Source organism: Schistocerca nitens, chromosome 6 (genome assembly GCF_023898315.1).
Source record: "Schistocerca nitens isolate TAMUIC-IGC-003100 chromosome 6, iqSchNite1.1, whole genome shotgun sequence".
Taxonomy (NCBI): Eukaryota; Metazoa; Arthropoda; class Insecta; order Orthoptera; family Acrididae; genus Schistocerca; species Schistocerca nitens.
Window position 1 is genome coordinate 91,364,105 of NC_064619.1, and position 72,089 is coordinate 91,436,193.

Genomic DNA, 72,089 nt, shown 5'->3' on the forward strand with positions numbered 1-72,089 from the left:
AATTTATTGGATGATAGTTTCTCTGATGAATTAATAATGAAACAGTCATCAGAGATGGTAGAGTTTAAGAAGGAGAAGTTAGATATAACTGATCAATCTGCAGTTTCATGTAGTTTTGATGATTCTGGTATTGGAGCTAGTTTTTCTTCACCTGAGTGTTATAAAAAGCCAGCTAGTGAGCAACCCAAAGATGCTGGGGCTGTTGATCTAAATGTTATATTACAAGCAATAGCCGCCAGTCAAACAAATTTTAATATGCGGTTTGAGGCAATGGACAATAAATTAGAATCCAATTATGCTGAATTAAAGTCTGAAATAAGTGAACAGGTCAAAAGCAGTAATGCTGAATTAAAGTCTGAAATAAGTGAACAGGTCAAAAGCAGTAATGCAGAAATGTCAGCCAGTAATGCTAGAATGACAGCTGAATTAAAATTTGATATAATTGAGGTAAATAACAGGATTGTGACCAGTCAAACTAATTTTAATAAACGATTGGAGGTAATGGACGATACCTTCAAGGCTGGTTGCAATAAGTTGAAAGAGGATCTAGACAGTTTGAATTGTAAAATTGATTACAATCATGATGATATTAAGAAAAAGTTGCTCAACAATTTTCTGAAATGTATAAAACAGTTAAGTCCGAAGTGGCTGAGGTTCGCAAAGACTTCCGAATGGAAGATGCGAAGCTGGAGCACAAATTAACAGAAAAGATCGAGGCGGAATCTGAACTGTGCTCAGATAGATTTAAAGATGTTAATATAAAAGTGAACATATGTCAAGCAGACATAGATGCAATCAAAACTGATACTACTCATATTGTACAAAGAGTAGATAATGTGGAAATGAAAGTAGAAAATATCAGTACTAACATTGCTAACCTTGAGAGTAAAGTAGCTTCAGTAGCTTCTGGTAATGGTAGTATACAACAAGTTGTAGCTGCAAACGCCGCTTTTATCGGGTGTCGGCAGTTCTTGCGGTTCGATCCAGATAAAAATATCCACCCGCTAGATTTCTGGAACGATTTTGAAGATGTGATTCCACCAACTTGGTCTGAACGAGAGAAAATCTCATTTATTAAAAGCCATTTAGCAGGTGACGCCATGCGTTGGTCAGCTGATGTTATGTTAAAGTGTAAAACATTAGCGGAGTTTAAAACAGCTTTTATTAATGAATATTGGTCTAGTAATAAGCAGAATGAAGTGTTGAGAGAATTTTGGAGTGGAAAACACTTCAATGCATGCAAAGAATCTATTAAAGAATTTGCTAGGTCATGGATTTCACGGTTGTCACATTTGGAAGAAAAGCTGAAACCTGAAATGATTATACTAGGTCTTGAAGCCAAACTGCCATGGTACTGGCAAACTAGAATTATATCTGCCCCTAGAGACAATCTGGATCGTTTCATTGAGTATTTGGAACGTGTAGAACGTGTTGCTGCCAATGAGGAGCAAGCACGTAATAACAGAAATGCTAATAATAATAGTAGTAATTTTAGGAACGAGCAAAATGGCAATGTAAACATCAGAACAGTAGGTGTTCGCCATCCTAGGAGAGGTAGAAATTGGGGAAATAATGATCAGAACCAACAATGGCATCCAAATGACAGTAATGCTGTTCCAAACAGAAATATGCATGTAAACAACAGTACGGAAAGTAATGCTGTGCCAGTCAACTATAATGAAAATAAAGGAAACAGCAGTAGGCCGAGGCAGGAAAACTAGTTCCCGTCTATGAGGACACTGGCGCTCACCAGGCGGTTACTTTTCCTAAGCCAGTAGTTAAGGGAATTGGTAAGACAGATCAAAATACTCAAACTGACTATGTGGAAGATGAATCGGTAGCACCTAAGGATACAACAGAAATATTAGATAACTCACAGTATTTGATAGATACCGTGTTAGAGACGCTTTCTAAGTGGGAAGAGAAAGAGAAGGCGCAGCAGTGTAATGATAGGGAGGAGCTACAAAATACTGAATTGACAGGTGAAGAAGCAGAAGAAATTCATGCTTATATTTACGATGAAGATGATGTGCTCTTATCTAAAGTGCCAGTACAGGATGTTGATAGTATACTAATAGATTTAGGACAGGAGGTAAGTGAGAATGTAGAGGGTAGGTTGTTGAGGGTCGATGAACCCGGTAGCTGTGACCAGTTGTCACTTGAGAAGGAAACCGACGATAATGGTGAAAGTGGTTTAGCTGTAATTAGTGTTATGCCCGGTCTGGAGGCGCAGAATCGCTCAGACTACAGTAATTTGGGTCATGTTCAGCAAACTAAATGTAATGAAGTCGTGCGGTATTTCGATTTAAAATTAATAGACCGACTGGAAAAGGCAGCTGAAAATGTAATTCAGGAAACCCCTACACACTGTGACCTAAATGTAATGAAGACAGATGTTGATCACTTTAGGTGGAGACAAATCCAAAAGGAATTATTAGATGAATTTGAGGAACCACCTGTACAACCTAGAATAAGCCACCCTATAATAATAGTGAATATGTTGGGTATCAATGTACGTTGTCTCTTAGACAGTGGAAGTGAGGTGAGTGCAATATCTCAGTCCTTCTTTGATGCATTACCGGGTAAAGACAAACTTACAGTAATGAGGGTATCAGGACTAAGAATAATTGGTGCTACTGGCAAGGTGTCAAAAACAGTAAAGCAAGAAGCTTTACTGCCCTTTAACATAAATGGTAATTTAATTGATCATCCATGTTTAATTGTAAACAATCTCAGTATTGAGGTTTTAATTGGCATAGATTTCTTGTCAAAATATCAGAGTGTTGTTGACTTTGAAAGAAGCCAGTTAAAAATGGTCTTGCCAATAACCGGAGTAATTACAGTCCCTTTTAGTGATAAACATGTAGTAACTAATGATGAAACTTGGGAGCTGCCTATACGAGTTCTGAAAAATAGGAGGTACTGGGACGAAAGTGTTAATCCTAGTAACAGTAAGCTGAACACAGAAGAAGAAGAAGCAATTATTCTAGACAAAATAAAAGCTAAATTTCAGGAAATCGATAAAATTTCCGCCAATCAGAAGGAAGAACTGATACAGGTTCTAAAAAGGCATCATAAAGTATTTTCAGATCGACGTGGCGTGTTCATAGGCAGCCAATGAATGCTGTAGGGAGGAGGTTGTTCTGTAACCTCTACACAGTGTGGCAGCTGTGCAGTCCCAGCTGTGTGAGATCGTCTTTCCCTTTCAGGTCTCACTCATTCTTCATCTTTCCTATCTACAAAAATTACGATCCCGTCTTTCCAATACTAAATTTTCCGTTATGACTATTAAGCCAGCATTCAACTAATGAATGCTGTAGGGAGGAGGTTGTTCTGTAACCTCTACACAGTGTGGCAGCTGTGCAGTCCCAGCTGTGTGAGATCGTCTTTCCCTTTCAGGTCTCACTCATTCTTCATCTTTTCTATCCACCAAAATTTCGACCTCTTCTTTCCAACATTAAATTTTCCGTTATGACTATTAAGCCAGCATTCAACTAATGAATGCTGTAGGGAGGAGGTTGTTCTGTAACCTCTACACAGTGTGGCAGCTGTGCAGTCCCAGCTGTGTGAGATCTTCCTTCCTTTTCAGGTCTCACTCATTCTTCATCTTTCCTATCTACAAAAAGTTCTGACTTCTTTCCAACACATGAAGATTTTCTGTCATGGCTATCAAGCCATGAGTTATGTAACTATTCTATCCACCGATTAGTGCAGAAAAATACCTGATTTGACAAACCTAATAGTGACAAACAATAGAGAAGTATGATGTAATTAAGATATAAAATGTATTTGAGTAACAATTATGTATAGAAGCTTGGTAATATTGTAAGTACAAAGTGTTGTTTTATTGGAAATGGTCCCACAATAGTAATTTAAAAAGATGTACAAATTCATGTTCAAGCAAGAATCTGAAGTGGTAGTGAAATCTAGTGTATGCATTAGAGCTAACTAAGAAATAGTAAAAGAGATTGCTTAGTGTTAGGAAAAATATGCAGATAAGTTGTAGGATGAACTCACCTTGTGTAGCAAGGAAAGGCAGTGTAATAGAATTGAGCAGTGTTTGTGGTTGAGACGTGAAGGACACGTCCCTGAAGTATTTATAAGGTTGGAGCTGGCCATTATTTTGGTGTAGTGTGTGACAAGATACACCTACACGTATTGAGGTTATGAGTTGGAGGCGTGAATGCGGCCATAGGTACCCTTATGTTAGATGAGACAGAGCAGCTCATGGTGTCCTATAGGTTTAAGGAAATTAGCATTACGCTCATCCATAATTAATTGATGCACTTTAGTGGTAGGTCTGAGAGAGACTACCTGAGGTTTCAGCGTCCGATCGAGTGGAAATGGATTGCCGCGTGAGCAAACTGATCAGCTGCAATACACTATGAATATGAAATAAATGTGCTATCCTATGCTTTAAATATTAATAGAGTGAGTGGTAAATAAGTACATACACTAGCAAAGTAAATAAGTAACATAATGGCAGATGTAAAACTTTATTTTAGCTCAGCATAAATACACTTCAAAGTAAGTAAGTACCTAATTACAGATGTGGAACGGACATAACAGCAGAGGACCAATAAGTGGATTTTGTAGTCAACTAATCGTAGTGTGTTTTGAACACTCACAACTGTACTATTACCAAAAGTTACTCACATGTACTAAGAAGCTGAGAAAACAACCACTAATCATACTCATACTATCTCTAAGATTAAGGTACTCAAAGATGAGTCAGCTAAGTGAATAAAATACAAAGGTGTCAGTGAATGTACCGAGCATTGGTTCAGTGTTCCGGCCCAGAAATAATAAATTGACGTTAAATCTGATTTATGATTATATGTCTTGAGCATAAATTTTCTCTAGTAAGTGACTAAAGGCGTTTTGAGCCATTTGTATACCGATTTTATGACAATTAAGCAACCGCAAGAGCAAAAATTGAAGAAGTTCTGTTAACTTGTTCCAGCAACAGATTGAAGGCTAAAATGTATATATCCCCATTTCATTGTGACCCACCCTTAGATGTTAAGTGAACAGAGTCTGAGGCACTCTTTTTGTTTGTTCTACAGGACAAACCAGATAATGGCAGCCTGGTAGCTGCGTGAAAGCGTGGAGTGACTTGGACACAACTCACAGTGACCCCTCCCCTTTCCCCATGGAATTTAGAGAGAACGTGAAGGACGCACACCATAGCAACTTCCCCTCCTCTACCCTTGTGAATGGAAGTGCAGGACGCCAGCCAAAGCGGCTACAACCACGTGTGTAAAAATTATTTGTAAAATTTTCTTTCAGGTTTAGAAAAGACTGTTAAGAGATAATCATCTGTTTATGTATCATGTTATTTTCTTTGAATTTGTGTATGTAAAAATGTATGTAATGTATTTAATGGATCTACGATTTTCATACTTTTTCAATTTGTATATGTCTGTTTGTCTAAGGCAATATGTATGCCAAAATATTTCATTGACTTTGCTTAAAATTTTGAGTAATGACATTGTTTAAAAGGCAGTGAACATGCCCACAATTTAAATAATTGATGTAGGTAATCAGTTTTCTTTTAATGTTTCTACATGTTCATATTTCAATTTTTGATTTTTCATAGGGAGTTAAACTGTACTCTTGCTTCCCTTTTTGTAATTAAATTTTTTTTCATTCATTAACATTCATAAACAAAAAAAATTTAAGTAGAGGGTGATGTAGGGAAGCAGCCTACTCACGCTATAATAAATTCACATCAGTATCCATTGTGTGCCAGCCAGTCTACTGTAACTAGCTCTGACGTCATAAATGTTGCGCAATACCTTAAAAATCAAGCAAAGAACCTAAAACTTCTCTAGCATGTCAGAAATAATACTAAATTAATGTGTGTTAAATATCAGTTCGATAACTTAAGCCATTTCCGTAATTTGGACGTTTTTCTGCAAAAATAATTGGCGCAACAGAAAAGAGCTAGAGACTTCAAAATTTATATTTAGATTCAGCTTTCATAATGATTTAATAAAAACTCTACTTTGGATTTCACAAATTAAGATGTTAGTGGAGATTCACGATTTTCTGGTTTTCGTCTCAAAACTGAAGGAAGCAAGATAGATTAAGTAGGCTAAGAAATAAGGCTAGGATGTTTATATTTAAATAGGTTTGAGGTCCTCTATGGCTAGGAAGATGTGTGAAGTTTCTTTTGAATACCTATAAAATTATAGCGATAGCGGATCTCAAAAGGGACAGTTCAGAGCTCATCTGCTGCGTGCAGTGCAATTAAATTAATTCTCTCGCCCACAATACTTAACTTAGCCACGTCAAAATTTTATTATCAATACTTACCTGCGTGCTGAATGCACAGTTAAATTAAGAGCTTATTCGGCCATCAGCAAGAGAAGCTATAATTTATTATGTAACTTGAAGTGGTGCGTTACTAGCCCAGCGGCTAGTCGGGACTGCCGATTTGATCAGGCGTTCCCTCAGCCGTCCGCGCCGCGGCTTTATATAAAAGAGCGCTGCGCGAAGAAGCAAGGCCCCACTTCTCTCCAGACGCTGAATGACACGCCATCTGTGTCGGCAGTCGCGCCGCGTCGGTATCACTGCTACAAACAGCCTCGGGTGCCGTATTAAGTTACTAGAGATGCGCGTAACCATGAAATCATTTCAAGTGATTTTCATTTTCTAGCTTCAGTTTGCGTATTGTCGTATTTTCACGTGCCGTCGCGGGAAAGACATTCTACCAATTATTTAGCGTGGCGTTTGATGAAATACTCTCATCAAATTATGGCGAGCATTCATTTCAACATTTAATTCGGACATTTATAGTTGCATCAGCGCATTAGACTCTGAACTGCTCTGTTAGTAGGTTGTAAGGATACTTGTGTTTTTTTTTTATTGGTGAATTTCAGAATATACTCAACTATTTTGAAAAATCGTGTTTGATTATAAATTCCGGACAATCTCCTGATTCCTCAGAGCTACAAGCTGCAGCTATAATAGATTTCTCAGATGAAGTGGGCACTAGGAACTCTACGTACAGGCTTCACGTTTTCGTTGAATCACTTTCTGGGGGCCTATCAAGTAAATAGAGAGCCAGTGTTGAGAACGGCGAAAGACAGCATTAACAATATTCTAATAGCCAGAAGCTGATTCAACAACAAACAAACATTTTGTACTGCAATCATATATTTCCCAATACTTCTTACTCGCCGCCCCACAAGTGGATAAGTTAAACATCCGAAATGAAATCCTCGTAGAACGGAAATCGTACGTTTCCGAATATGGGTTCATATTTAAAATATTACGTACTCACTCCCCTCCAGGATTTCCTAGAAGTTGGTAAAGAGACTTTTCGAATACCGTGAATACATTTCTGAAGGTATTGGAGAATTATCCACTACACAAAAATGGCAACAAATATTAAATAAGACAAATGACGATTCTACATTTTTGTGCAAATTACTGTCATTTCTATTACCGGTCCACCAAGGCATTTTGCTGTGGTGAACATCGAATGTATGAAAAGCAATGACGCACAGCGTGGTGGGCAGTAGATGGGTAGCTTGAGAACATAATTTTCTAATAAACTTGTGTTCGTAGGCTGTTTGGACAACACAAGCTAGGCAACGAATAAAGGAAACTGTGTACTTTACTGTCAACGGCCAACGGTAATACCGGTTCCCTTCAGATCACTGAAGTTAAGCGCTGTCGGGCTGGGCTAGCGCTTGGATGGGTGACCATCCGGTCTGCCGACCGCTGTTGGCAAGCGGGGTACACTCAGTCCTTGTGAGGCAAACTGAGGAGCTACTTGATTGAGAAGTAGCGGCTCCGGTCTCGGAAACTGACATACGGCCGGGACAGCGTTGTGCTGACAACATGCTCCTCCATCTCCGAATCCAGTGACACATGTGAGCTGAGGATGACACGGCCTGTCGACACCTTTGGGCCTTCCAAGGCCTGTTCGGGCAGAGTGTAGTTTAGTTTAGTTCTTTATGTACTTTACTGTCAGTAAAAGCCAGTATAATTCACCATCAACTTCGATATATAAATTTTTTGCATCGTCTGATGATGCCTTACGGAACTCTTGGAAAGATTCCCGGTGCCTGACGGATGGCTCCAGCTGCTATTTGCATTCGTGCCACAAGATCCTTTGGTGATTCCACTGGTGTTCGCACACCAGGGCTTTCAAGTATCCCCAGAAGTGAAAATGCAATGGTGGCACTTGCAGTGAGCGAGGGGGCCAAGCTGTAAGGCCTCCACGCAAATCCATCTCTTGCCGAAGTTGCCTCCCAGATGGTGTTCATATTGAGCACCTTCAGTAAGTTAATTAAACTGTTGTTCACTGACAATAAAATCGTTGTCTCGTTTATTCTTTAACTAGATTGTGTAGTGAAAACTGCCTACGGCCTCCTCCACATTTCAGAGACGTAAACACGCAAACGAAGCATTTTCGAACATAGCTTTGATAGGAAAAAACGTTCAGTTGGTACTCATCTACCAAACACGGTGCCTCGTAACATACCTTCGGAATACCCTGTATTCCTGTATTTCGGGGCGATGAAATAGTGTGTGCGTGTCTGAATTTGAAAAAAAAAAAAGAAGAATTATTTATTCATCTGAAATATAGACCGCAAAGGTGTTGTGAAACTGTTTAGCAGTAACAGTTACTTGTTAAATAGTGCTAAAGGCAACAGTCATCTTGCAGCATTATTCCGACTCTGGCAGTAGCTTTTCACTAGCAGTTAGCTTGCTCGCCTTGTCATGGGTTAGGAAGTCTGGTCGAATGGCCGTTGCTACAACACAGTCAGAATCAACGAGGTCTGAGGACGAAGAAGTCAAGAACCACTTCTCTGCATTTCACTGACCCAGTATCCGATATGATTGATAGAAGCATGACATCCAGAATGCTGAGCTGTTCATATAAAAGATAAAAAATCTGGTTTGTAAGGTTAAAAACGAAGTATCTCTGAAAGCTCAGTGCACACCACACTCTATGCGAATGTGGCACTTCTTACTTGGGGCAGGCTGTGGAATATTCGAGGCGACTGCAAGGAACTTCGGTGATACACCCGACTAACAACGAAAAATTCAGCTTTTGCCGAGAACTGTTTCAAATATGGTCATGAAATGAAATACAACGAGACCGATGATGTGCTGTTAATTTTCAAGTTTCACTGATGCAGAATTAAGGTACTATTGAAATAAAGATGTTGGGAAACCTAACTTATGTATAAACAGTGGTGCGACTCTAGCAATACTTCACATTCTCGTTAGAGTCCGGAGAACAATTACGGACAAAGACATAACACCTGGCACCCGAATAAGACAGCTGGTCGGTTGTCGAAATATTGCACATAAAGGGAATCAACAATTCAGATGCACACCCAAAAGCACACTATTGCGTTAATTCACTGTGTTTCTCAGAGTTATACCCTTCGTTCCAAAATCCTTTTTGTTTCTTAATGATTAACGATTATTTTCATTTCGCCGTAGGACTAGAACAGTTTTCTGTGAGAACTTTTCTACGTCGTACCATATTCTACAATTCTCTTGTAAAATAATACTTTAATATTTTCTCTGATGATATATAGGTACCACTTTTTAAACTTATCCCAGAACTGTGAAGACAGAAGTAGGGATGAATTTATATGTGATACAATTCAGTCGCCAAACTCTCATCGATCGACGCTACACAGGTTCCTTCGAAACTGTCAATTTAACTAGACAACACTATGCATTGTCACATTACTTACTTATTGCTTATTAGGCCTAAAGCTCACACTAAATAATGATCGTAAATTTTTGCCGTCGTTGTTATCGTTATTTGCGCCCACAAAAACTGATCTGTTAGAGCGTTACTGCTGATCTCGCTTATTTTACAAATAACGATCGATACCTGTCAAATAACAACAGTGTAGTAGTAGTTCTGTCTTAGTTTAACGCGAATACTTCAAATCACTAACTTTGAAACCACGAAAGTAATGGTTTTCTTTCTCTCACCTGACGAGTAACACATTTTGTCTACGATCGGTTAAAGATTTTGTAGTATTAATATGTAACCTGTACAAATTATAAATAATGTATTAGTTTTTGTACATTGGTTGTATCCAATGATTTACTTTCCTACAATTTAGGACATATGATTAGTTTTCTTGTACCAAGAGAACGTGTATGGTACGGCATTTCTTCCGAACTATATGAGCGTCACAAAGAATTTAGTGAGACATTCAGATGTGATATTGACGTATTAAGCAAGTGGATAGCCGACGTCACGGGAATTCCTGAATTTCCGATCGCATGCTGCAGAGGTATGCACAACCCATCAAAAATGCTGTAATTTCTCGGGTTGCAACTGTAAATGTGTCAGAAACATAAGAACGAATACATTCTTTACCGCACAGTGAACGCATTCAAGTGACTTTAAAAAATGTAGTTACGCAAATCACTTTCTATTTGGACCTTTACTCTTCAGAAATAAATGGTCGATGCTTTGGTTACTTCAAATGTACTAATACATTTTATTCCTGTCGATCTCATAAGACTCTCTTTCGCCAATTCATCACTCCAACTATAGAACTGTTGATCTACAAAACTGATGTAATCAGAGGACCTTGAAAGACAATTAGGATTGACAGTCATCCTACATTGTTCAATTATAAAATGGAGCGGGAGACTGTAACACGTACTGTATGGTCTGTGGAGAGTCTGATAACGTTATCTTATGCTGTAGATGGCATTGAAAATAGTATAGGAGGCGATTATGAACTGGTAGGTTTCTCTATGACTGTGTGAAATCTTATGGGACTTAACTGCTAAGGTCATCAGTCCCTAAGCTGACACACTACTTAACCTACATCATCCTAAGGACAAACACACACACCCATGCCTGAGGGAGGACTCGAGCGTTCACCGGGACCAGCAGCGCCTCAGACCGCTCGGCTAATCCCGCACGGCTGACTTTAATTAACAGGTTTCATTCAGTTAGGCCACCTGGATGTCCCTTTACTTTATTTCTATGCGACTGAATGAGGGTGTTTCACCGCGCAACATACTGCATCTGTGTGGGTTACCGGCACTAAATAGTCCTCAGCAAATTACAAATGATTATTTCAGGCATCAGCTGTTATCTTTAGATTTATCACAGTGTACTCTTCCTCTGCCTGTCTTCCCACCACTGTAACCTCGTTTTACGCTGTTTTGTGCTTCTGCTACAACGCTTGTGAAACACCTTCTTAATCCACTGCAGTCACCGAGATAAGACATCATGTGAAGTCCCAACAAAAGACTTTAAAATAATTTAGTTTACAACTAGAACTTTATTGTATCATCTGCGACAATACAATGTGGAGGTGATGAAAGTTTTCAGAGATCTTGAAAGTCGGAAGCTCCTGTTTCCCTCTAACCGCTGAAGTAAAGAATAGCACTACAAATATGTTTTCACTCTGTCTGCTGAAGAAATATAATGCGAACCAGAGCTGATCGAAACAAATTACAAACGCTGGTACAAGAATCGAGGTCTGATTTCTCGAAATGATTCACATTGACAAATGAACAGTATAAGTGACGGCCAACAGAATTTTGATTACTTTTCTGCTTTTAGTACTACTGTAAATAACTAACTAAACATTGTTAGAAGAACTGAAAGTAAATGTAACTCAGATCTACAACTCACGAAAATGAATAAAATGTGATACAGCCGTTTTTCCCCCTTTTCTCAAGGCGAAAAGCTTACCACAAAAATTTTATATGTGGTATACTTTTTGTAATGGTTATATTGACAAAGATAAAAGCGAGTTACACAATTAAGGTCCGTGGTAGCCCCTCACAACAGTCTTATTGTACCACGTTTTCTCAGGATGTAGTACATTACAAATCCAAATGCGGACCACTTGAACACTTAACGACAGAGCGTGATGAAAATACGATATTGTCTTGTACAGGACGTGGCAGTTTACGAGTCAAGGGCACAGTACAACTCCGTTATTCGGCCGGTCTCTACGGCAATCACCTACCAACATGATTTGCTTACACTTTACAGTTTAAAATCTTATCGTTATCGAAGGAGTTAGAAGTCGTATGAAGGAACCAACCAGAATTCGTATAAAGTGAAATAACGTAATCACAGGAATGGTAAACTAAAACGCCGATTGGAGACATTAATTAAATTTATCTTAAATAATAGTGTAATGAAATAGGCAATGCGCGATTTCATACTATCTAGAGGAAGCAGAGTTAACAATAAAGAAGAAAATTCTTTTGATGTACTAATCACAAGGGAGAAAAAAATAGGTGTTTGGAACCGTAAGAATCTGCCTCACTAAACGTACCGACAGAGACGCGATGCGATGTCACCTAGAAATGCCGCCGCTGTGGTGCCTCATAAAGTAATATACGTAGTCGAGTGTCTGTTTCATTCAGAAATAATTAAAGAATCCACCCCTCTGATTGATGGGTGGCAAATTGCTAAGTTCATCAGCGATGTTATCCAGACCAGTGATTATTTGGAATTTTGAAACGCTAGCTTCTTTCATTCTACCCTTCTGAACAGTTTGTACACCAACTGCCTGATACAAAATTAAACTGATGGGAAGCTAAGAGGTACTATTTGAAGTGGCAGCCACCGAGTTGTATCCCGATAGTTGGAAAAGTTAATTTAGAAGCTAACCACGCATATCCGCTATTGTTCATTTCGAATTGTGACGTAATGTCAGCATACTGAGAAATCAGTCGATGAATGACCTAGTTTTGAAGTGAAACAGTTTGCGTGTCGTGCATTCGAAACTAATGTCGTTGATGATTCTCATCAATTTTTAAGGAGAAGAAACTGGTAAGTATGGGAGATGTTGTAGGATACGTTTATAGGTTTAAAGCCTATTTCTATAGGTTATCATAGCGATGATAAATTTATGTTTAACAGGAACAGTCTACATCTTTGTGAAAAGTTGGTGTGGGCAACTGTCAGACCGCGTCGTTACTTGCAACAATTTTTCGATTGGGATTCTACAGTAAATGCAGTGACACCAAACGACTGTTCCTAATCACCTGCAGACACACGTAAAAGGTCTGGATGTATGAAAAAGTAAGCGTTCTGTTGCTGTTATATATACTCAAATACTACTATGGTCCAGTTCACAAGTTTTCTCCGATGTAAAGCCGTTTCTCTGGCATTGTCAACGAAACATACAACAGATTATTACTTTCAGCTCTTTGAAAGACATATCTTGAAGCTAATGTCAGTTTCAAGCACCAAAACCTATCGTCATCAGTCGTCATTCATCCGATGAGTTTGCGCCAGTCAGTACTAATAATTCAGATACGTGCGCTCGTTGATCGTGTCTTAGAGGAGCTAAAACGAGGTAGCACTCGTTTCATTAACACATTTGGGTAGCTCCTACAAGTTTATATCGAACGTCATACATTAGATCGTTGAGCGCTTTTATGTCTCAAGGAAACTCTGGGCCAATTAAACTTTGTGTCATGTCGCTTCGATTTCTTCCAGTAGAATCTCCTGCAAGCTCACTTTCAGATTCGTAGCCTCTTTGACACCAGACGAATTGCAGAGAATCGTGCAATAAGTATCTGAACGTGGATGAAATCCACACAGAATTCTATGTGCAATATTTTATAGACCGTCTCACAGTTAGTCTGTAGCACCTATTCCGTGATTTTCGCCCTCCTACAAGTTTTCCCAACGTCTCATCGGTTTTATTCCGAAAGTTGGTACGACTCACAAAGTAAAAGACAACGTTAAATTACTTAGTGCAGATTTTAAGTTATTTGGACAGACCTGGAACGATAAATTCAGTACCATTTTGTGTGACGTTTTCTGTGCTTTTCGGTTTTGGCACCGTCAGGGATAGACGCTTGACAAATGTTCTTCCTCGAAATGAAGATCCAATATGGACAAGCAAGGAAAGGGGCCTTTTAAAATTTTGCAACGCCCATGATGAACCGACTCCAATTATTTACTGAACGTTATGTAGACCTGCTAAGCTAATCCCTCCTTAATGAAAGGTATAAGAAGATAACCATCTACAAGATTCGGCTTCAACTAATAGTTTAATGATGCAATACATTTCCAAAGAGGATTGGAACAAAGCTTAACCGTAGTATTCGAATCCTGGATGCGCAAGCTCAAAAACCTCTTATCAGTATCGCCACATTGAAGGTCAGATCTATCGTCCTGTTCATATGTTTGGATGTACTCCAAAGAATCATTGAGGAACAACAGGGAGATAAAGGGACCAAAAAAAATTTTCAGAACTCCACCGTCCTACCGACTGGGAAAATACTGTAACTTTTTCAATAGCTTTGACTGTCTTGTGCCTTGTACGCTAAAACCATAGTACACTGACGGAAAAAATGCAACACCAAAAAGTAATTAATGTAGAGTAATGAAATTTTTGGAAATGCATTGGTCTGGCTCACATACGTAAGTGATTAACATTGAAAGATCACATGTTAATATAATTGCGAGATAAGCCATTGCAAATATGAAATGTTGGTGTATTAATAACGGATGTAGCGACCAGAATGTTGAATGGTTATAAGCAAACATACAACTGTGTATGCATTGTGTTTCATAAGTGTCGGATGTTAGTTTGTGGGATACAGTTCCATGTCTGTAGCACTTAGTCATAAAAGGGCCAGTTAAAGCTGTTTGTGAGTCACACTGCAGTGGTCGTCCGATGATGTCCCTTATGTTCTCAGCTGAAGGCGGATCTGGTGATCGATAAAGCCAAGGCAACATGACGACACTGTATACAGAGTGTTGGCTCACAACAGTGTTATAATGACATGCGTTTCTATTCGGGTAAACACTCCCTGAAATGTTGTTCATGAATGTTAGCGCAACAGGTAGAATCACCAGGTTGACGTACAAATTTGCAGTGTTGGCGAGTGGGATAACCACGACAGTGCTCCTGCTGTCATATGAAATGGCCCTCCAGACCATAACACCAAGTGTAAGTGTCTGCAGGCCCTCAGCTGGCCTCCTCCTGACCAACACACTGTCATCACTGGCACCGACGCAGAACCAGCTTTCTTCAGAAAACATAACAGACCTCACCCTGTTATTGAATTAGTTCCCGCTTGACACCACTGAAGTAACAGATGGCGGTGGTTTGGGATCCATGGAATGCATGCTACAGGACGATTGTAGCAGTCATACCAACTGCTGCTCGAAATTCTGTGCAGATGCAGTACTATGAGCCGGAGCCAAACGCCAAATGTGATAGTGTTCCTTCTCGGTAGTGCCACGTGGCCGTCTGGAGCCTTGTTCTTGCGACTGCACATTCTCTTGACCACCAAGGATAATCTACAGTGGCTATATTCCTGCCAAATCTCTCTGCAATACGGCCGAAGACACATCCAGCCTCTCATAGTACAGGGTGATTCAAAAAGAATACCACAACTTTAGGAATTTAAAACTCTGCAACGACAAAAGGCGGAGCTAAGCACTATCTGTCGGCAAATTAAGGGAGCTATAAAGTTTCATTTAGTTGTACATTTGTTCGCTTGAGGCGCTGTTGACTAGGCGTCAGCGTCAGTTGATGCTAAGATGGCGACCGCTCAACAGAAAGCTTTTTGTGTTATTGAGTACGGCAGAAGTGAATCGACGACAGTTGTTCAGCGTGCATTTCGAACGAAGTATGGTGTTAAACCTCCTGATAGGTGGTGTATTAAACGTTGGTATAAACAGTTTACAGAGGATGGGTGTTTGTGCAAAGGGAAAAGTTCTGGACGGCCGAGAACGAGTGATGAAAATGTAGCACGCATCCAGCAAGCATTTGTTCGCAGCCCAGGAAAATCGACTCGCAGAGCTAGCAGAGAGCTGCCAAAAGGTTAGTTATGAAACCTTATCGTCTGAAATTGGTTCAAGCACTGTCTGCAGCTGATAAGATTAAAAGAATCGGTTTCTGTGATTTTATCCTTGCTCAAATGGAAACAGATGAATCTTTCGTTTCAAAGATTGTGTTTAGTGATGAAGCAACTTTCCACACTAACGGGAAAGTCAACCGTCACAATGTCTGTATATGGGGCACTGAGAATCCGCGGGAAACAACTCAGTATGAACGTGACTCGCCTAAGGTAAACGTTTTCTGTGCCATTTCAGCCAATAAAGTTTTTGGTCCCTTTTTCTTCGAAGGTGCTAGTGTAACTGGACTACAGTATCTGGATATGTTAGAGAATTGGCTGTTCCCTCAGCTCGAACAAGAAGCACAACAATTCATATTTCAGCAGGATGGAGCGCCACCACATTGGCACTTATCTGTCCGTAACTAGCTGAACGTCAACTACCCGAGGCGATGGATCGGCCGCCAGGCAGCCCGTGACAGAGCACTTCATCACTGGCCTCCAAGAAGCCCTGATCTTACCCCCTGCGATTTTTTCTTATGGGGGTATGTTAAGGATATGGTGTTTCGGCCACCTCTCCCAGCCACCATGGATGATTTGAAACGAGAAATAACAGCAGCTATCCAAACTGTTACGCCTGATATGCTACAGAGAGTGTGGAACGAGTTGGAGTATCGGGTTGATGTTGCTCGTGTGTCTGGAGGGGGCCATATTGAACATCTCTGAACTTGTTTTTGAGTGAAAAAAAACCTTTTTAAATACTCTTTGTAATGATGTACAACAGAAGGCTATATTATGTTTCTTTCATTAAATACACATTTTTAAAGTTATGGTATTCTTTTTGAATCACCCTGTACTATCGCACAACCTTGTTCAGACTCAGTGAGGTCCTGATAAGGGTGTCTATGTCGCTTTAATGGCATCAACTCACAACGTTCAGCCTCAAAGGTTACTAACACTCATGACTGTGAGCCGTGTGCGGCTCAAATTCATGCCTTTTGTTCTTTGGCATTTTTTCACATCGAGTGGCGTCTTGTTTCTTCCTTACTTACTGGCTTACAAAGTTGCTGGCCTGCTTCCTTGAGTGGCGGCAGCAGCGATTATCGGTACTAGTAGTGTCGTAGTATCTTTGGTGTGACCGCTAGTACTTCTGGGTGGTAGTGCTGGGTGGAAGTCAGTCGGTTGGGACAGAGCAGCGAGGAGCTCTTCTCGGCGTGCAGCCAGACTTGGACCCCTGGCGGCATGCATTTGCTGTCGGATTGTGAGGTGCTAGGATCGAGAGCGACAAAGTTCGTTGCCCACCGAACCTGGACGCTGAAGTTGAGTAATAAGTTAACCTGTTATGAAACCTAAACTATTGTGACATCTCTTCGTTCACTTGCAGGTTGTTCCTCTCTGGGTGGTTCGGGCTATCTAGCAGCAACGTATGATGTGTTGGAGTCAGAGAAATCTTGCAGCCATCTTCCTATATTGTGATTAATTATTAAATTGACTGTTACTTGCCAGTGAAATACACCCCGTCGTGTTGATACTGTCCGGCACGGCGTGTAGTTCGACAGCCTTTTGTTTCGTTCATATTTTGCTTAGAGTCGTTATTGTTCCGTTGGCTGTTTATAGACGCCAATTTTTGAAGACGTAGTGCTGTTCGTATCCTCGTCCTTGGCCGATATTTTCCATCGTTGTGCCGTCGGACGGAAGGGGATTGGTTGAATTGTTGGTCAGTCATAGGCATATCCCTGGTTTGGGTTGCTATCCGATTATTTAACTTCAGCTCTTAGCTGCCTATCTCACCTCACCTTACGATTGAGCTACCTTTACACACCGACCCTTGTAATACTTCTGAGCACCACTTGTTCTGTTTGCTTTAGATTATAATTTTCATTTTAGTTTGAAGTATTGTGCAAGGCCTTCGACCGTGTATTAATTCAGTTCTTTTTAAATTTTAGATAAAGGCCTTCAGCCGTGTTAAATTAAAATTTTGAAGAGTGGTTTTTATTTTTAAAAAGAAAACTATTTTTCCCTTAAAATTTGTTCTATCTGAAATTTTTTGTAATGCAGGCCAAAGCTGTTAATTGGCCAGTGTGCCTGCAGCTGAGGCCTTATTTTTAATAAGGCTTTCAGTCACGTGTATTCTTTAAAGGAAAATTTTTTTTCTAAGGAGAAAATGAAATGGCTCTGAGTACTATGGGACTCAACTGCTGAAGTCATAAGTCCCCTAGAACTTAGAACTACTTAAACCTAACTAACCTAAGGACAACACACACATCCATGCCCGAGGCAGGATTCGAACCTGCGACCGTAGCGGTCGCGCGGTTCCAGACTGTAGCGCCAGAACCGCTCGGCCACCAGCGGTCGGCTAAGGAGGAAGGGGTTTATTTTAAATTGTTTGTCTGATTTGTTGTTCAGGCCTTCAGCCTTTGTTCCAGATTTGTTTGTGGCCTTTAGCCGTGCAAGAAGTTAATATTTCCTTAATTAGGCTTTTGGCCTTTCTGTTGTAAGTTTAAAAGAAATTTCTTGGTTAGAAAAAAAATGTTTAATATTGTGATTTAATTACAGTTGTCCTTCAGACGTGTAGTGTAGGCGTTCAGCAGCTAATTGTTTTCAGTTGCATGTTTTTTTTATTTACCTTCTATTTTTAATTGTTTTTGATTTCTAAGGCAGGCCTTCAGTCGTTCTTGTTTTTGGTGTGGTTTTGGGCCTTCAGCCCAGAAAGTATGTCATGTTTTCTTTAACTAGGCCTTCAGCCGTCGCATTGTCTAATTGTGATCTTTTAAAACAGTGTGTAAATAAGTTGTTCTCAGAAAAATAAAGTTGTCTGTTTGATAGTGCAACTCACAGTAACTGTTTACGCCCAATCAACAATCGTAACCTTATCCTGTGCGCTCTTTGAGTACTTGCCAACCAGGTTTCCGACCGTTACATCGTTTATTTAAGGCAAACGTGATGTGCATCCTCAGAACGGCGCTACTAGCACCGCTATTATGCAACTGGAGCGAAATCTGAATCGACATTATCATTGGGATGGTGAACTAACTTCCGTTTATCCAACTTCGACTCTGTCAGGAACCCTGTGCACACCGGCCGTGGCTGTAAGGAGGGAGAGGCATACAGCTGTTAGTCTCAATCCCATTATCTTTTATTATTCATGCTGTAAATAGCTATCTTCAGCACAGTTTTCGTTATATTTCAACAGACTCGCAGCAGTTCATGTCACCGTATATTCTTACAGGTGTCCTCCTGCCTATACACCTGTAACAACATATGGTGACATGAACTGCAGCGAATCTGTTGAAATATAATGAAAATACACTGAATATGACTGTTTGTACCCGATATATAAATTTGCAAGAATAATAAAACCTAATGGGATGGCGACTGACGACAGCGTGCTTCTGCTGCCTTAACGTTCGTTTATGTCGCACAACTCCTTCCCGGAGGGGCGATTTTTTTCCGTCAGTGTATATCCCTCAACAAAAAACCGAAAAATTCACATAGTTTCAGTTGGTGGCAAAGCATTCATCCTTCGAGGTCACAAAATAAGAGACGTGGACAGACGGAAAAAAGTGATTTTTCTCAATACTTCGCAGACTTTATCTCCTTCCCCGCGTCCCCCCAATCCATGTGCCAGACTCTTGGTTCGTGTCACGACACGATATTTTAAATTCTATGACATTTTCTCTCAGTCCATCAACCTTCAATAAGGATCACTTGCTCCAGGATTCGTCCCTGAACGTCCCTTGGATGATCTGGCACCTTACGTTGGGCCTGATAACCGAGGATCGTAGTGCTGATTATTACGAATCTTCAAACTGAGTTTCAGTTTTGCAAGTAAATCTCGCGGACCGAGACATTCGGAGTACTTCCACTGCGGTGAGTGGGACTCATGTCAGCGTGGACCAATTATCTTCCTTTGTGGAAGTATCATTCACAGAGCACAGAACTTCCAGGGTTTGAAGCCTAAAAGTTGATGGCGTTCGAGAGGATGGCGTGACTGGTCGCAGCCGTGCAATCTTCGAGACTTCAAAGAAGCTCGAATTTGCGTACCTCTCGCAAGCATCTGTGAGCAGTTGTGGATTACGAAGAAGTGAGACAGGGCATAATGGCGTACTGATCAAGACACTGGCCTCGTATTCGACAGGCAGTAGCTTCATATCCACTCCCGGACATCCAGATCTAGTGTTTCTGTGATTTCTCTAGAGCACTTAAAGAATTATTAAACAAGGTTTTCCGAAACTCTTTCATCCAAGAAGACGAAGTAAATACTCCCGAATTCCAATCAAGAACAACTTCCAAGATGACAAACATAGAAATAGATATCCTCGGTGCCGCAAAGCAGCTTAAATCACTTAATAAAAGCAAGGCTTCAGGTCCAAATTGTGTACCAATCAGGTTCCTCTCAGAGTATGCTGATACAATTGCTCCATATTTAGCAGCTGCATACAACCGCTCGCTCACAGAAAGATCCGTACCTAAAGACTGGAAAATTGCTCAAGTCACACCAGTACCCAAAAAGGGAAGTAGGAGTAATCCGTTGAATTACAGGTCCATATCACTAACGTCGATTTGCAGTAGGGTTTTGGAACATATACTGTATTCGAACATTATGAAGTACCTCGAAGAAAACGATTTATTGACACGTAGTCAGCGCGGATTCAGAAAATATCGTTCTTGTGACACACAACTAGCCCTTTATATTCATGAAGCAATGAGTGCTATCGACAGGGGATGTCAAACTGATTCCATATTTTTAGATTTCCAGAAGGCTTTTGATCCCGTTCCTCACAAGCGTCTTCTACAAAAACTGCGTGCCTATAGAATATCACATCAGTTGTGCGACTGGATGATTTTCGGTCAGAAAGGTCACAGTTCGTAGTAATAGACGGAAATTCATCGAGTAAATCAGAAGTAATATTCTGCGTTCCCCAAGGAAGTGTTATAGGCCCTCTGTTGTTCCTGATCTATATTAACGACACAGGAGACAATCTGGGTAGCCGTCTTAGATTGTTTGCAGATGATGCTGCGAAAATTGGCAATTGGCCCTGAATAAAGAAAAGTGTGAAGTTACTCGCATGAGTACTAAAAGAATTCAGCTAAATTTCGGTTACGCGGTAAGTCACACAAATCTGAAGGCTGTAAGTTCCACTAAAAACTTAGTGATTACAGTTACAAATACCCTAAACTGCAACGATCGCATAGATAATGTTGTGGGTAGAGCCAACCAAAGATTGTAATTCATTGGCAGAGCACTTATAGGGGGAACAGGTCTACTAAAGAGACTGCTTACACCACGCTTGGCCGCCCTATTCTGGAGTATTGCTGTGCGGTGTGGGATCCGCATCAGATAGGACTGACGCATGACATCGAAAAAGCACAAAGAAGGGCAGCTCGTTTTGTATTATTGCGAAGTAGGGAATGGAAAACATGATACGTGAATAGGAGTGGCTACCATTAAAATGAAGGTGTTTTTCGTTGCGACGGGATCTTCTCATGAAATTTCCGTCACCAATTTTCTCCTCTGATTGCGAAAACATTCTGTTGGCACCAACCTACATAGGGAGAAATGATCATCACGATAAAATAAATCAGGGCTCGCTCAGAAAAATTTAAGTGATTGTTTTTTCCCGCGCGCCATTCGAGAGTGGAACGGTAGAGAGACAGCTTGAAGGTCGTTCATTGACCTCCTGCCAGGAACTTTATTGTGAATAGCAATCACGTAGATGTCGATGTAGGACCCTGGGATGGTTCTTTTGAAGAAGCACGACCGATATCCGCCGGGTCCACCTCTGGTGGAGATGCCAGTTGTCGGTGTTTTCACCATCTCTCACGGTCGTCAGATGTCAGGTTCACGTAGTTATGAGCGTTTATCACGGTGGTCACATGGTGGAAATTCGATGCGGTATGCAGAAATTCATTCTCCAACAATGTTTTATAAAATTATTTCGATTGGTTACAAAAAAATTTGTTTATTTACAAAAATTACGAAGTGTGTAAGTAGAGTAATGAAATAGATTTTTTCACTTACGTTATAACAATGACGTCACAATTGAACGTCGTTCCTTTCAAAGTGCTTGCCTTGGGAAGACGGTTCTGCCACTACTAGTGCAGCTTCTCAAATACTGCATAACCTACATCTGCTTGGTTACAGCCAATTCAAAGTTTTAAATTCAATCTTTCAAGTTATCTGCTAGTAGCTTTATTGTACACTAAAGCGCCAAAGAAACCGGTACAGGCATGTCTATTCAAATACAGCCGGTTCTTAAAAAAATAAGAGCATGGGAGTATCGGAGAATTCAAGACTTTCTTGCAGATAGAACTCAACACGCCGCCCTTAACGGAACAAAATCAACAGCTGTAAAGGTAATATCCGGAGTATCACAGGGAAGTGTGATACGACCGTTGCTGTTTACAATGTATATAAATAATGTAGTAGAAACCATCGGATGCCCTTTAAGGCTATTCGCAAAGTAGCAAGGCCAGAAGTTAGTAAGAATTAGCAGAACGACCTGCAGAAAATAGACGAATGGTCCAGACACTGCCAGTTGACCCTCAACGTAAATAAGTGTAACATATTGGGCATACATAGGAAAAGAAATCAACTATTGTGCATCTAAACTATTGATGACAAACAGCTGGGGACAGCGTCTGCCGTAAAATATCAAGGCTTAACTATCCAGAGCGACCTTAAGTGGAATGACCACATAAAACAGATAGTAGGAAAAGCAGATACGAGACTCAGATTCATCGGAGCAATCTTAAGGAAATATAACTCATCCACGAAAGAAGTGGCCAATAAGGCGCTTGTTCACCCAAATTTTGAGTATTGCTCGTCTGTCTGGGATCCCTATTAGGTAGGACTGATAGAGGAGATAGAGAAGATCCAATGAAGAGCTGGTGAGAAGGCGTTATAGCGACGCTAAACAAACTCCACTTGCAGACAGTACAAGAGAGGCGTTGTGCATCACGGAGAGATTTGCTATTGAAATTTCGGGACAGTATTTTTGAGGAGGAGGCGCACAGCATATCACGTCCCCCCAAATATACCTCGCGTATTGACCACGAGGAGAAAATTCGCGAAATTAGAGCTTACCGATAGTCATTCTTCCCACGCACTGTACGCAGATGGAACAGTTTTGGAGGGATCAGATAGTGGTACCGAATGTACCCTCCGCCACACACCTATAGGTGGATTTGCGGAGTATGATACAGCAGATGTAGATGTAGATTCAGATGTAGATGTAGATGTAGATGTAGATTTGGAAACTGGCACAATATGGCGCTGCGATCGGTAACGACTATATAACAGGACAAGTGTCTGGTGCTGTTGTTATTCGTAGATTGGTTACTGCTGCTACAATGGCAGGCTAACGAGATTTAAGTGAGTCTGAACGTGGTATTGTAGTCTGCACACGAGCAATGGGACAGAGCATCTCCGAGGTAGCGATTTAAGTGTGACTTTTCGCGTATGATCATTTCACGAGTGCACCATAAAGATCAGGAACCCGGTAAAACATCAGATCTCCCACATCGGTGCGGCCGGAAATTTTTTTTTAACAAGAACGGGACCAACGACCACTGAAGAGAATCGTTCAATGTGACACAAGTGCAACACTTACGGAAATTTCTGGAGTTTTCAATGCTGGACTATCAGCAGGTGTCAGCGTGCGAAACATTCAACGAAACATCATCGATATGGGCTTTCGGAGCCGAAAGCCCTCTCGTCTACCCTTGATGACTGCACGTTACTAACCTTTACGCCTCGCCTGTGCCCGTCAACGCAGACACGGGGCTGTCGATGACCAGAAACATGTTGCCTGGTCGGATGAGTCTCGTTTCAAATTGCATCTAGTGGATGGACGTGTACGGATATGGAGACAGTCTTATTAATCCATGTAGCCTGCATGTCAGCAGGGGACTGTTCAAGCTGGTTGAGGCTCTGTAATGGTGTGAGGCGTGTACAGTAGGAGCCATACGGGACATCCCACATGTCAAGGTACGACTCTGACAGGTGACACGTAAGTAAGCATCCTGTCAGATCACCTGCGTCCATTTATGTCCATTGTGCATTCGACGGACTTGGGCAATTCAAGCAGGACATTGCGACACCCCACACGTGCGTAATTGCTACAGAGTGGCTACAGGAACTCTCTTCTGAATTTAAACGCTTAGGCTGTCCACCAAACTCCCCAGAAATGAACATTATTCAGCATATATTGTATACCTTGCAACGTGCTGTTCAGAAGAGATCTCTAGCCCCTCGTACACTTACAGATTTATGGACAGCCTTGCCGGATTCATGGTGTCCATTCCCTCCAGGACTACTTGAGACATTAGTCGAATCCATGCCACGTCATATTGCGGCACTTCTGGGTGCCGGAGGGGCCTACACGATATTAGGCAGGTGTACCAATTTCTTTGGCTCTTCAATGTATCTCGTAAAATAGGCTTTTTTCGACAGTATTGTCATTGTCAAGTATCCCTGCGTGTATTAGTGTTGGAAAATTTGATTTACTTTTGCGACATTTGTATATGGTGTTACTTGTACACGTGTACTTTAGCTCGGTGAGAAGTATATATTGCATCACTGATGAATCCTTTCATCAATTGTCTATTCTTAGATTGTAGAGTAAGTTGCGTAGTAATTTAACAGCTAGTTGACAGTTCTCAATAATCATGTATGTTTACAAAGTGATTACAGCTAGTCAGCGGTATTATTTGAGTTACAGACAATTTAGGCGGTTGTATAAACTTTGTTTGTCTCTTTTTTATTAGTTCTCGTGTTCCAGAACGAGAATAAAATTTTATAGATAATTTTTGTGTTTGAAGTCGGTTTATTCGTTTAACATGTCGTGCAGAAAGAACAAGGTGACTTAAAACAAAAATATTACCTATAAAATTTTGTTGACACTCTGGAACACGAGAACTGGTAAAAAATATACAAAGGAAGTTTACACAAGTAACAAAATTATCTGTAAATCAAACAATATCGTTGACTTACCTACAACCATTCTGAACATGGAGCATCAATGAGAACTGTCAACTTACTACGTGACTTTATTTTAGCATCATAAAAATAGCGGCAACGGCAAAAGGGTTCATCAATGGGGCTATTCGTAAGTATACATGTACAATTAACTCAACATACAAATATCGCTACAAATGATATTATATTCACCATCTCTAATATTCGCTGATGTTCTTAACTATGGCGATACTGCCGAAATAGGCATATTTGACGAAATACAATCAAACTATCAACTAACTTGGAGGATTCCCGTGAAAACACTATATTACGACGTGTTTCATGCTGCGGGCCCTATTCTGCAAGAAACGTTTCAGGAATCGATGTCGTAGAAGTACTTCCACCAGGCTTATAACTGCAGAAAAATACCACCTATAAGGTGGTTGCCAGTAACTTTGCCGTCTACTGGGCTTGTGATTTGACGCATCTACAATCGGAGGTCACCCACATTAAATAGTCAATCCTAACTATCGTATCATGCAGTATAACCCGAAGTAGCACTGTATATGCGAAATGTCACTGCCAGCCCAACATCACGCTCCACCCTGGATAAACTTTATACAACTATCGATGCAGGGCGGTTGCATTAATATAGCTTCATAGTGTAGTCTCTTGAGGCAGAATACGTGCACTGTGCATAAATTAATGACGTCATAATATGTTTCAAACACTGATGGCGAATAATAACCTAAGGATAACGTAATGGTAAATACCGCGATATGTGTGACATAGTGTAAGTGTCGTGTGACTAGGGCCTTCCGTCTGGTAGACCGTTTGCCGGGAAAAATTCTTTCGATTTGACGCCACTTCGGCGTCTTGCCCGTCGACGGGGATGAAATGATGATGATTAGCGCAACACAACACCCAGCCCCTGAGCGGATAAAATCTTCGACCAAGCCGGGAATCGAACCCGGGCCCTTAGGATAGTGACAGAGTAACAGCGGCGGACATACCATACCAGCGACGATAGTACGAGGGGCGTTCAGAAAGTAAGCTCCGATCGGTCGCGAAATGGAAACGACTATGAAAATCCGATAAAGCTTTGCAAAGATGTGTTGGGTAGTGTCTCTAGTATAACCCCAGTTAGCATCACGTCGCTCTTCTCATTTCTGAGCTCGCAGTGAGTGCCTAAAGATGTCTAGAAAATAGTGTCTGCCGCCAAGTACGAGGGCCTGGTGAGAAATTTCGCCTGAAGCTATGCAGCTAACATTACATAACTGTCGTGCTGTTTCTTCTTCAAGACAATTCTCAGCCGCATTCTGCAGGGGCAATGAAGATGCTCCTGCATTGTTTTCAAATGGAAATGTTAGATTACCCACAATACAGTCCGCAATTGTCTCCCCCTGAGTTTCATCTCTGGTCACATGAACCGCTGTCTTTGAAGACAACATTTTTACACAGACAACGAGGTGTAGGCCAGCGTGGAGAATTGGCGGAAAGCACTGGCGGCTGCCTTCTATGATGAGGCTATTGAAAAGTTGGTACAACGCTATGACAAACGTCTAAGTCAGAAAGGCGACTACGTAGAGAAGTAGCTGAAAGGTGTAGCTAATTGTTACAAGTAAAACATTTCCGATGTTCACTGTGGTTTCAATTTGGCAATCAATCGGAGCTTACTTTCTGAACAGGCCTCGTACGTAGAACAACGCCTCCCCTGTTATATTGTATCACCTCTGTCGGGGTCAGAGTAGCTTATTACAGCCATACGCAGACAGAATACAGTTATCGTCTACCTGTAAGCCAGCGGACAAACAGCAAGAGGCGCTTTCAACACAATGCTAGCAGAACTCATGGAGTCACAGCATACAAGTGTAGGACACACATTGCCGGATAGTGTGCTCGAATACAATGAATAGAACCTTTTGTGACTGAGTGACAGTCAGTTGTCATCTGTCGTCCGCTTCTCATGTGCTGTAAACGATTTGACTGCTGTAGAAAGATTGAGCTGCAGCGGTGTTAGTGATCTACAACAACCAGTTGTTGCTGACATAGTGCCTTACACCATCTAATCCCACGAATAATACAGCATGAAGTTTGCGGGGATGCCTATGTACGTAGCACTCTAGCAAGCGAATTCCCAAATCCCCAGATTTCGGCCCACACATAGAGTACTATATAAGGATTGGCTGCCCATCTGCAGTAGCTTCTTTTCCGAGTTGCAGTTTATATTCTTTCCTGCATTTACTCTTTTTGTTAGAACTTGGAGGATAACATTGTGGGCACCAGTCCTTGTTCAACGATATATGTATCGAACGGTATTACGGAGGACAATGTCCTGGATTGAGAGAAATGTATTACCCCTGACTTAATATAACGCTACTGTGTAATACTTATGTTGTCTTTGTTCGAGTGAGTGTTAAGAATCTCCATCTAGTATACAGGTAGTTAATTAAAGCTGTATGCCGAGAAACTATAATTTACAAACCTTTCTCTATCTTGAGTGTCAAGAGGGGTTATTTGTACACCAATCAATTTTCAGCTATTCTTGTTTCCACTGTAGACGAACAGCAGAACGTTGTTAAACACGATACAGCCGCTGTTGTGTGAGTTATTAGTTGCCTGCTGGAACATGGACATGTTTGGCTCAGAGTACAATAGAGCTTATTGTAAATACTGTTTGTTAGAGTCTAATACACTTAAACAGTCTTGCACATGGTCGAACACATGGTCCATTATGTAGTTTTATATCGTAGTCTCCACTGGGTTACCATCCTCCTTAGCCAAGGAAGATGTAAAAATCTCCTACAGTCACGTATCCAGGCACATTATAAAATCTATAAGATGGTTACCAAAAACCTTGTGTACTCCCAAACTTGTTATTGCAAATATAAATTTATTATAACGTAAATCTTGAAGAGATGGTGCACATTTTCAACATTATTCATAAAAAATCTCATGATGCACTTAAGTCATAATAATTTATTGTTTAGGTAAACAAACCAGTTTTCCTTACAACATAATTTTTGAGAGTTTTACATGCACTCATTCGTCATGATATTTAACCGTTAACAAAACCTTACACTGGGGCATCTAGCACTTAAGCTAAGGGTGAGATGCAGCGCTCTTATGGATGTCATACCGCTTCATGATATTAGTTGAAATTTCAATTTTTTTAACAAAAATATGGTTAAAATGCGGGTTCATCACTAAATTATTTGAGGAATAGAAATAAACACTGAAGAATTGGCAAACAAAGCCATTATTTTTATTGGTTGTGTTATCTCCATCATTAGTTTTGATTCCTATTTTTCCTGCCACGGTCAACAGGAAAAGTATCAGAGATTGTACAGTTTTCGTGTACTCAGAGCTTATATGCCAATCAGCATAACCAGTAACATTTGTAGTGCTTTCACAATACAATCCTTTGCACTCCTTATATGGTGTCTTATCAAGAGATGCTTTTTTATGCAGGCCTAGTCCTATTTTTGTCGTAATCTGGATCGTCGAGATCTTAATCGAGGTTTCCCAAATTTGATTTCCTTTTTGCAGGCTGAGCTTTAGCTTTAGAATTTTTTTCATTTTTAGCCTTTTCAGCTAACCTCTTATTCAGCTCATCTCTATTTTCTTTGGAAGTTAATAAAACTGCCCCTTTCTTCTTCCATTTCCTGGGTTTCTCTTGACTTAGTTTAGGTATAGGGGAAACGACAGCTAGGAATTTTGAAGGAGCTCCCTCAGGCTCAGGTCCGACGCTGTCTTTGCTAGAACCTTGTTGTGGTTCGCTGTAAGATGGTTGTAAGATGCAAGTTGTGGATGAAGGTGCGGTTTGAGGTTGTGAAGGTATCGCCTCGGGACTAGGCGCAATGTTATCTTATATCAAAAAGAGGCAATCCGGAAGAATATTCTTGTCTAGAGGGTAAATTCCTGTAGTCTTGAATCCACTGGTCCCGTTACCTACGGAAGCTGTTTCTTCCCAAACCCCACGAAGCATAGGGCCAACCTGGTACCTAGTCAGCTTCCGGCCAACATTTTGTTCAACCCAGGTGTTGCTCGCTGCTTTAAAATGAGTTTTGAGTGGGGTGAAGAATGACTTCTCAAGAGGCTGGAGAGCGTGTGTAGTGTGAGGGGGTAAACAGAGCGATGAGACATTTTCAGCTTCTACGAGTTCAAGGAGAGCAATTGAAGTGACGTGCGAACACTGTCCATTGAGAATTAAAATATTATGCGCTTGTGCTTTCTGGGACAGAAACACATCCTTAAACTACTTAGGAAACATTTCTTTGTTTATATAAGCAGATTTTTCGTTCATGTCGACTTTGGAGCCGTGGGGAAGCCAATCTTGGAACTCATGCTCTACATGTTTTCCTTTATAGATGAAATATGGAGGAAGAAATCTTCCTTCTGCAGAGCAGCATGCCACCAAGCATACTGTCTCTCCTTTTTCACCAGTTGTAACTTTAATAACTACCTTTGCTTCTTCCTTTATTACAAGTTTTCCTAATTTATTTATTGGTTACATCCCACTTTCATCGACAAAAATGTTCCGAGGTTTATCCCTCAGCTTGTACTTTTCTACCTCCTTCTCAAGAAGTTCATAAAAATTATTTGCTACTTCTCTAGTGAGCCCTATTGCCCTTGCCACTGACAAGCCCTCAGCCTTTCTGACAGATAGATCAAGATGGCAACGCATAAAGCTTGAAAGCCTGCCATATTTTTGTCATTATTAAACCTATGTTGAGTTTTTAACGCGACAGCAAACTCATATGCCATTCTTCTCGCTGCTGTTCAGTTAGGATAAAACCCAGCAGCAACAAGTTTGTCGAGGTGTCTGACAAACCTCTCTTTATTTTCGGGTCCTAGACTACCTAGAATACCACAAAAATGGTTTAGTGCACTGTTGTTGGTATAAAAAAATTGGTTACTGGTGTAAGCTTCACGATAAATAGCCTGATAATTATTTATAACCAGTAACTAGTTTCACTGTAATATATTAATAGAGATATTTTTTAACTTACTCATAGGCCCATGGCCAGGTGCATCAGTTGTCTCTTTGTCCATTCTTTTTTTATAGCTCTTACTGGTACTCCGTAGTACCGTTCTGCCTTCCTAAAACATATATCGCCAGCTTGAATCCTTCTAATAGCCTCCTTCAGTCCTTCCGGTTACCAAAAACCACGAGGTTTAGCCCCTGGTTTTCGTTTGTAAAACGTAGGCATTTTTATTAGATCTGTAAAAACACCCTTTTCACAAAATTAGATAGTCTATTGCAAAATACTAACTGTTTTGTTAAAAAAATACGTGACAAGGTTTATGAACTTTCAAAATGTACAAGCGAAGCCTCTAAAACAAATATACAATGACAACAGAATCGTTAATACGCTTATGTAACTTTTGATTATCTTCTCATGGTTGGGATTCACAGTCATATAATATTTCTTAAAAGACATCATAGTCGCCATTGACTGTATTAAATATTTATTGTTACTATTGCAATTTCGGCCTTATGGCCATTTTCAAGTAACACGATGTAACAAGTGTCGTACTCATCAGATCTTGTGGACTCTCACAGTCAAAAGGCTGCATTTTGACGACGACATGTACTCATGTCAGATAGTTTTATATTCTGACAGAATGTAACTTTGCAGTGTTACTTCAAAATGGCCATAAGGACGAAATTGCAATAGGAACAATAAATAATTTAAACAGTCAACGGAGACTATGATGTCTTTTAAGATCTGTAACTTTTATTTGACTCTTGCGGGTAGTTTTTTTTTTTTTTTTTTTTTTTTTTTTTTTTTTGTCATCAGTCTACTGACTGGTTTGATGCGGCCCGCCACGAATTCCTTTCCTGCGCTAACCTCTTCCTCTCAGAGTAGCACTTGCAACCTACGTCCTCAATTATTTGCTTGACGTATTCCAATCTCTGTCTTCCTCTACAGTTTTTGCTCTCTACAGCTCCCTCTAGTACCATGGAAGTCATTATCTCATGTCTTAGCAGATGCCCTATCATCCTGTCCCTTCTCCTTATTAGTGTTTTGCACATATTCCTTTCCTCTCCGATTCTGCGTAGAACCTCCTCATTCCTTACCTTATCAGTCCACCTAATTTTCAACAATCGTCTATAGCACCAAATCTCAAATGCTTCGATTCTCTTCTGTTCCGGTTTTCCCACAGTCCATGTTTCACTACCATACAATGATGTACTCCAGACGTACATCCTCAGAAATTTCTTCCTCAAATTAAGGCCTGTATTTGATATTAGTAGACTTCTCTTGGCCAGAAATACCTTTTTTGCCATAGCGAGTCAGCTTTTGATGTCCTCTTTGCTCTATCCGTCATTGGTTATTTTACTGCCTAGGTAGCAGAATTTCTTAACTCTATTGACTTCGTGACCATCAATCCTGATCTTTCTAGCTATTCTCATTTCTACTACTTCTCATTACCTTCGTCTTTCTCCGATTTACTCTCAAACCATACTGTGTACTCATTAGACTGTTCATTCCGTTCAGCAGATCATTTAATTCTTCTTCACTTTCACTCAGGATAGCAATGTCATCAGCGAATCGTATCATTGATATCCTTTCACCGGGTATTTTAATTCCACTCCTGAACCTTTCTTTTATTTCCATCATTGCTTCTTCGATATACAGATTGAAGAGGAGGGGCGAAAGGCTACAGCCTTGTCTTACACCCTTCTTAATACGAGCACTTCGTTCTTGATCGTACACTCTTATTATTCCCTCTTGGTTCTTGTACATATTGTATATCACCCGTCTCTCCCTATAGCTTACTTCTACGTTTTTCAGAATCTCGAACAGCTTGCACCATTTTATATTGTCGAACGCTTTTTCCAGGTCGACAAATCCTATGAAAGTGTCTTGATTTTTCTTTAGCCTTGCTTCCATTATTAGCCGTAACGTCAGCATTGCATCTCTCGTCCCTTTACTTTTCCTAAAGCCAAACTGATCGTCACCTAGCACATTCTCAATTTTCTTTTCCATTCTTCTGTATAGTATTCTTGTAAGCAGCTTCGATGCATGAGCTGTTAAGCTGATTGTGCGATAATTCTCGCACTTGTCAACTCTTGCCGTCTTCGGAATTGTGTGGATGATGCTTTTCCGAAAGTCAGATGGTATATCGCAAGACTCATATATTCTACACACCAAAGTGAATAGTCGTTTTGTTGCCACTTCCCCTAACGATTTTAGAAATTCTGATGGAATGTTATCTATCCCTTCTGCCTTATTTGACCGTAAGTCCTCCAAAGCTCTTTTAAATACCTATTCTAATGATGGATCCCCTGTCTCTTCGAAATCGACTCATGTTTCTTCTTCTATCACATCAGACATATCTTCACCCTCATAGAGGCTTTCAATGTATTCTTTCCACCTATCTGCTCTCTCCTCTGCATTTAACAGTTGAATTCCCGTTGCACTCTTAATGTTACCACCGTTGCTTTGAATGTCACCAAAGGTTGTTTTGACATTTCTGTATGCTGAGTCTGTCCTTCCAACAGTCATACCTTTTTCGATGTCTTCACATTTTTCCTGCAGCCATTTCGTCTTAGCTTCCCTGCACTTCCTATTTATTTCATTCCTCAGCGACTTGTATTTCTATATTCCTGATTTTCCCGGAACGTGTTTGTACTTCCTCCTTTTATCAATCAACTGAAGTATTTCTTCTGTTACCCATGGTTTCTTCGCTGCCACCTTCTTTGTACCTATGTTTTCCTTCCCAATTTCTGTGATGGCCCTTTTTAGAGATGTCCATTCCTCTTCAACTGTACTGCCTACTGCGCTATTCCTTATTGCTGTATCTATAGTATCCCTATTAAAAAAAAGTGCGGGATATATCACATTTCACTGCGGCATGTATCCCGATCTATGAGGGATGGACGCCGCACCGTATGACTCTGTGATCTCAGCAGCCAAGATGGCCGGACGGGAATCAAAAGGCACCGAACAGAAGTTAGTGTTCGTAAAGCTACTCAGATATTTAAATATAGGTCACTATTTAGCCCCATCTAATGACTAATAGTACACTAAAAAGATTTCCATACGAGATTTAGAGACTTACGTTGTCTGTTAACACTAACTCGGTTAAAACTCTCACTATCGGAACAAAAGCAGTTGCCTCGCCGCCCAGAGTCTACTGTGCAACTGCAAAGCGCATACCTGCACACAGTGTCAGCTTTTACCAAAACTGAGGGGGTGCGCAGTCTGTACCGCATGCGGCAACTCTCCCGGCCTTATTATATATCTCTGCAATAATGATAATGAGCGTATGGCATTGGTGGCCGGGAGACCCCTCGCGGGGTGGTTCGTCCATCGCTCCACAAGTTCTTTAACGATACTACGGCGACTTGCGAGTGAATGAGGATGAAATGCACACAACATCCAGCCATCTTGAGGCAGAGAAAATCCCTGACCCCGACGGCAATCGAACCCAGGACCCCGTGCGCTGGAAGCGAGAACGCTACCGCAAGACCACGAGCCGCTGACATCTTTGCACTAATTAGAGGTCAGGCACCTTAAGCAGTTTTTTCTGTCAGAAATCACACTGCTTTTTCCCTTGCAGCCTCCTTCTACGCAGAAGTTGTAGTTCGACAGCATGTAGTATCACATCTGAACTTTGTTAAAACTCCCGGTAAAACCTTGCTTCGTGCTTAAATCCAGAAGGTACGCTTCTGCAGTATTTCGGGCAGTTCTTTCATGAGAACGCACATTTTTTAACATCGGCTAATTCCACCTTAAGTGGTGTAGCCAAAGGATGTTTATATTTCCTAGAAATGGTTTCCGTACAGGAGGAAAGGTATCTTCGTCTAGACACCGTGTCTCACAGTGACGAACCTGCCGAATATACTTACTAGAATAGGGTTAAATGATCCAAACGTCCCCTTCTTTAACATTACAGACTGCCTTTTCTACAACTGCTCCTGATAGTCCATTAGACAACAATTTTAAGAATTATAACGTCATGGAAAACTGCTATTTGAGGGGTGTAAGCACACCTAAATTCTTCCTGCTAAAAAGCGTACCACGTTTGATGTAATTTATACTTCCAATATCAGTAACAAGATTGTCAATGTTCTGCAGTAATAACCACAAACCATAGCGTTTGAGCCGCGCGGGGTAGCCGCGCCGTCAGGGGCGCCTTGCCACGGTTCGCGCGTCTCGCCCCGTCGGAGGTTCGAGTCCTTCCTAAGGACATGGATGTGTGTGTCGCCCTTAGCATAAGTTACTGTAAGTTAGATTAGGTAGCGTGTAATCCTAGGGACCGATGACCTCAGCAGTTTGGTCCCATAGGAATGTATCACAAATTTCCAAAATTTCCACAGCGTTGGTACATTGGTATCTTCTTCTTCCCCAGTAGATGAGGGATGTATAGTACATCAAAGAGAGATACGTCAATAAATTCCACTATCACAGAAGCCTCCTTTTACACTTTAAAAATCAAAGATGGTGGTACTTCTGATCACATGATCTTCCAAACACCACTCCTAAATCTGGTTGTACTTGCAGTCTAATCGGCAACGCCTAGTTTAATTGCACTATTGTGTATGTACCCATGTCAGTTCCTCGGAGGACCGTCAGGCGTAAGGTACTGGGCGTCACGCATCAGGCGTCAGGTGTCATCCACCAAGCGTCATGCCTCGGGCGTCATGTTTTAGGTGTCAGCTGTCAGATGGCAGGCGTCAGGCAACGAGCTCTCCCGTTCGATACTATGTTCCGTCAGTGACAGACGCAAAGCAACACCTTACTTGGTGTGTTTTCAAAGCAACTGTTGGTTTTTAAATATTTATAGGGAAGTATCGATTTTTCAGTGCAGTCATCTGCTTGTGAGGAGCAAGCAGGGTGTGAAAGATGACTTGCATTTATTTACGTTTCCAGAGCTCGTGGTATAGCATTTACGATAAGAAACTTATTTTCAACAAATAAGAATTCCTACTTCCTTATTTATGTTTTACACGCCAATGTCGGTTTTTAATTAAACTGATGTCCATAAAAAACGGAAAACCTCGGATGACTAGAGATAGGACGTTCATATTCACAGTACATGTAACTTAGTGTGTTCTGTAGAGATGATAAGCAGTTCCATGTATGATGGCATCGACGCGTATAAGGCTCGAATGGCGACCTGTGGTACCAACATCCATGCTGCATCCACCTCATTCCAAATTTCATTTGTGTTGCTCGGCATTAGGTCACAGCACTACCTACGCTCGTCGTTTCACCACATCCCTCATATTTTCGATCAGCAACAGTTTTCACGATCTGGCGAGTCAGGACAACAGGCTGAAATCGTGTGACACCCAGAATGCCCATGTTTGTGAAGCGACATATGGCCGTGCACTGTCTTACTGAAAAATGCATCTGGGGTGATGTACAGAAAAGGTATGGCTACAGGTCACAGGATGTCATTCACATAGGTCACACTGGTCATAGCTCCTGGACCCACACCAACTGTGTTTTATGGTTGTAACCATTAGCACCCCACACAACAAGGCCTTGAGTTGGGGCTGTGAATGCAGTCACCTTATTGCCGCTCATCAACTCTACGGTGAAGCAAAATGCTGCCATCATTTTCGAACAAACAGAACCTGGATTCGTCCGAAAACTCTGCTGCCATTCGTGTCCCCAGTGACGTCTTTCGATGTACAATTTCCGTCTTGCATGTTTCTTCACATTCGTCAAAAGTAGGGGGAGAAGTGAAGTCCGCGCACGTAACAGACGCCACAATAAACGGCAATGGATTGTCACCCCTGTTGGTGTACAATATGTTACACTGTTCCACTACTGTACTAGAGCCGTGGAGGACGCAGATCTGTCCTGCAATGACATTCGAATGATGTGTCAATCTTCTTAGTTGGTGGTCTGCGTGGTGCGATCTGACCCATCTCGTATAATTCTACAGCCACCTACGATCCATTCAGCACACACTCGGTGCTCTGCCAGAATACTTCGTCCCACATGAGCAGAAATTTCCATGATGGATGCATCACATTCTCTCAACCCAATATTGCACCCTCCTTCAAACTCATTGATCTGACACTACAGATTGCGCATGTATTTGCGAGTCATCCTGCACCGCTGCTCAAGTCACAATGATCCATTCCCTTCGATATATAACAATAACGTTAGCCGCAGGTATATTTTACCAGTAGGTGGTGTTCCGCCGCGTTTCGCGTATACTCGTGAACTGTAAATTCTCTTTTCTCTATTTATTTTGGTTTTGTTTTTGTTATTGTTCGCGTAATAAAGCATATACGAAAAGAGCCGCGAATACCTTTTAGTAATGCTGTGCTAAGAATTTCTTTATAATCGTTAATTTTCAACAAAACAGAATATATTGGGTTCTTATTGTTCTGTATCTGGCTTTCTATTAAAGGAACATTTTTGGCTACTGTAACTCACTATAAAAATCAACATATCTTCCCTACTTTACAGTTATTGAAAATGAAAATTACTTTGTTATGAAATACCGATGTTACAGTTCGCAAAGATTGTTCAACATTTTGCAGTGGATTTTTGTTAAGCGTAAAACACCAATAATTACCACGACTAGCACAAGAACATGAGACTATTGTCGGAGAAAAATACGTTTTCACTATAAGGTTTGCCAGACCAGAACTAAGCACAACAAAATTCCTATTATGTTACGAAGGTAAATTATCTCTTTTGTAATGTTAGCAATATATTATCAGCAGCCCGCGTCAACCTGCAAAACACACCATAAAATCTGCTGCTCTGCTCTGCAAGTCCGGAAGCTGAAAGAGATAATTTTATTTCACTATTACCTTCCCGCTTCTTTGCGGTATGATCAATATCTTTTAATGCAGTTTGAATGAGCCGCGGCAGCGGCTTGTTCATTCGTAGCGCAGCTCTGCACCACGGATAATATTTAAATAACTGAAAAATGTCTCAACAGGATGGGATAATAGGCAAGCAAGCTATAACAATTAATAATGCAAGTTTTCATTTAAATAACTATATTCAAAACCTTCAAATATGTTAACTTATCTACAATACACACCTTTTTTAAACATGAGTACGTAATGGCGTACATCGATTAACCATGACAAAAGAAGACTACGTTAGCATGTACAACTGCGACACAGGCTATCTTACTCCCATAACTTCAAGAAGAAGACAGAGAAATTAATGCTCATTCTGTATTATCTATACTATTGACATTTTTCATCTTTGTATGATATTTATCGTCTGAGCGGTTTCCGTACTCGCCGACACAGATATTATCTAAAATAAATAATAATAATAAACAAACATAATTCCATACATTAACAGAATACGATGCACAATATTTTCCCTTTACTACAAAATATGTCGTTTTTCTAAGGGACGTTACAATGCCCCCTGGCAGCAATTGACTAACGTTAAGAATGTTCGGCAATATGCTGCCAGTAACGTCCGTTTTGTCATTGTCTATCACCTTGTTTGGAATATTTACTGTTCACTTCTTTCCTCTTTCACATTATAGTTTTAATTATACTTTTTATAGTTTTTCACACTTTGCGAGGTGACCGTATACCTAGTCCCAGGGTCATTACAGTTTTCTGGCTCCCCCATTTGGGCTACGTGCGATCAGAAAATCTGGGAAAACTGCGCCGGAGCCATGGTCATCTCGCCTGGTTTGTCTTAACACACGGTTTTGTTCATCAAACAAGGGTGGACTTTATCCAATGTTCACAGATAACAATAATTATTTATGTCAAAATGTTAAACCTTTTAGTCTCTCTATTAAAAATGTACCTTCTACACTTTTTCACATTTGTGTTCTGTGTCACAATTAAGGTCAATCATTAAACAGTTTGATAGCAATGTAATGGATTGTCTCTACACTTATTTACGACAAATGTTCTACCATTGTATGGCGTTCGTATCAGTTTGTTTCACTAATATGACAAAAACGTATCACATATATTATTGAACTAGTAAATGTTTTGAGTTCATATACAGGAAACTAAAAGAAAAAAAAAATGTTTGTCACGTAATTTCGTGTCCAATAAATCATTTTCATCTTAGTACATGAACAACGTAGTTGGTAATGTTCGGCTGAACGTCAATAATGTCGTACGGAGCGGGCGGCGCGAAGCAATTGTTGCGTAGCGTCGTCTGGAGCGCGGCGTGCCAGCGACCGCTGAGGTCGACGACCTGCTAGCAGCAACAGCGACGGCGTGCTGCGGTGGCGCCCGAGCAGTCGCGAACACTTCTAAGGACTGTCGTCAGTGCGATCAGCAGATCTCCCCCAGAATTACTCAGGGAGATAATACTTGTTGATGATTTTAGCTCTAAAGAGCATTGCAAAGAGAAGCTTGATAAATATGTAGCTGAAAATCTACCAAAGGTCAAAGTTATTCACTTACCTGAAAGATCTGGTCTTATTCGGGCACGTTTGGCTGGTGCAAGAAAAGCAACTTCAGATGTTCTTATGTTCCTTGACTCACATACAGAAGCTAATGTTAACTGGCTTCCACCTCTCTTAGAACCAATTGCAGAAGATTATCGTACTTGTGTCTGCCCTTTCATTGATGTCATTGCGTATGAAACATTTGAGTACAGAGCTCAAGATGAAGGAGCTCGTGGTGCTTTTGACTGGGAGTTTTTCTACAAGAGGCTGCCACTTCTACCTGAAGATCTAAAACATCCAACAGAACCTTTTAGGAGCCCAGTAATAGCTGGAGGATTGTTTGCTATCAGCTCTAAATTCTTTTGGGAACTGGGTGGCTATGATGAGGGACTTGAAATCTGGGGAGGTGAACAGTATGAGCTCTCTTTCAAGATTTGGCAGTGTGGTGGACAAATGGTAGATGCACCATGTTCTCGTGTGGGCCACATTTACAGAAAGTTTGCTCCATTTCCTAATCCAGGGAAAGGCGATTTTGTTGGAAGGCATTATAGGCGTGTTGCGGAAGTATGGATGGATGAATATAAAGAATATTTGTATAAAAGAAGACCTCATTATCGAAAGATTAACCCTGGTGACCTCAGCAAACAAAAGGAACTCAGGGAAAGATTGCACTGTAAGCCATTTAAGTGGTTTATGGAGGAAGTTGCATTTGATCTCCCAAAGAAGTATCCACCTGTTGAACCACCAGATTTTGCTTATGGAGAGATACGTAGTGTGGCTGCACCAGACTTGTGTGTTGATACAAATTTTGTTGGAACTGAAAAACCATTTGGTTTGAAGGAATGTGTGAAAGATCGGAAAAATGCCAAAGGACAGCAGAACTTCACATTGACGTGGCATAAGGATATTCGCCCCACGTTGGGCGCCAATTTCGCGTATACTCGTGAATTGCAAATTCTCTTTTCTCTATTTATTTTGGTTTTGTTTTTGTTATTGTTCGCGTAATAAAGCATATACGAAAAGAGCCGCGAAATACCTTTTAGTAATGATGTGCTAAGAATTTCTTTATAATCGTTAATTTTCAACAAAACAGAATATATTGGGTTCTTATTGTTCTGTATCTGGCTTTCTATTAAAGGAACATTTTTGGCTACTGTAACTCACTATAAAAATCAACATATCTTCCCTACTTTATAGTTATTGAAAATGAAAATTACTTTGTTATGAAATACCGATGTTACAGTTCGCAAAGATTGTTCAACATTTTGCAGTGGATTTTTGTTAAGCGTAAAACACCAATAATTACCACGACTAGCACAAGAACATGAGACTATTGTCGGAGAAAAATACGTTTTCACTATAAGGTTTGCCAGACCAGAACTAAGCACAACAAAATTCCTATTATGTTACGAAGGTAAATTATCTCTTTTGTAATGTTAGCAATATATTATCAGCAGCCCGCGTCAACCTGCAAAACACATCATAAAATCTGCTGCTCTGCTCTGCAAGTCCGGAAGCTGAAAGAGATAATTTTATTTCACTATTACCTTCCCGCTTCTTTGCGGTATGATCAATTTCTTTTAATGCAGTTTGAATGAGCCGCGGCAGCGGCTTGTTCGTCCGTAGCGCAGCTCTGCACCACGGATAATATTTAAATAACTGAAAAATGTCTCAACAGGATGGGATAATAGGCAAGCTAGCTATAACAATTAATAATGCAAGTTTTCATTTAAATAACTCTATTCAAAACCTTCAAATATGTTAACTTATCTACAATACACACCTTTTTTAAACATGAGTACGTAATGGCGTACATCGATTAACCATGACAAAAGAAGACTACGTTAGCATGTACAACTGCGACACAGGCTATCTTACTCCCATAACTTCAAGAAGAAGACAGAGAAATTAATGCTCATTCTGTATTATTTATACTATAGACATTTTTCATCTTTGTATGATATTTATCGTCTGAGCGGTTTCCGTACTCGCCGACACAGATATTATCTAAAATAAGTAATAATAAAAAAAACATAATTCCATACATTAACAGAATACGATGCACAATATTTTCCCTTTACTACAAAATATGTCTTTTTTCTAAGGGACGTTACACGTGGTATCGATTTTGACCTTGAGCCCGAGGGCTGACGTGGTTTAAACGCGAAACATTTCTATAGAACCTGCTACATGTGAATATGAACGTCCTATCTCTTGTCGTTATAGTTTACTCGTTTTTTCTGAACGTCAGTGTATTTATATGCTATCTACTGGTTCCAATATTCCATGGTGAATATATATATATATATATATATATATATATATATATATATATGTGTGTGTGTGTGTGTGTGTGTGTGTGTGTGTGTGTGTGTGTGTGTGTGTGTGTACCTTGATATCACTGGTGAACAGTCCCTAAACGAATTTCTTGTAAGTCAGTAATGCAAAGGTAGCTGCAGAGCGGAAACGTGCGTCGCATATGATCACGGGACGTGCTTCAAGAAAAAATTTGCACAGTGCACGGGGTGGAGATGAGGGTGCTGATGTCAGCGAAATATGACATGCATGTAAACTGCAGTCATGTCTTGCTTCCACCATTACGAGGTACGCGCTCGGTGGGGAGTGTGCTTGGTGCGAAATTTTCAGAATTGCATTGGGTGCAGGAGTGTATGGAGACAAAGAAGAATGACGGAAATGAACATCGAACTACAGTACACTAAAACGAATTACTGGCAGAAATCCACTCGTTTTTACAAACCGACTTTTTACCTACGGAGAAAAGTGATTTACTTTATTATATCATTTGTACAGATAGTACGTTTCTAACCGCTACTGTTGACTTCCATAAAGTGGCCATTACCGAACCGATAAGTCTTGGGCAGCACGTACATCGTCATGCTATATTATAGTACGAAAGACAACTGCAGCATACATGCAATGAGACGAACAGGAATGACACTTTTTTCCGAAGATAATCATTTTGTGTTTCACCTCCCCCCATGTGAAAATCATTGTCAAACGCAACCTCCTTGGCGCTCTGGGTGTTATGGTGTGGGAGGCACAGTGTTGCATGGACGTAGTTATCAGAAATCCTGCACCTCGGTACACTCAACGGTCAGCTATATTGCGGTAATTAAACCCTTCCCATGAGCGTTGTTTTAGGGGTACATTCGAACCTGACTTCATTTTTATTTATGACAATGCGAGAACGCTTTGAACAGCGCAGATGGGGGGGCTCTTGGAACGAGGACCTATTCGCGGAATGGACTCACTTACCCATTCACTTCGATCACTATAGGATGTTCTAGGGATACGTACTGGAAGACATCCTCTTGCACCAATGACCACACTGCAGTTGTCAACCGTGCTCATGACAGAATAACAAGAACTCCTTACCAATCTTGTGGCCAACAATGGTGCACTTGTAGAGCATGCATTGCTTTTGTTGCTGATTACAGACCATAGTAAGAACCACATGTTGAATTTTGTATGTCCAGGGGACCACCATAAATCGCGGTGGATTTAGAGTAATTCTTGTCCGGGGAGAAAAGTGACATCTCTACTCGTCTAGTTACGTTTTCCTTTCAGTTACCTTCTGTACTATATTGTAGCAGTATGGTCCAAGTTTTAACGAGCTTGGAAGTGACACACACACTGCAAAAGTTACTTTTGTCCTCAAGCTATGCACGCCAGTGGAGATTTTGAAGAGAGCGAATGTGTGACAGTATCAGTAAACTAGCTGTTGGGTTATGCATAGAGATAACGTTAAAAATAAGGCTAAAAAAAATCAGTGTTTGAGGCGCTATTTTATGACGTCACGTATTTTCCGTCTGCACTTACACATCCCAAGGCGAGATTTGTTTAGCTGCTGCTGCGCCTCTCTCAGCTAACGCGCCCGTGCCCGCATACACAAAAGCGCTTTCAAAGCAGAATCAGTTGAATTTCAGCACCAGACAATAAAGCGGAATGTGGAAACCTCTGAAAGCTGAAACAATAAACAAAATACATACAGTGACGCAAAAGAGATTAACACACACGAACAAAATACAAAAACAACGTCACAAACTGACTGTCTGAATAAAAGACAGACAATAGGTAATGCGAAAAAAAATTAGTTAATATAGTGTTAATAGCAAAGGCCTTTCAAACTATAGCTGCAGTTGGAATATGTTTACTACAATAACAAAGGAATACATTTCGCAAGCAGGAGATAAACAACGTGTTGATATTTTATTGTATAGCTGTTCATCAGTTTAATAAACACCGGCTTTAAAATAGCGTCCATGACAATACGATTCGCGCTTTGATAACGACTTTACGAAATATACTCACGACACTTTTTTTTAGCACAACAATTTAGGCAGGTACTGCATGTTTGGGAGGTTGGCGTTTTTGTCGAACATATTCAGAGACAAGAGATGTCAGTGACAGTTACAATGGTAATATGCAATCGTTCTCCACACTTTATTTTTAGGGCTAAACCCATAACACTGAAATTAAAATGTACTGTTGTTACACGACCCAATGAACATTTTTCTTTGTCACCTATAAATTTTTTTTCAATGCATAGGCAATATCTGTGGAATCGCTCTCAAATATCGAATGTGCCACTAAATGGAACATTGCTGACAGGTACTCACTTTTAATGTTGCGTGTCAGGCACACAAGCGCGACAGCATAACAGACCTTGGTTGCATTTTGATAGTGTTACGAGGAATGTATTTTACTGCATATCATATTGACGTTACAAGAAATGAATCCACCACGTATTGTGCCCATCTGTAATTCTGTGTAACATCAGAAACTGCTATTAACATCTTTAAAACCCATGATTGCAGAAGTTAGTATCAGTTACCAACACAGTGACTGCATACTATGAAAGCGTGCTGAAAAGTAAGCCTCGAAAGTTTTCATGTGGTAACTCTTACAGTTTTTCTAAACAAACCTATCTTTATTAACATTCTACACTTTTATTCTTCATGTCTACATATTTATTTCTCATCTTAGTCACCTTGACGACGAATCCACTTCTGTCACAGAGACTTTGTTGACGGACCCACAATCTCATCTTTGCTTGTTCCATTTCGTCACCATCAAAGCGGGATCCTCGTGGGTGTTCTTAAGGTTTTGGAAACGGGTAGGTCGAAGTCGAGCCTAAATGGAGGATGATCGACAACAGTGGAAGGCAGAGTTGCAGTTGTTGTTGCGCTCATGCGTGGCCTGGTACTGCCATGCTGAAGGAAATGGTGCTCCACGTGTGGAAGAACGCTTGAAATTCGTGAAACTCGGTTACAGGCTGCTGTTTCTCACTCACCTACTTGGTTTAGCTACACTCATCACGTTGCTACAGTTCGAAACACTCCTGTGGCAGAGGGTTGTAACCTGTGTCAGCGAATCGAGTAAGTCGATCCTGTTATACGCATGACATGTAGCAGCACAAACGATATTCTGATCAGAACAAAGTAGTCGGAGGCATTACTGTTCCGCATGCTCTCGTGTAGAGGGTCATGAGGTATCACATGGACTCGCACATCGCAGCTTCTGTCAGTTGAAAGAACTAATGAAAGTCATACAACGCGCCGATCATTGCTAACATGAAATTGCTCAAACAGTACAAGAAGTTTGAATGCATGGTTTCGTGGCGGCATGAATTAATAAAACATTCTCAGGCTTCCAGCCGCGTCAGTTGGTTAACATCTCACAAGCTTCCGACTGAGCTCTCCTCAGTCATCGTCAAGTGGTGTGCTGCCATGGCCGCATCATTATATAGCCGCACTAGTGCTCTCGTCCTCGCCATGTATGGCCTCTGAAAACACCATCAACAAGGACGGCGGTTTGCAGCTCAGCACAGCCTGGGACCCGGCCGTCGCGATGTTAAAACCGGGTGCGACGGACACCGGATGAAAGCATTACCGTATATGGCGAGGAAGAGAGCACTAGTGACGTCACAGCCAGCAGTGTGGCTATATAACGACGCTGCCACAACGACACAGTAGTCAGTCTTACCACTTGACGATGACTGAGGAGAGCTCGGTCGAAAGCTGGTGGGATTTTAGCCACGGGACGTGGCTGGAAGCCCGAGAAAATTTTATTAGTACTAGAAGTTGTAGCAAGATTTTTATGTAAACGACTGAACATAAGAAGATAGAATACTTTTGAGTCTGACTAAGTCAGCGAGATATACTGAAAAAATACCATAATCGAAACTGAATTGCAGAGTCACGTTATTTTCATCACCTGAAATCACTTTCTCCTACATAAGAAAGCACCAGGACACGATGTAATCCCTTGCAGCCATTATTCTTTTTGCAGCTGTTAGTAAAAATACGAAAAACTTGTAAGGGTTTCACCACCCTGCTGCAGAAAATGTAACCTCGATGTATTGTTCACTTGCTACACCGACAATTCACAGACGCTGCCTGAGATGTAAAATACCTTCGCCCCAATCAAAAGAGAGCTGCAATAGAAACACAGGTCAGAGCAGTCTCTGCGCCAGCGGCAGTCAATCGCTGGTAGAGTGTAATTTAGTATGTCGCTGGTACAGCGCAGTTTACAGTTAGTAGTTGTTAATGTCACAGTGCAGAACAAATTGTAAAATTTTATTATGTTGTTGTTGTGGTCTTCAGTTCTGAGACTGGTTTGATGCAGCTCTCCATGTTACCCTATCCTGTGCAAGCTTCTTCATCTCCCAGTACTTACTGCAACCTACATCCTTCTGAATCTGCTTAGTGTATTCATCTCTTGATCTCACTCTACGATTTTTACCCTCCACGCTGCCCTCCAATGCTAAATTTGTGATCCCTTGTTGCCTCAGAACATGTCCTACTAACCGGTCCCTTCTCTTTGTCAAGTTGTGCCACAAACTCCTCTCCTCGCCAATTTTATTCAATACTTAATCATTAGTTATGTGATCTACCCATCTAATCTTCAACCACATGTTGACGTATGTGACGAGTTTGGGAGCCTAACAACAGGCGAGGCTGTGCCACCCGCACCCTGCCATTCTGACCATGGGGAGCTAGGAAACGCCTGAAAACCTACTCCAGGGTGCACGCCAACATGCGGGGTACGCGTCCTTAGAGAGACAGGAGGGGCCGTAGGGTCGACCTCCATCGGGCCGGGGTACCCGACGGGCGAAGACGACAGCTGGTCCGGAGCGGGCAAGAGTTCCCCGTCGGAGGACAACTGGTCACGGGAAGCGATCGCCGGCGCGTGACCCAGGGAGGCGCCCAGCGGTTGCAGCGACTCGTCCACTGCGGGCGTCGCCGGCGGGAGAACAGGCGGCGGCGGCGCGTCGCCATGGGGCAATATGGAAGGCAGCGTCGGTAACACCTGGGCTGAGGCGAGCCAGTAGATGGGTCCCCAGGGCGCTGACCTGACGACACAGTCGCTGTAAGCAGACGGCGAGCGGCGTATCCCGTGTGACGACAGACGCGCAGCTGATTGAGATGCTGGCGCACCTCACCAGAGGCCGTCAAAATCAGATACATAGCGCGTCCGAGGCAGCGAAGAATGCTCCCTTCGAGCCAACGTCGTGCACCTAGATAGTGGCGGTAGTAGACAACGTCGCCTGGGGCAAAAGCAGGTGTCTGCCGCTGCACAGGAACCGGATGCGGCGGATGTAGCAAAGACATCAAGGTTCAATGATGGCGACCGTGGATCAACTCAGCTGGCGAACGACCATCTTGGGGCTGAGAGCAATACGAGGACACAAAGAGCAATAACGAGTCCTCCCGAGAATGCGACTCTTTCAACTTAAACATCTTTGACTTTAAAGTCCTGACCAATCGTTCAGCGGCACCGTTTGACTGTCGCTAAAACGGCGCGGAAGTCAGATGTTGAATACCATTGGCCTTGCAGAATGACCGAAATTCTGCGAACATGAATTGTGGGCCATTGTAGGAAACAATTGTCTGTGGAAGACTTTCCATGCAAAAGATAGGAGATAACGCTTGGATGGTGGCAGATGATGTCGTGGAAGACAGCCTGACTACAAAAGGAACATTACTGAATGAATCTATCACAACCAACCATCGAGCATTCCAGAATGGACCAGCAAAACCGATGTGTAAGCGTTGCCAAGGGAAAGTGGCTTTTGGCCATGCAAAGAATTTCCGCGGTGGTGCTCACTGTTGTTCGGCACACACCCTGCAAGAAGAGCACATATTCGTAATCATGGCATCGATTCAAACCAAGTACAGTGCTGACGAGCAAGTTGTTTCGTTCTCACTATACCCCAATGCCCTTGGTGGAGAAGCTTTAAGACAGAGGACTGTAACGAACGTGGAACCACGACCCTGGACGGATCATTATCAGAACGCATCAGCAAAACACCACGTTGAACAAAAATTTTCTCCTTGTGAGCAAAAAATCGGCGAACCAATGGGTCCTCGATCCGTGACTTTGACAAGGGCCATTGCGTAGCAACAAAACGCAGAACGGTAGCAAGGACAGGGTCGGCAGTTGTGGCTGCAGCTACACGACGAAAATCAATTGGAAACGATTCGACCACGTTATCGGTTTCCGAATCAATGAACATGCAAGCAAGTTCGGATGAATTGAATGCCCTATCCTTAGCAACAGACAAACGGGACAACGCATCAGCGTTTCTATGCTTAGCAGTGGACCAATACGAGATATCGTAGTGGTATTGCGAAAGGAAAATAGACCAGCAAATGAATTTCTGCGCTGTACGTGGAGGTACAGGTTTGTTAGGATGAAAAATCGACGTCAAAGGTTTGTGGTCTGTGATTATGGTAAAGTGACAACCATACAAGACGTCATGAAACTTTGTAACACCAAATACGAGAGCCAATGCTTCTTTCTCGATCTTTGTATAATTTATTTGTGCAGACAAGAGCAATTTGGACGCAAAGGCAATAGGGCGATCGTGCGAGCCCAGAGAGAGGCCTGCTCGCGTTCAAAAACACCTTGTGATTCCAAATCGGGTAATGTTTTGGCAGCCTCATCACGCAATGCGTGAGAAACATTGCGCGCTCTGAAAAATTTCGGTTGCGTGTTTACTTTCAGTTCCAAATGTGCTTTATAGTTCTTAGCGCAACAGAGGTCCGGTGCAAAAATGTATGCAAATTCTTCATATACACGAGAAACACTGTCTGAAGGCACTGTCTGGTTCACTGATAGGACCTGATTTACTATAGACAAGTTAAACAACTGAAATGAATCGAAACCAAACAAGTTCCCTGCAGAAAAAGAACTAAGGACGTAAAATGACACAAGTTTTGTTTGTCCTTTGTATGTTGCAAGAAGGCTGCACTGTCCTAATGCAGGGATCTCTTGACCGGAATAGCTAGTTAAAGTAACATAACGGAGGTGTGCCCAGCTGTTTGTAAGTGTCTTGATTGATCAGTGAAACTGCAGCTCCGGTATCGACCTGGAATGGGATCACTTTGCCGTTAATGTCCAAATCTACAAAACGTTTATTGTCCTGCTGACGACAAGAGTGACTGTCTCGTGCAACGTGAACTGACACTGGTACAAAATCACTTGCGACTTGACGGGAGTGGGACGAACACAATCATTGTTAGAGAGAGTGGCACTGGGCGGAGTGGAATGAATGACATGAATTTCCATGGGCGAAGTTTCGCGAGCCTGAGTATCCGTGGTTCGATTCCGATTCCGGCGCGAAGCAAAGGGCCTGGAATGGTTTTTAGTTTCCGATCTGAGCTTTTTCTGGCAAACAGTCTGAACATATCCCTTTTTAGTACAGTAAAAGCAAATAGCTTGGCATGACGGACAATTCTCACGGGAATGTTTAGCAGCGCAACGCGGGCATGATTTTATCACTGCATTTGCTTGCCGGCGCGGCACACGTGGCTGAGAGCCTGGCGTCAGCGGCGCAGCCTGACACACGGCTGGCGAAGTTTCGAATGATTCCTGAGCAAAGTGTGTCCTGCCGATCGAATAGGTCCATCACTTGTTGAAGAGAGGGATTGACTAGTTTCAAAATCTGTGCCCATATACGAACATCAGATACGTTCTGTGCAATTGCATGACGTACCATAGTATCTGAATATGGGAGTCCACATTGACACTCAAAAGTACAATGCCTTGTAAGGCCTTGCAAGGTTGCAACCCATTCCCAATTAGTCTGACCTGCCGTACGTTTTGTACGAAATAAGGTATACCGTTTCGTAACTACATTGACTGATTGTTTGAAATATGCATCTAATGTAGACAAAATTTCTTCGTAGGACAGAGCTGCTACGTCGCGTCGGAGAAATAATTTGACTATTACACGGTAGGTTTGCACACCGACGGACGACAAAAGAAAAGGCTGCCACTCGTTACCTTGAATTCTGCAGGTGGCGGGATGGAATCCAAATCGTCGTAACCACTCCGTCCAGCTTTCCAGTGCAGCATCAAAAGGTCTGAAGGTCGGTGCAACTGCGTGTTGTGGCTGCGTTAGCGGTGGAGTGGCGGCTGCCGCATCGTTTTGCATCGCATGTTAACCCTGGATGAGCTGTCCAAGGGCAACCAGTAATGCCTGCGTCTGTTGATTCTGTAAGCGATAAAATTCAGACAGTACATCTGGAGATTGTGGCGAAGCCATTACACAACGAAAACAGGGCAGTCTCAACGACATCTGTCAGTATAGTGAAGAACTACATTTTCACTGCTCGTCGCCAATTTTGTATTGTCAGAAGAGCCAACACCATGTTACGAGTGGAGGCCAAAATGCACGCGTTTTAGCTGACGCAGCTTGGCGTGAGGAGGGAAGAACTATACTGACGAGAGGTCTGGAACATGACAAGGAATGAGAATTCAGAAAGCGGACGTAATTAGTTTGATAATTAACTTTAATCCGTTAATGATGAACGTCGCTCTTGACGATACATTAGTCACAATATTATCTGTTCACAATACATTCTTGAGATAGTACTTATAGTAACTGAATATGGCGCCTTGCTAGGTCATAGCAAATGACGTAGCTGAAGGCTATGCTAAACTGTCGTCTCTGCAAATGAGAGCGTATGTAGACAGTGAACCATTGCTAGCAAAGTGGGCTGTAAAACTGGGGCGAGTGCTAGGGAGTCTCTCTAGACTAGACCTTCCGTGTGGTGGCACTAGGTCTGCAATCACTGATAGTGGCGACATGCGGGTCCGACGTATACTAATGCACCGTGGCCAATTTAAATGCGGTGACACCACAGTTAATATAATGAAAAATCAACAGTGTAATTAAGTCAACCATCTACTCTAGGGTAAATTTTAATATTTTCATTGACGCGCGTTGTCTGAGTTGTTAATACGAGTTTGTTTCAATCTTTCCTTTTGTGATTTGTCAGCACCAGTTGACCCAGATTTGTGGTATATTCAATTTTCCCACGTAATGGATTGTAGATCTTTATCAATAAAGTAAAAAGAATTTCAGAATATAATTGTTTTTACCTTTCAAGTACATGAGTATAATTTCCCTTAAGTCATTGCCAGTCCCGATCCAGTCATTTATCTAAATTAAAATACACCAGAATATTTCTCAGGTAATAGCCATGCGCTCTTTAGTAATCAGACGACCACCTGTGCAACTGTGTCACTAAGTAAAGTCAGTTTTTCTAGTACCTCAGATCTCAGATAAATGTTATCCAGTGTTAGTAATCAGGCCAACATCACACTAAGCTGTGCCACTTACGAGAAGATATATAGACAGCGAAATCCGGCGACGCCATCACTAGGTAAGAATTTTCAGTTTATTTCTCACTGACAGATTCAGATTGATTTCACAGGGCCATGGCGTAGCTCTGCTTGCGTCAAAATTTATCAGTTATTCATGAGTTAAGCTATATCACTTTTCATACCTGAGAATTTAATTATCCAAATTTAATTATTTTTATTTTTATTTTCTGTTTGGGATGGTTACACATCAGTGTGTTATTTTTTTTATTTATACGGGAAGGTTACAAGCTCAAATAATGAACTTACTTTAGTATGATTTAAACGATAAGCTTGACCTGTGTAAAATGCAAGGCATCGAATTATGACTGACGTATGTTTTACAAAGCCACATACTGAACTAATCATTTAGAAAAATTATTTTGGATCAGACAGTAATATGTAAAATGTTAACTTTGGAGTGTAGGATATACATCACCTCATGGCCACTCAAATACCAAAGAAAAGTAGATACACACCATGATCTATACATCACATACACAGACCTGTACAGCACATGTATCAACCACAACTTTTAATTGACGCTTCACAATTAAAAATTTGTTTATGGTTTAGTAACTGAAAGGATGTTTTGTTTTTCAGTCCAAAAATACCGTCCTGCTACATAAAATATGGTGAATAATTGACGCTTCACAATTAAAAATTTGTTTATGGTCTAGTAACTGAAAGGAATTTTTGTTTTTCAGTCCAAAAATACCATCCTCCCACATAAATTATGGTGAATAACTCAATTTTAATTCAACAAGATTGCTACAATATTAATCTACTGTAAATGAATAGCAGAAGCCTGTGTCATATAGATAATCTTAGTTACAACTGTTTCGATATAATTTCTGAGGGAGCATAACTATTAATTTCGGTCACTCTGGGTGCTTCCTTTATTTTTTACTTCTTTATATAACCTGGTGGTCTTCTACATAGAACCAGGTATTTTAAACATTCTACACAACACTCATTTCCGTGTTACACTACCTATTTGAATTACAAATTACAGTATTACACCTAAAACAGACACACACACACAGTTTATATCCATACATGACAACTACTGCAATATATAGGTGACACTTTTCAACTGTTGTGTGACTGGCGAGTGTTTCACTTACTGTGAAATGGAGCACAAACTTCATTTACGCCGTCTGCCATTTGTATATTTTACTTTAATACTTTCAGCTCAAACAAATTGTACCTTGAAATGTACTCTAAATTTTTCTCCTTGCATATATCCACACTTCTATTGGGCAACAATAAACGTCTACGGCCCACATCACACTACTTACAATTACTGTGCCACTGGCGCCAATGTTATGTCCGCATTCCCATCGAATTTGCATGGAAGCTCGTAATGTCCAGTTACATCAAGATGTGTTGCAAAATTTTTCTATGTATGTTCTACAAAACAAACGATTAATAATACCTTTTTCCGTTGTGTAGGTATTAAACCATTAAGTTTACTTACATAAATAACAAAATTTGCAGAACTACGGTTTAATGACAAATATACATAAAACTTCATACAAAATACAATTAAATATGCAAATGCATCTCTGCATGTTATAACTCTAGAACGCGGTCGTTCACGTAATTGCCAAAGAAACTCGCCTCTTCACTTACAGTTCACAAGCTCCAATGCCGTTACGTTCCTTCTTGTTACATATTCATAGCTTTCGACTTAATAAGAAGCCGTGGAAGAGGTTCGTTGACAAACATATTTCTGGGCCCCATGTTTTCGAATTAAGATGCTACACATATTCTATTTATAATCAGAATGGTAAGGGCGTCAAACGAGAATTCATGGATCCTAAATGGTGGCCACTTATTCAGATTAATTGTCTTTCCAACGTACTTTTCATTACCCGAGAACATATTCAACGAAGCCTGAATAAAGTATTCTGTCATGTGGGATCTTCCACTTCGAAAGTCAGGACATTTAAATACTGCCTGGCACCGTTCACCAGAAGATTCTCCACTCCTATCATGATTTCATCTCCCAGTCGCGACCATAAGACCGTTAAAACCACACTGAGAATGCCACGCAGGAGGATAGCCCTACTTACCATTACAGTGGAGCACCATGCCACACTGCATCGGCGTAAGCTTTGCCCACCTTCTCCAACCACGATAAGTTTGTATTGTTACCACGACAAAACGTCACTTCCTACGCTATTTAATACATATTAATTGGTAACATTTAATGAACTACTAATAGGCCTTACTGCACCACTGAGGTTCGTCCGCCAACGACGACATGATATGCATTCGACCAATACACGTCATTTCTTCCACACTAGGGACAGCTAGCTCTATTTGTATCTCCTCGACGCCAGTGGCGTCAGATACATCAGTTTCGTAGTAATAATGAAATGGTCATATGGCATTGTTGGCCAGGAGGTCCCATTTGGGTTCGACCGCCAAGTGCAAGTCTTATTTCAGTCGACGCCACATTGGGCGACTTGCAGCCGATGATCAGGATGAAATGATGATGAGGACATCACCCAGTCCCCGAGCGGAGAAAATCTCGAACTCAGCCGGTAATCGAACCGGGGCCCAGTGAATGGGAGGCAAGCACATTACCACCCAGCTAAGCAGGCGGACGGTTTCGCAGTAAACGTTATCGACGTCCTTTTGTTACCAACATCTGTGACAAGCGCTTGTATACTTACTCCGATCAACTGTTCTGATAAGTTTAATACGTGGATTCCTTATTCAGACAGTAGCTTCACTGACAGAGTACATGATCCTAACCCCTTCTCCCATACCTGGCACATGGACGGGTTCTGTCTTTTGAACCCAAAGGGTATCCCTCCACTCACATTTTCTGATACTTTTCTTTTCACTGAAAGTGTATCCATACTCCAGCCTTCTAGAAGTTTCGAATAGGCACCTTGGTCCCCACTACATGCATCATCTTCTGTCTCTCGCCTTGCGGCACATTTAAAAACATGGCTCCCTGGCCCTCCTTCGAATTCTCCTGCTCCGCTGTCTTTAAAATTGCAGAAAAAGACAAATCTTATGGTCGATTTATGTGTGGTCCACATCAATCAACTGCAAATTTTTCGCTGCATATTTTCAAGGCTAGTAAACTATAATTTACTCGTGTCTGCTGACCAAATGCCCCTCCATATCTGCATCCAGTGACGCATGTGGTCCGAGGATGACACGGCGACCGGTCGGTACCGTTGGGCCTCCCAAGGCCTGTTCGGACGGAGTTTAGTTTAAACGCTAAAAGCTCTAGTAAAGTTCATCTACATACTAATCAACATCGCCAGCAAATAACACTCAATGGATTAAAGTACCCCATACACATACCTTTAAAATCAATTATCGCAAGGAGTTAGTAGGGCACATTCTGAACGAGCTTGGAAATGGGGGGCTGAAATAAATGTGCTCATCGATGTCAGACTCACTAAAGGAGAATCATATGCAGTATGTAATAACGCTATCAAGAACTGCTTCAAGGATTCCGATTGGTGCAAACCATAGTCTGAGCCAGAGACAAATTACCTTTAATTAGAGATTACCGACAAACCACACGCAAACATTGTTTTCCAAGAAACATGCGTTACAGCTGTCCACAGATGATTACCTTAAACTTGGTTGAAAACGTTCTGGCTGTTGAGGAACACATGGAATACAACGATACTGCGAACTGCGTCAGCATGTCCAAGAAGCATTCATGGCGATTAAAAGGATTAGGCAGATGGCTGTTTTGATAGGGAAGAATTTCCAATATGGTTTGCACAGCTGGGCCTGCAGCACGAAACACTCCAGAATATGACATTTAAGCTGAATCCTACTGAGTTATCGGCTAACAGTTGTATTATATTTCATACAATAATCCTAATTCGGAAGTATCGCCATAGTCAGGGACACCTGCGTATAATACAGTTGGTAAATTTCATTTGCTTTCGCGACATATGTGTATGACGTGAATTGTACACGTGTACTTACGTCAAACTGGGCGAGACGTATGTACGGCATCAATGATGAATTCTTTTGTCAGTCGTCGCTGTTGTTATCACGGTAAAATTTACTCACGTAGTAAGTAGCAGCTGGTGGACAGTTCTCAATGATGTTGTATATTTACAAAGTGCTTATAGCCAGTAGCAGTATAGTTTCTGCTACAGATAATTTAGTTACTTCTGTAATCTTTGGTTGTCTATTTTTGTCGTCATATTCCACAATGTCAGTACAATTTTCGATTTAATATTTGTGTCTGAATTCAGTTTGTTGCGGATCATTTACCATTTGTACATAATTTTCTAATTCTTCTAGTATATTTATGGTACGTTCCTTTGGTATTATGTGTAATATCTGCTATGCAGTTCCTATTTTGTCAGCGTTACGGTTTAGGCTTTTTAGAAGGATGAAGAGACTCGATTGATTACTGTCTCTACATGCAGTTACGTTCTCCAAACTTAATGTTAAAATTTTGTCCTATATGACCACTGCAAAATTTCTTATTACAGTTATCACATGTCATTTTGTTTACGCTTGGATTAGTGTAATCTGGTGTTTGGTTCTTTCAGAGAATAGTTTCAGTTTATGTTGTTGGTAATTCTGATGCTAGTATTATGGGGGTTGTTTTTAGCATATCGCTCATTTTGTTTGATAATTTTCCCTAGCGGAACGCTGGTACATATATGACATTTTGTTTGGCTGGAGTTTCTCTTGTTAGTTTTCTATTACTGCACATTGGTTGGTCTGTGGGTTCTGTTTTTCTTTATATAATTTTTGCACTATATTTATGTTTGATATTGTTTTTGTTGGCTATGTACTGGAGTGTTATTATGTCTTCCCATTTTGCTGGCTGTTCCAGCGGTCGATTTACAATCTTTTAGATAAATTTCATAACTGTATTAGTAGCTAATGTTGCTAATTTTCAAGTCTGGGAAGTTATAAATTGATTTTTTTCTGTTTCCATGGTAGGCTTCATCTTAGGATGCCAGTTATTAAGTGCTTGGTGGATCACTTAGATATCTACCACGCGGGATTAACCGAGCGGTCTTGGCGCTGCAGTCATGGACTGTGCAGTTGGTCCCGGCAGAGGTTCGAGTGCTCCTTCGGGCATGGGTGTGTGTGTGTTTGTTCTTAGGATAATTTAGGTTAAATAGTGTGTAAGCTTAGGGACTGATGACCTTAGCAGTTATGTCCCATAAGATTTCACACACATTTGAACATTTGAACTTAGATCTCTAAAGCATTTACATCTATAAGTAACAAAGAGTCATCGATTTAAGAATAATAGTATTAAATTATGTTTTGTAGTGGCGACTGAAAATTTAAGAAGAAAATTCTTCCACTTTATTCAGGAATATATCCGCTATTGCACCATAAATGCTGTGGCCATTTGCTACTCTATCGGTCTGTGTACAGGTTTCTTTTATGAAGTTCTGTACGGTTTTGGGATGGAGCTAGAATTTGAAGGTCTATTATTACTGTGATACGTATTTCTCCATGTCGCAGGATGTGGTTTTCAGTAACTTCTATTGTTTCTTGTATGGAAATGTTAGTGTATAAGTTTGTGACATGAAAATCGTTGTGGTTTTTATGGTATTCGCCAATGTTTTATAGTTTTTATTGGGACCTTTGTTTTGTAGGTATATATTTTCATTAATAATATATTAAGTTTCTTATTATTTTATTTTATATAATTTTCTCTATGCCCTGTGTATTTGATGTTGGAATTATGTGCTAATTTTGTATTGATGTTGGCTTCGTAAAAGGTTTTGAGTTTATTTATTAATTCACCAGTCAGTAGTAAAACTATATTACTGACTTTATCAGAGTTTACTCCTGTCCATTGTTAAACATTGATTTATAGTTTCTTTTGTTTAGAATACTGTGTTTTGATTTCATTTCCTGAGTATATTCTCTTCAGTTTCATAATTTTTTTCTGTAATGTTAGGAAATATAACTGTTACTTCATTTTGCTTTTTTACTACTAGCTTTTCCCTGTCAATTACAACTTTTGTTGTAGCTATAAAGTTCTTAATTGATTTACTATACAATTTTGGTTTTATGTTGTATATCATTTCTATGTCCAATAGATCCATTTCGTTTCGTGTAAAGTCTATGTTAGTGAGATTATTTTATGCATGTGTAGAATTGAAAGGCGATGTGCATTCATGTGTATGTTTGCTGTTTCTTGTACATTATGTTATGAATTCTTTTTTGTATGTGTATTTTCCATGAATTGAATAGTCTGCTACACACATTTGGCTACAAATATAGGTATATACCCATACATTAAGGAGTACCACTTTCACTTAGACATAGATGTGCTCCATATACCCCTTGATTGAGCTCCTTTGTACAGAAATTTTTCCTTTATTTCGTGATTCATTTGTAATTTTCCTTCATACCTCATAATTTGTTTCACCAGGTGGGGTTCTGTAGTTACCTTTATATGCACATACGCAGGTATGATTTTGTTCTTGAAGCATTGTTTATTATGTTGCATACTCTCTACTATTTTCAGCATGTCGTTTTCAAAGTACAAATATTGCAGTAAATTCCTCTTTATTTCGTATGACTCTATTGTCAACATTTTATTATATTTGAGCCTGCATTACGAAATACGTCGTAATATGACATATTAAATTGAAGCTTTCAAGCTAGCGGCTAATGTTTTTACTATATTTCGTACAACAGGCCTATTTTGGGAGCACAGCAGTTCTAAGGTACAGATTCGAATACTACAGTCCGTACATTTCATTAATTTTTGCAAAATATTAATTTGAAGGTAAATGTATATGTATACTTATGTCTAGACGAATGAAACGTATATATTGTATCACTGATGACCCATTTTGTCAACTGTCACTGTCACTGTCAACTAAGGTGGCAAAATAAGGTCACGTAATTACTCAACAGCTAGTTGGCAGTTATCATTGATGTTGCATGTTTATAACGTGGTTATAATTAGTGAATGGTATAGTCTGAGTAACAGTTAATCAGATCTGTTGTTAAAATTTCATCCTCTTCACCCAATCTAAAATTTGTTTTAGTTATTGTATCTAATTCTATAAATGCCTGGATTACCGTAATATGGCATTTTGGTGCATCCAGAGTGGTATTTCATATTTAGGTGGTCAGTCATTCCGAGTTCTAGTTTTATGAGTTTATTTTTTAATATGCTGTTCATCTTGTTTGACAGTTTTCCCGAGTAGCGCACTGGTAATTCTGGGGTTTCTTGTTTGGGAAGGGTTTTTCTTATTAGTGGTCTATTACTGTGCACTGGTTCATTTGTGTATGGGTTCTGTTTTTCCTTTATACAGTTATTTAACAATGTTTCAGGTGAAATTGTTTTGTGGGCTATATATTGGGGTGTGTATCTTTCTCTCTGCATTATATGTTGTTCTACTGGTAGATTTATCATGCTACTAGTCAGCAACTAGAGATAGGTGTACTTTTGGGATTTTGAATGAGAAGAGGTGTAGCTGATTATGGTGTCTAGTTCTCGTCAATTTTCTACAAACTACAAAGATGTGTTTATTGTTACTGTTGTTAAATTTTATGTCTAGGAAGATTATAGATTTATTTACTTCCATTTCCATCGTAAATTTGATTTTTGGTTCCAAGTTATTCACTGCTTGGTGGATCGTTTGCACAACTTAATTGTTTCCATGTATTAGTAACAAGCAGTCATAGATATATCTATAATTCTATTAAATTATGTTTAGGAGTGGTAGTTGAGAACTGATAAAGTTTCTTCCGGTGTATTTAGTAACATCTGTTCTACTGTGCTGGATATGCTGTTGTTAGTTGCCACTTATTTGGCTTGTTTATAAGGTTGTTTGATTAAATTCCATGTGGATTTGGGATAAATGTAGTTTGAGAAAATCTATTATTTAGTATCTTCCTGTGATATGTATTTTTCTATATTGAAAGAGGATTTTCTGAATAATCTCTATTTTTTTCTTGCATGGAAACGTTAGTGTATATGTCTGAGAGAACAAAAACTTAAATTTGGCCTTGTGTGTGAACAGTATGCCAGTTATGGTATTTGCCAATGCTGTACAGCTTTGTGTGGTGAATTTTATATCATACACATATATTTTCATTGGTAATTGTTGAGTTTTTCGATCATTAGGAAGGTTTACAATATGACATATTAAAATTAATGGTTTATGTTCTTGAGCTCACCTTGTAGCGAAGGTGTTCTTTAATTGATAAAGGTATCTGATTTCTTTTCATAGTCAGTTAGAAGTGTCGCAATTTTATAGGTTTCTTGGTATGGACTGCGTATTTATCGGTGGAATTATTTGGTAATCATGTAATGTTATTGGCTTAAAAAAGCGTTGTTGTTTATTATGGCTACACCATTAACCTAGTCAGATTTTACTGCTATTGTGTTGCAAAGCATTAGTTTATGATTTCGTTTGATGAGACAGTTGAGTTCTAATTTCGTTTCATGGGTATATGCTTTTGTGCTTCGAAGTTCGTTGTTTTATAATGCTAACAACATTAACTATCAACTCATTTTGCTTTTTACTCGCAGCTTTGCCATGTCAATGGCTGTTTTCGTAGCATCTATAAGGTTTTTGACTTATTAATTATACAATTTTGGTTCTTGTCGTTTGCCTAACAAAGTCAATGTAATTTTTTTATGTGAGTGTGGGATGGGAAAGATGATGACTACTCATGTATCTGACTTTTTGTTTGGTGTTGTGTGTATATTAGGTAATTAATTTTCTTTGTATGTATGACTTGTATATTGTAATAAGTGTGTCATACATGTTCATCTATGAATGTAGTTAGTCATGTGTTAAAGAAGGGACCTTTTACTTAACTGCAGATGTGCTACATATAAGTCTTCATTCAGCTCTTCTTTGTTGCAAAGTCTGTCCTTTATTTTTAGATTCATTTCTAAATTTACTCTGTAGTCCATAACTTTTGTCACAGGGGTGAGTTTTGTATTTACCTCGATATGCACATATGCTGGCATAATTTTTCCATGATGTGCTGTTTACAATAATGAATACTTTCCGCAATATTCGACATCTTGATTTTTGAGTTAAATATCCCAGTAAATTCCCCTTTATTTCATATGCCACTATTATCAATATTTTCGTGTAATTAGGCTCACACCATGAAACACGTTGTGACACCACATTTTAAATTTAGCCTTCCAAGTAAGTATACAGGTACAGTTAACTGCATTTACATATATCGCAAAAGGAAATGAAATAAACCAATCTTAGGAGTGTAGTTATCACAGTTGATACTACCGAAATAGGCCTATTTTACAAAATATAATAAAGCTATTAGCATGTAACTTTGAAGTTTCTGTTTAAAACGTCGTTCCCTAGAAGTTCTAATGTTCATTTGAAACGTATAGTGATTATTCAGTAGGGAAAAATATACTGTATAACGGAAGATAATACATTTCCATGATAATATTGCAAGTTAATAGAGTATTTCTAAATAATTTCGAGAAATGTGCATAACTCACAGCACTCTTTTACGGAACATTCTAAAAGAAGATAAGTACATGCTAAAAAAAGGAAAATGCATGGTGTCCCATGAGGAACATGGGGAGATGGGGTTAGTGTGCAGTTTTGTTGTTGAGGTTTTGGAGTTTAGGGTTTGGGTTGTGTCGGGTTTTAGGTTAACTTATGTAAGTGTAGGTTAGGTGAGGTTTTGCTAGGAAGAACTCCTCCTGCTTAGCTGGATGGTAACGTATTTGCCTCCCATGCACTGGGCTCAGGTTGGATTCCCTGCCGAGTCGCAAATTTTTCTCCGCACTGGAACTGGGTGTCACGTTGTCGTCATCATCATTTCATCCTCATCACCGGCAGCAAGTCGCCTAAAGTGGCGCCGACTGAAATAAGACCTGCACTTGCACCCGACTCGGACATCCCGGCCAACAGTGCCATTCGATCATTTCATTTGTAGATCTTAGCCAAATCTAATATCGGTTAGGGTAGGTTGGATTTGAGAACGTTGGGTCTGGTTAGGATAGGTTAAGTTAGGCTACGTGTTAGGGTTACTAATGAGCCATGGTTGGGTCACGTTTTTACTGTTTCCTACATTGTGGAACTTGCCTTCAATAAATAGTTTCACAATATCATGAAGTACGTACTGTTTAGTTGTGGCTACCTAAACTGTGACAGTATGCTTAAAGTTCATGCATAAATCACCGTGGTTGGAGTTGAACCCTCGTCCTCCGATGGGAGTTAAACCCTATTTGTTCAACTATCTACTATAACAAACTGAATGTGGTTGGAGTGGGACGAAATTCGAGTAAGATAAAAACCAAATTCTTGTACAGATTGTTTGTGCGTAAAAGAACTCCGTCTTCAGGCCACAAGTGGCCCATCGGGACCATCCGATCGCCGTGTCATCCTCAGTTGAGGATGCGGATAGGAGGGGCGTGTGGTCAGCACACCTCTCTCCCGGTCGTTACAAATGGATTTCTATGAATGGGGCCGCTGCTATTCGGACCAGTAGCTCCTCAATTGGCATCACGAGATACGATAGAAACCGTAATTTTAAGCATAAAACTATTGTATTGTAGAACTTCACGTTGAGAAGAAAAATGGAAAATTGGGTGAATGCTTCTTTCACGCAATATATATTGACTACTCTGATAAAGACTCTGTGACTAGGAATTCGACGTGTCGGAAAGCGACGACGGTAATCTTCGTCAGCAGCAGAATCTTTACAATCGCAGAAACCGTAAACATATATCATTTTTCCATAGTATTCATTCGTATAGATATTTCGCACTTTAGACAGTATGCATGTACAAACACATTTAACCATTGTTCGCCTCTGATGCACTTTGAATGTCTTACACTGTTTGACATACTGCACATTATCGACAACTGTGCGTGTAATGGAGCAGTCATATTAGACTATTAAGACTAATTAGGATATAAAGATATCCCGTGGAAAGAAGTTGAAAGCAACGAGACTCAAACGTGCGTGATACTAGCCCGAAAACAAATGTACATTACATGTGTTTTTTCTCATAACCCATCCGGAATACGACATGCCAACACATGATGTCCTTGTTTCAAATGAGCGTTGCAGTCATATCGCCAAGTATCAGCCATTCCTCCTGAGACACCCTGTATTTATAAACGGGAGAATTAAAACCTGAACATATGCATGTAAGAAATTGGGAAAACGAGAAAATTGACAGAACTTTTCAAATCTTTGAAATCTCGATTGTCTGGATTCACATTTATTTATTATTTTTTCATAGTTAAGGGCCGTAAATTTTAAGGTAACCTCATGTGGAATGACACAATTTACTCCAGGAAAAAACGAACAATATAGCAGTAACAGAGGGAAGATGCAAATGGAGACAGACAAAATTCCATAGCAGAATTCATTAACACAGTTCACTTACAGGTGAAATTATTTTTTTAAATCTTTATGCAAAAACGGCAACGGCCTTGCCGCAGTGGATGCACCGGTTCCTGTGAGATCACCAAAGTTAAGTGCTGTCGGATGTGGCTGGCACTTGGATGGGTGACCATCGAGGCCGCCATGCACTGTTGGCATTTTTCGGGGTACACTCATTCTCGTGATGCCAATTGAGGAGCTACTGGTCCGAATAGCAGCGGCCCCATTCATAGAAATCCATTTGTAACGACCGGGAGAGAGGTGTGCTGACCACACGCCCCTCCTATCCGCATCCTCAACTGAGGATGACACGGCGATCGGATGGTCCCGATGGGCCACTTGTGGCCTGAAGACGGAGTTCTTTTACGCACAAACAATCTGTACAAGAATTTGGTTTTTATCTTACTCGAATTTCGTCCCACTCCAACCACATTCAGTTTGTTATAGTAGATAGTTGAACAAATAGGGTTTAACTCCCATCGGAGGACGAGGGTTTAACTCCAACCACGGTGATTTATGCATGAACTTTAAGCATACTGTCACAGTTTAGGTAGCCACAACTAAACAGTACGTACTTCATGATATTGTGAAACTATTTATTGAAGGCAAGTTCCACAATGTAGGAAACAGTAAAAACGTGACCCAACCATGGCTCATTAGTAACCCTAACACGTAGCCTAACTTAACCTATCCTAACCAGACCCAACGTTCTCAAATCCAACCTACCCTAACCGATATTAGATTTGGCTAAGATCTACAAATGAAATGATCGAATGGCACTGTTGGCCGGGATGTCCGAGTCGGGTGCAAGTGCAGGTCTTATTTCAGTCGGCGCCACTTTAGGCGACTTGCTGCCGGTGATGAGGATGAAATGATGATGACGACAACGTGACACCCAGTTCCAGTGCGGAGAAAAATTTGCGACTCGGCAGGGAATCCAACCTGAGCCCAGTGCATGGGAGGCAAATACGTTACCATCCAGCTAAGCAGGAGGAGTTCTTCCTAGCAAAACCTCACCTAACCTACACTTACATAAGTTAACCTAAAACCCGACACAACCCAAACCCTAAACTCCAAAACCTCAACAACAAAACTGCACACTAACCCCATCTCCCACCTCACACTTCGTATCTCCTTTCCTCTTCTCTTCGCTCCTGACCTAACCATGCTAATCAAGAGGACATAGATATAATAGCTGATGTTTATTTTATCCTGAAGAGTGGACATAAGTCATGAAGTGGAAAACATCCTCTAGAAAAGAAAACTACCTCTGGCATTGTTGCAGCCAACAAACACAGTAGATAAAATTATTCACTTAACAGTTGTACAATCGCCGGCTTGAAATCATATGAAAAGAGTCAAACATTAGAGCCATACGGCCATAATGCACGCAAACAGATTTCCACTGTCCAGTTTTCGTGTTGGCTGGTCCTCTGAAGATGTGCAGGTCTACTTTTTCCTGTGTGAGAAATGGCATGCAAAGTACCCCAATTCAACTTTCCATTTCATGCAGTTTCCATCGCTGACGAGACGTCGATATCCGAATAGAATGTAACTTCATTCACTTAGAGCAGCTATTCATATCTGGAGTGAAACCCTTCTCAATCGCAAGGCATGACAATTAACTCGAGTTTGATTCAATTCGCTATTCTGATTCTATTTCGTTTTGACACTGTGGCTCACAAGCAGCTGGTGATCAAATTGCGTCCTTATAGAATATCGTCCCAATTATGCGACTGAATTCGTGACATTCTGTCAGGGAGGTCACAGTTCGTAGTAACTGACGGAAAGTCATCAAGTAAACCTGAAGTGACTTCTGGCGATCCCCAAGGTAGTGTTATAGGCCCTCTGCTGATCATTACCTATGTAAACGATTTATGAAATAATCTCAGCAGTCGCCTTAGGTTGTCTGCAGATGATGCTCTCATCTATTGTCTAGTTAAATCAACAAAGATCAAAACAAATATCTGTATGAAGCAAAAATTGAAAATTTACCCTAAATAATGAAAAGTGTGTGGTAATCCATATGAATGCTATAAGGAATCTGTTAAACTTCAATTACACGATAAATCAATCAAACACAAAGGCCATAAATTCAACTAAATACCTGTGAATTACAATTACGAACAACGTAAATTGGAAGGAACACAAGAAAATCTTGTGGGGAATAAGAACTAAAGATTGTGATTTATTACCAGAACAATTAGAAGATTCGACAGATCTACTGAAGAGACGGTCTACACTACACTTCACCGCCCTCTTTTCGAGTAATGCTGTGCCGTCTGGGCTCCTTACCAGACAGGATTTACGGAATCTCAAAGATGAGTGGCACGTTCTATATAAACGAAAAACAGAGGAGAGAGTCAAGGACGTGATACGGGATTTTGGACAGACATCATTAAAACAAAGGCTTTTCTCGCAGCGACGGGATTTTCTCGCGAAGTTTCGAATACCAACTTTCTATTCCGAATGAGGAAATATTTTGTTGACGCTACCTACATAGGAAGGAAAGATCATTATAATAAAATAACGGAAATCAGAGCTCACACGAAAAGATATAGACGCGGGCTGTTTGAGAGAGGAATAATAGAGAATTATTGTGAATGTGTTTTAATGAACCCTCTGCGAGGCACTTAAGTCTGATTCGCAGAGTAGCCATGTAGCTGTAGATGTTGATGCAGGTGAAGTAATAGCTACACATCACTTCAGTGCTATACGTACGTCAGCGGTTCGAGCTACACATCACCTCCTCATCCCATCTGTATACCATTTACACCGCTACAAAGTCAGCATTGTGCTCTTTTAAGGGGTGACTGGTATGCCATCCGATGGTCCTATGAATATCACATCTATGTTGAAGAGTAACATCAAGGGTAAAATATGTTTACATGCCAATAGAATACAGATAAAGCATGCCAGACGGAAGAGCGACATAATATCGGAATCTGAGATTAAAAATCAGTGTTCCCACATGCAGCGAAACTCTCCGACTTAAAGGAAAGAATGATATACATTCAAAATTTAGTCCACCAGACGTGTATAACATTAAACGCAATGACTATAAAAACAGTACAGAGGTTAAATTGGTAGAATTTTTGAAAGTCGATGTTTTTAATGTTGTGGTCTTCAATCCAGAGGCTGATTTGACGCAGCTCTCCACGCTACTCTATGCTGTGCAAGCTGATTCATCTCCAAGTACCTACTGGAACCTACATCCTTTTGAATCTGCTTAGTGTTTCATCTCTTGGTCTCCCTCTACGATTTTTACCCTCCACGCTGCCCTCCAATACTACCCTTCACGCTTCCTTCCAGTACTAAAGTGTTGATCTCTTGATGCCTCACAACTTGTCCTAGCAACCGTTCCCTTCTTCTAGTTAAGTTTTGCCAGAAATTTCTCTTCTCCCCAATTCTATTCAGTACCTCCTCATTATTTATGTGATCTAACCATCTAACCTTCAGCATTCTTCTGTCTTACCAACATTTCGAAAGCTTCTATCCTCTTCTTGTCTAAATAATTTATCGTCAAAGTTTCACTTCAATACATGGCTACACTACATACAAATACTTTCAGAAAGGACTACCTGGCACTTAAATCTACACTCGACGTTAACATATTTCTCTTCTTAAGAAAAGTTTTCCTTGCCATTGCCAGTCTACATTTTATATGCTCTCTACATCGACCATCGTCCGTTATTTTGCTCTCCAAATAGAAAAACTCATCAACTACTTTAAGTGTCTCATTTCCTAATCTAATTCCCTCAGCATCACCTGACTTAATTCGACCACATTCCATTATCCTCGTTTTGCTTTTTGTGGTTTTCATCTTATTCCTCCTTTCAAGACACTGTCCATTCCGTTCAGCTGCCCTCCGAAGTCCTTTGCTGCCTCTGACAGAATTACAATGTCATCGCCAAACCTCAAAGTGTTTATTTCTTCTCCATGGGTTTTAATTCCTACTCCCAATTTTTGTTTTGTTTCCTTTCAAGAAATGTTCAAATGTGTGTGAAATCTTATGGGACTTAACTGATAAGGTCATCAGTCCCTAAGCTTACACACTACTTAACCTAAATTATCCTAAGTACAAACACACACACCCATGCCCTAGGGAGGACTCGAACCTCCCCGGAACCAGCCGCACAGTCCAAAACTGCAGCGCCTTAGACCTTTGTTTACATTATTGCTTGCTCAATATACATATTAAATAACATCGGGTATATGCTACAACCATGTCTCACTCTCTTTCCATCCACATCTTCCCTTTCATACCCCTCGGCTCTTATAATTGCCATCTGGTTTCTGTACAAATTGTAAACAGTCTTTCGCTCCCTGTATTTGACTCCTGCCATCTTCAGACTTTCAAAGAAAGTATTTCCAGTCAACATTGTCAAAAGCTTTCTCTAAGTCTACGAACGCTAGAAACGTAGGTTTACCTTCCCTTAATCTATTTTATGAGATAAGTCGTGGTGTCAATATTGTTTCTCATGTTCGAACATTTTAACGGAATCCAAACTGATCTTCCCCGAGGTCACCTTCTACCAGTGTTTCCATTCGTTTGCACAGAATTCGTGTTAGTATTTTGCAGCCGTGATTTATTAAACTGTTAGTTCGGTAATTTTCACAACCGTAAACACCTGCTTTGTTTGGGATTGGAATTATTATATTCTTCGTAAAGTCTGAGGGTATTTCGCCTGTATCATACATCTTGCTCAGCAGATGGTAGAGTTTTGTCGCGGTCCTGCTCTTCCAACACTATCAGCCGTTCTAATTGAATGTTGTCTACTTCCGCGGCCTTGTTTCTACTTGGTCTTTCAGCGTTCTGTCAAACTGTTAACGCAGTAGCATATCTCCCATTTCATCTTCATCTGCGTCCGCTTCCATTTCCATAACATTGTTCTCAAGTAGATCGCTCTTGTATAGACCCTCTATATACTCCTTCCAGCTTTCTGCTTTCCATTCTTAGCTTGGAACTGATTTTCCATCTGTTAGTCCTGCTTAGCCACTTTGCACTTCTTGTCCATCTCATTTTTGAGACGTTTGTATTCCGTTTTGCCTGCTTCCTTTACTGCAGTTTTGCATTTCCTCCTTTCATCAACTAAATTCAGTATTAATTCTGGTACCCAAGGATTTATACTAGCGCTCGTCTTTTCACCTACTTGATACTCTGCTGCTTTTCATCTCTCAAAGGTACCCATTCTTCTTCTGCTGTACTTCTTTCCCCCGCTCTTGTCAATCGTTCCCTAAGGCTCTCTCTGAAACTCTCTACAACCTCTGGTTCTTTGAGTTTTTCCAGGTCTCATCTCCTTAAATTTACACCTTTTTGCAGTTTCTTTAGTTTTAGTCTACAGTTCATCACTAACAGATTGTGGTCCGAGTCTACATCTGCCAGTGGAAATATCTTACAATTCAAAACCTGGTTCATAAATCTCTGTCTTACCATTATATAACGAGTTGAAACCTTCCATCGAGGCCTCTACCACGTATACTACTTGCTTCCATGATTCTTGAACGAAGTGTTAGCTATGATTAAGTTATGCTCAGTGCAAAATTCTACCAAGTGACTTCCTCTTTCATTCCTTACCCCCATTCCGTATTCACCTACTACTTTTCCTGCTCTTCCTTTTCCTTCTATCTAATTTCAGTCCCCCATGACAAATTTTCGTATCCCTTCACTAACTGAATAATTTCTTTTATCTCATCATACATTTCATTAATCTCGTCGTCATGCGCGGATCTAGTTGGGATATAAACTTGTAGCACTGTGGTAGGCGTGGACTTCGTGTCTGTCTTGGTGGCAATAATGCGTTCACTATGCTGTTCATAATAACTTACCCGCCCTCCTATTTTTTATTCACTATTAAACCTACTCCTGCATCATCCCTATTTGATTTTGTATTTACGACCCTGTATTCATCTGACCAGAAGTCTTGTTCTTCCTGCCACCCAACTTCACTAATACCCACTGTGTCTGACTTAACGTATCCATTTCCATTTTTAAATTTTCTAACCTACCCGCCCGATTAAGGTCTCTGACATCCCACGCTCCGATCCGTAGAACGCCAATTTTCTTTCTCGTGATAACGACGTCCTACTGAGTATTCCGCGCCCGGAGATCTGAATGAGGGTCTATTTAACTTCGGAATATTTTACCAACAAGGACGCCATCATCATTTAACCATAGAGTAAAGCTGCATGTCCTCGGGAAAAATTACGGGTGTAGTTTCCCCTTGCTTTCAGCCGTTCGCAGTACCAGCACAGCAAGGTCGTTTTGGTTAGTGTTACAAGGCCAGATCAGTCAATCATCCAGACTGTTGCCCCCGCTACTACTAAAAGGCTGCTGCCCCTGTTCAGGAACCACACGTTTTTCTGGTCTGTTAACAGATAACCCTCCGTTGTGGTTCCATCTGCATTACGGCTTTCTGTATCGCTGACGCAGGCAAGCTTCCCCACCAATGGCAAGGTCCATGGTTCTTGGGGGGGGGGGGGGGGGCGGGGAGGAGGGGGGGTGAAAGTCGATATAAGGATTATATCTGGCTAAGAAGTAATGAAAGCATTTGGAGATCATGTTTAATGAAACTAAACACTTGTGAGAACCAAAATAGACGGATATGAAAGTTTACACATGCTATCTGACGGACGGTCCTTCAACACCTTGGCGGAACTTGAAATATACGGATATCACCCACCAGAAGCTTATAAAATGCTCAGTCCAGAGTGTGGCTGCCACACTTCATTGTATGTCAAGAAATATGACGACGTACTCACGTCAAAGGCCCGATCAGTGGCAGCTCACCAGCTGCCTGCTCGGCAGAAGACAACTTCATCGCTTCTCAGCACTTGTTAGCTGCGTGGCTGACTCGTCACATGGTCGCAGGCAGACGCAAACCAATCTACATAAGCAGTAAACACGCATTAGGTGCCCTTTGGTGAAAAATATGTGCGGTAAATGTTTTAAACAAAAATGTTGAAACTTAATTAAGAATTTTAACAAAATTATTGATGTACCGGTACCAGAGTTAGGAACACATTCTAAATTGAAACTTCTTGGCAGACTGGGCGAGAACAGGAACGTGAGACCTTTCTTTCTCGTAGGTAAGTACCGTACCGACTGACCTACTCGAGAACTACTCTTAACCCACGCTCACATACTCGCGTCAGGACCTCCACCAGAAAGTTTCAAACCAGCACACAGTCGGCTGCGGAGAGAAAATACACGCTTGAAATTATCCAAATTTCTCCTGAATTTTTAGTTAATTGTCTTGCATCTTGTAGATAATATTTGTGTTCCGTTATAATGCAGCAGAGTACCTGTGCTTTCCCATCCCCCTCCCACATTCCTTACCTCTCTCCTCTCCTCCTATCCGTCATGGACTCTGCGTGGGCCTGAATGATGCAATGGAGACTTAGTAAAATGTTAGATGTCATTGAATGGAGTCACAAATTTACTACAGTGCTATTCTTTTTAAAGAATTTTGACTTCTCACATTTCATGATTACTCAGATATAATTTTAAGTATCTTTAATTTTAAATACTGGCAATCGATATTACCTATTTATTCTGTACAGTTTTAAGAACTTTTAAAGTTTAAATAAATTTAGTGCATAGCTACAAAATGTTTTACTTCATTTTGCTTTTAGATCTGAATGGGTTCAATAAATGTAATAGAAAGTAGTTACATAGTGCGACCAACTGCAGCTGTGACTGTCAAAACAAATAAAATAAAAATTACACAGCTGCGGCTTCTCTCGTTACATCATGTCATCTGTAACAACAACGACGTTGTACTATTGTACATATAAATAATTTTTTTCCATCTGATTTTTCGATAAACTTGAGTAATTGATGTTCTGCTTTCATCTCTTTTTTGTTTCATGCCATTATGTTAAGAAAACTGTAAACATATTTCAATGTGAAAATTAATGTTTATGTCAAATGTCAAGCAATATTGTAATAGAATTGAAAGGTAACAAATGTTGACACTGTTGTAACATGTTTAAAATTGTAACTATGCGTCTGGTCCATACGTAGGCAATGTGTTAGGATATGTAGAATGCAAAACCTCGGGTGAATACCCTGTCTGTAAGGGAGCGGTAAAAGGTGGATGGCAGGCGAGCGCGGGAAAATGCACGGGCACTGCACGGCACAACGGGCTCAGCAGTAATAGTTGGAGTTTGGCATTGGTCTGAGCAACACGTTCTGGAGCGAGGAGGCTCTCCTGGAAGACGTAGTTTCACTGAGCCTCGTGTATGCCGTTCCAACGCCCATACAGCATGGCAAAAGTCCATAGGCACTAAATGGAAAAGTATAGCGACGCTATGAAGAAATAAAGTGCCGATACGTCAAGAACCATAGCTGTGGTTGTATGTGTGCTTTGTGCCTCGCCATCTCGCCGGCCAACCGCCGCATCGATACGAACAGGTTGAAACTTTTAGTTCTGTATTCGTATGGACCAGTGTTACTTTTGTTCCACACTGTTCGATAACAACTTAAATTTTACCTGAACTTTCCTATCATTTAATTATCCTCACAACTAACCTAGATAGGATCCTTTCCAAATGTTGTGTAATCCGAGTGTCCCGAAATGAAAAATTAAAATTTGTGTTAATAATAATTACTTGCAGACCTAACTATGTGAGAATGGTGTTTAAAGAACTGTTTTGTTAATGAACCAGTAAATGAATAACGAAGGTTTGACAAAGTTTGAAGATAACTTTGATATTGATTTAGTAATGAAGTTTAGTTATTTCGAGACAGATATAATGGTATTTAAATGAGTAGGAAATAAGATAAAAAGAGTAGTAACTCATATATTGGAAATCTTGAGCGCATAATGATTTCAGTAATCCAGTTTTTCTTTATATACAGTGATCATAACAGTTTCAGGGTCCCCCCCTCCCCTTTTTATTCATTTGAATTCTGAAGTGTTCTAAATCGATTTGACCAGCAAAAGTTAAAGTCAATATAAAACCCAAAATTTATCAGTGTTTTATCTTTATCAAAATTGACATTGTATGTGTGACTCGAAAGTGCTATTTCTAGGGTAGCCTATGCCCGATTTTAATCAGATCAATAGACAGTACGAAGATTTGCAGTATACATTACAGTGTAGTGTTATGTATTTATGGTTTTTTCATATCAGTACAGAACGTGAAAATGTCAGTTCAATAGATTTTCTGGTTCTAAAATTCTACTATATTATGCAGTGTTACTAATTGTTGCTTTGCACGAATATCTGCCAACTTGTAGGGGAAGAAACTCAGTTAATGCCTAATTAGGCTGGCGACTGTATTATTATCAAATTGGTAGCATCTTCAGTGTTGCTTTTGGTACATACTGACGTGTAATTGCATTTTGAACTTATTTGACGGATCATTGTTATTACAGAGTGGGTGTAAGTCTGATTTGCCACCATTCAGGTACACGCGGTCAATATCTATAGAAAAATCCTGTCTTATAAGGTGAACCCCACTCACTTACCATAGTACAGGCTTTAATGACTATTGTGTACCCCATGCGCACGTTACACATCGATTATTATATATATATATATATATATATATATATATATATATATATATATATATATATATATATATATATATACTCCTGGAAATGGAAAAAAGAACACATTGACACCGGTGTGTCAGACCCACCATACTTGCTCCGGACACTGCGAGAGGGCTGTACAAGCAATGATCACACGCACGGCACAGCGGACACACCAGGAACCGCGGTGTTGGCCGTCGAATGGCGCTAGCTGCGCAGCATTTGTGCACCGCCGCCGTCAGTGTCAGCCAGTTTGCCGTGGCATACGGAGCTCCATCGCAGTCTTTAACACTGGTAGCATGCCGCGACAGCGTGGACGTGAACCGTATGTGCAGTTGACGGACTTTGTGCGAGGGCGTATAGTGGGCATGCGGGAGGCCGGGTGGACGTACCACCGAATTGCTCAACACGTGGGGCGTGAGGTCTCCACAGCACATCGATGTTGTCCCCAGTGGTCGGCGGAAGGTGCACGTGCCCGTCGATCTGGGACCGGACCGCAGCGACGCACGGATGCACGCCAAGACCGTAGGATCCTACGCAGTGCCGTAGGGGACCGCACCGCCACTTCCCAGCAAATTAGGGACACTGTTGCTCCTGGGGTATCGGCGAGGACCATTCGCAACCGTCTCCATGAAGCTGGGCTACGGTCCCGCACACCGTTAGGCCGTCTTCCGCTCAAGCCCCAACATCGTGCAGCCCGCCTCCAGTGGTGTCGCGACAGGCGTGAATGGAGGGACGAATGGAGACGTGTCGTCTTCAGCGATGAGAGTCGCTTCTGCCTTGGTGCCAATGATGGTCGTATGCGTGTTTGGCGCCGTGCAGGTGAGCGCCACAATCAGGACTGCATACGATCGAGGCACATAGGGCCAACACCCGGCATCATGGTGTGGGGAGCGATCTCCTACACTGGTCGTACACCACTGGTGATCGTCGAGGGGACACTGAATAGTGCACGTACATCCAAACCGTCATCGAACCCATCGTTCTACCATTCCTAGACCGGCAAGGGAACTTGCTGTTCCAACAGGACAATGCACGTCCGCATGTATCCCGTGCCACCCAACGTGCTCTAGAAGGTGTAAGTCAACTACCCTGGCCAGCAAGATCTCCGGATCTGTCCCTCATTGAGCATGTTTGGGACTGGATGAAGCGTCGTCTCACGCGGTCTGCACGTCCAGCACGAACGCTGGTCCAACTGAGGCGCCAGGTGGAAATGGCATGGCAAGCCGTTCCACAGGACTACATCCAGCATCTCTACGATCGTCTCCATGGGAGAATAGCAGCCTGCATTGCTGCGAAAGCTGGATATACACTGTACTAGTGCCGAAATTGTGCATG

General features: G+C 40.8%; 1 protein-coding gene across 1 annotated transcript; it reads left to right on the forward strand.

The window, feature by feature from the left end:
• Nucleotides 1-8,085: 8,085 nt before the first annotated feature.
• On the forward strand, nt 8,086-57,152 carry LOC126263241 (N-acetylgalactosaminyltransferase 6-like). Its single transcript, XM_049960326.1, has 3 exons — nt 8,086-8,202; nt 38,006-39,072; nt 57,149-57,152. The coding sequence occupies exons 1-3, from the start codon at nt 8,086-8,088 to the stop codon at nt 57,150-57,152; spliced, it is 1,188 nt and encodes a 395-aa protein (XP_049816283.1).
• The last annotated feature ends 14,937 nt before the right edge of the window (nt 57,153-72,089 follow it).

What these genes read in the sequence shown, in the direction of transcription:
- LOC126263241 (XM_049960326.1), top strand. Translation starts at nt 8,086, where the DNA reads ATGGCTCCAGCTGCTATTTGCATTCGTGCCACAAGATCCTTTGGTGAT. An exon ending in ATGCAATGGTGGCACTTGCA is followed by an intron (nt 8,203 to 38,005) that starts GTGAGCGAGGGG and finishes GCGCCCGAGCAG; the next exon opens with TCGCGAACACTTCTAAGGAC.